This window comes from Hemiscyllium ocellatum, chromosome 50 (genome assembly GCF_020745735.1).
Source record: "Hemiscyllium ocellatum isolate sHemOce1 chromosome 50, sHemOce1.pat.X.cur, whole genome shotgun sequence".
NCBI classification, from domain to species: domain Eukaryota; kingdom Metazoa; phylum Chordata; class Chondrichthyes; order Orectolobiformes; family Hemiscylliidae; genus Hemiscyllium; species Hemiscyllium ocellatum.
This window is the reverse complement of record NC_083450.1, coordinates 4,780,407-4,852,495: the sequence shown is the minus strand read 5'-3', so window position 1 is coordinate 4,852,495 and position 72,089 is coordinate 4,780,407. Positions and strand designations below refer to the sequence as shown.

General features: G+C 52.1%; 2 protein-coding genes across 2 annotated transcripts; both read right to left on the bottom strand.

Moving 5' to 3' along the window:
* Window positions 1–31,173: 31,173 nt before the first annotated feature.
* Window positions 31,174–32,295, bottom strand: LOC132805529 (relaxin-3 receptor 2-like). The gene has a single exon (XM_060820640.1). It carries the CDS (start codon window positions 32,293–32,295, stop codon window positions 31,174–31,176), a length of 1,122 nt encoding a protein of 373 aa, XP_060676623.1.
* A 6,712-nt stretch (window positions 32,296–39,007) lies between these two features.
* On the bottom strand, window positions 39,008–40,177 carry LOC132805528 (relaxin-3 receptor 1-like). Its single transcript, XM_060820639.1, has one exon. It carries the CDS (start codon window positions 40,175–40,177, stop codon window positions 39,008–39,010), a length of 1,170 nt encoding a protein of 389 aa, XP_060676622.1.
* Between the last annotated feature and the right edge of the window lie 31,912 nt (window positions 40,178–72,089).

Sequence of the window (72,089 nt, the reverse complement as noted above, 5' to 3'; positions counted from 1 at the left end):
TTTATAAAATCATGAGGGGCATGGATTGGTTAAATAGACAATAGAAGGGTCTGTTTCTCCGCTGTCGGATTCGAAGACCCGAAGGGCAAACAGCACTCTTGTCAAACCCCCTCAGAATCCCGAGTGTTTTGCCAACTGCACCTTTTGTTCCGCGAATTTCCAACCGATACACACCTAACTTGCTTTTCCCTCAGAGTTCAGGGAATCGGTGGCTTTGATTGCATTTGTACTCTCTTCCCAGACAAAGCTGTCTTAGAGAACGTGCTAGCTAAATGATGGGAGCATTCAGAGGAGGTACTGCTGACACCCCTTTTTGTTTTTGGGTGGGGGGGTGGTGGTGAGACTTAATCTCTCTGTCTGGCCTCTCCTTCCCTAGTATTGAGACAATTAAGCAACGATTTGATCTGGCCGTTCTAATGTACAGAGGGCTGTTGGCAAGGCCAATATGAACCAAACCAGACCCCCTCAAAATATTTTACAAAGGTAGCGCAGTCCCTAACTGCTACTTATTTTAAAGGCAGACTTGAAGTGGTGAGATCCAGGCTGGTCCAACGCCTCGATTTTAAGCCAAACACAATTTATTTTAACACTGTAGTTAAAATACAATCCAAAAGAGAGAGGAATTTAGGATAACTTCATTCCTGATGAAGGATTTTGCCGCGAAATGTCGATTTTTTTTTCCTGCTTCTCGGATGCGGCCTGACCAGCTGTGCTTTTCCAGCAACACCCTCTCAACTCTAATCTCCAGCGTCTGCAGACCTCCCTGTCTCTTTAGAATAACGTCGCTCTGTTAACAGAATAATAGACGCAGTACCTATCACTAATTACTTGTTCTGATGTGGTCACATCCCTTGACAAAGAAAGGCGAATTCAGACATTCTGGTTGTCACATGCAGTTTTCCAATCCAGGAGGAAGCACTCGGGGGAAGAGTGAGAGCCAGGAGACGGTCACTCGAAGCGCCCAACTCTGTTGAGACCCGAATAACTTCTGAGACACCATAATCCGAGTTGGAGAGTGCTCAGGCTGGTCTCAACCAGCTGACTTAGCCCCTCTGCCTTTAAAAAAAGCTCTTTTTTTCCCCCCCCCCCCACAAAAAAAAATCCCGGACACACTGAAGCGACAGCAACGTCGCCGTAGGAAAGTAGGTGCGGACACTCCGGAATCAGAGCCATCCCTCGGAAGAGTGACTTTGACACATCTTTGGAATCCCTTGCAGCAGACGGCCAAGAGGTACAGAGGTGGAGTCCCACATGTGAGTGACAGACTCTGCGCCAAGAGTTGGAGCGCAGGGCTGTCGGAATCTCGTTGACTGATGGATTGGCACGTGTGCCGAAGTACAGTGAAAAACTTTGTTTTCCGAGCAGTACAGGCAGATCATACTCAGCAAGGATGTACAGATCAGAGAGACTTCGACAGAGGCGTACAGATTATATTCCTTATTTGAGGATAGAGGGTCCATTCGTCAGTGTAATAACAGCAGGGAATAAGCTGTCCCTGAACCTGGTGGTGCATGTGTTCAGACTTCTACTTCTGCCCGATTGAAGAGCTTGTAGAAGATCATTACTGGAGTTGGACGGGCCTTTGATTGGTAGGCAACATTGGTTGGCCCTCCTCAAAGACTGGACTGGGCCATCTCGCGGTTCTGGTGGGGGAGGGGTGGGTTGGGTGGAAAGCCGGCTGAGTAGATGCCCCCCATCCCACTGAGAGCCAGGACCCTGGCAGGGAGATGTCAGCTGAGGACAGAGCCGTGCCGGGGAAAGGGACCGAGCTGAACGTCTGAGTGCAGGCTGGTCAGGTGCCCATCGTGGCAAGGTGCAGAGAGGCTGTCGGTTTAGACGCCACCTTGGGAACAATGCCCTGGGCAAGGGCTCAAGGTGATCCGCATCACATTCCAGGTGACACTCCACCACACATCCTCTGCTCCTCCGGGCACTTGTTCCCTAATCCACCCAAACCTGCACATCCCTGGGCACTATGGGACAATTTAGCATGGCCAATCCACCCTAACCTGCACATCCCTGGGCACTATGGGACAATTTAGCACGGCCAATCCACCCAAACCTGCACATCCCTGGGCACTATGGGACACTTTAGCATGGCCAATCCAGCCTAACCTGCACATCCCTGGGCACTATGGGACACTTTAGCATGGCCAACCCAGCCTAACCTGCACATCCCTGGGCACTATGGGACAATTTAGCATGGCCAATTCACCCTAACCTGCACATCCCTGGACACTATGGGATAATTTAGCATGGCCAATCCACCCAAACCTGCACATCCCTGGGCACTATGGGACAATTTAGCATAGCCAATCCACCCTAACCTGCACATCCCCGGGCACTATGGGGGCAATTTAGCATGGCCAACCCACCCTAACCTGCACATCCCTGGGCACTATGGGACAATTCAGCATGGCCAATCCTCCTTAACCTGCACATCTTTGGACTGTGGGAGGACACTCGAGGAAACGCATACAAACACTGCGTCGTGGGCGGGTGAACGTGTAAGCTCCACACAGACCCAGTCGCCCGAGGGTAGAATGGAACCCAGGATCCTGGCAACAGCACCAACCACTGGGCCAGCCGACCTCACCTGACAGTCACCCGCAGTTTCAATCTCTCCCACAAGGTGGCGGTGCTCCCTCACCCAGCCAGTGTGTTGGGTTCCCCCAAAGGGAGTGGACTGAAGTCTCAACAAGATCCCTTTGGATCTGCTAAAGACTATACCAGACAAAACCTCAATAAAGGAAAATCTATTTTATTTTCTCCCAGTCGAGATTCTGTCACAATGTACTAATAGCAGAAAGCTGCAGTTAGATCTACCTACAATAGCTGAGAGCTGCAGTTAGAGATACCTACTTCCACATCTCCATTATTGAGCTGTAATGTCCTCTCTCTCTCTCTCTCTCTCTGTTGTGATGGTGCACTCTCTATCGATACTGATTGCAGTAATATTCAGTCACCACTCTGCATATTCGATCAGCTGTCGAAAGAACTTATTTAGTATCAGAATTAGGCATAGCACCTCCCAAATCTGCAAACGATCTAACAGCATTGTTCCTCATCTCCAGACAATACCACTCCCACCCACCTCCCTCCATCTCCATCCCTCTCCCTCTCTCTCTCTCTCTCTCTCTCTCTCTCTCTCAATCTCTCCCTCTGTGTCTCTGCCTCAGTTCAGACCCTGCTAGGGAGGGAGCGAGTGTGGAAGAGGGTGGAGGAAATGAGTGAGGAAAGGAGGGGGACGGGTTATGGATACAGCACTTTGCTTGTCCCTCCAAGCGGAATTCAGTCACCGCCCCCACCCCTCCCCTCCCCTCCTACCCCAGCTTTGCCCCCAGCCTGACAGAACCTTAACATAACCCCAGAGTTGTGTCTCTGTAACCCCCTACACCCCCTCCCTATCTCTGTCACCCCCTCCAGCCCCTACACCCCATCCCTATCTCTGTCACTCCCTACACCCCCTCCCTATCTCTGTCACTCCCTCCAGCCCCTACACCCCCTCCCTATCTCTGTCACCCCTTCCAGCCCCTACACCCCCTCCCTATCTCTGTCACCCCTTCCAGCCCCTACACCCCCTCCCTATCTCTGTCATCCCTTCCAGCCCCTACACCCCCTCCCTATCTCTGTCATCCCTTCCAGCCCCCTACACCACCTCCCTATCTATCAACCCCTCCAGCCCCAAACCCCCTCCCTATCTCTGTCACCCCCTCCAGCCCCCTACACCCCCTTCAGCCCCCTACACCCCCTCCCTATCACCTCCTCCAGCCTATACACCCCCTCCCTATCTCTGTCACCCCCTCCAGCCCCTACACCCCATCCCTATCTCTGTCACTCCCTACACCCCCTCCCTATCTCTGTCACTCCCTCCAGCCCCTACACCCCCTCCCTATCTCTGTCACCCCTTCCAGCCCCTACACCCCCTCCCTATCTCTGTCATCCCTTCCAGCCCCTACACCCCCTCCCTATCTCTGTCATCCCTTCCAGCCCCCTACACCACCTCCCTATCTATCAACCCCTCCAGCCCCAAACCCCCTCCCTATCTCTGTCACCCCCTCCAGCCCCCTACACCCCCTTCAGCCCCCTACACCCCCTCCCTATCACCTCCTCTAGCCTATACACCCCCTCCCTATCCCTATCAACCCCTCCAGCCCCTAAACCCCCTCCCTATCTCTATCACCCCCTCCAGCCCCTACACCCCCGACGCCCCCTCCCTATCTCTGTCACCCCCTCCAGCCCCCTACACCCCCTCCCTATCTGTCAGCCCCTATACCCCGTCCAGCCCCCTACACCACCTCCCTATCTACCTCCCCCTCCAGCCCCTACACCCCCTCCCTATTTATGACCCCCTCCAGCTCCTACACACCCTCCCTATCTCTGTCACCCCCTCCATCCCTAAACCCCCTCCCTATCTCTATCACCCCCTCCAGCCCCTTACACTCCCTCCCTATTTCTGTCACATCCTCCAACCCCGACACCCCCTCTCTATCTCTGTCACCCCCTCCAGTTCCCCTACACTCCCTCTCTATCTCTGTCACCCCCCTCCTGCCCCTACGCATCCTCCCTATCTCTGTCACCCCCTCCAGCCCCCAAAGCCCCCTCCCTATCTCTCACCCCCTCCAGACCCCTACACCCCTTCCCTATCTATCACCTCCTCCAGCCCCTACACCCCCTCCCTATCTCTCTCACCCCCTCCAGCCCCTACATCCCCTCCCTATCTATCACCCCTCCAGCCCCCTACACTCCCTCCCTATCTCTGTCACCCCCCCCCAGCCCCTACACCCCCCTCCCTATCTCTGTCACCCCCCTCCAGCCCGTACACCTCCTCCCTATCTCTGTCACCCCCTCCAGCCCCCTACACACCCTCCCTATCTACCTCCCCCTCCAGCCCCAACACCCCCTCCCTATCTGTCAGCCCCTATACCCCCTCCAGCCCCCTACACCACCTCCCTATCTATCACCTACTCCAGCCCCTACACCCCCTCCCTATCTCTATCACCCCCTCCAGCCCCCTACACCCCCTCCCTATCTCTGTCACCCCCCTCCAGCCCCTACACCCCCTCCCTATCTGTATCACCCCCTCCAGCCCCTACACCCCTTCCCTATCTATCACCTCCTCCAGTTCCCCTATATTCCCTCCCTATCTCTGTCACCCCCCTCCAGCCCCTACTCCCCCTCCCTATCTCTGTCACCCCCCTCCAGCCCCTACTCCCCCTCCCTATCTCTGTCACCCCCCTCCAGTCCCCTACACACCCTCCCTATCTCTGTCACCCCCCTCCAGCCCCTACTCCCCCTCCCTATCTCTGTCACCCCCTCCTGCCTCTACGCCCCCTCCCTATCTCTGTCACCCCCTCCAAGCCCTACACCCCCTCCCTATCTCTGTCACCCCCTCCAGACCCCTACACCCCCTCCCTATCTCTGTCACCCCCTCCAGCCCCCTACACCCCCTCCCTATCTATCACCCCCTCCAGCCTCTACGCCCCCTCCCTATCTCTGTCACCCCCTCCAAGCCCTATAACCCCTCCCTATCTCTGTCACCCCCTCCAGCCCCCTACACCCCCTCCCTATCTATCACCCCCTCCAGCCCCTATAACCCCTCCCTATCTCTGTCACCCCTCCAGCCCCCTACACCCCCTCCCTATCTATCACCCCTTCCAGCCCCTACACCCCCTCCCTATCTCTGTCACCCCCTCCAGCACCCTACACCTCCTCCCTATCTCTATCACCCCCTCCAGCCCCCTATGCCCCCTCCCTATCTCTGTCACTCCCTCCAGTCCCTACCTTATGCCACTCTGTGGGGATTTCCCTCAAACCTCTCCACCTACCCCATCGCTTCCATCGCTCCTGTTGGTGCCTTCTGCCACGGGGTTGGGGGGTGGGGGGGCGAAGGTGGGTGGGTGGGGTCTGGGATGCTGCCTATCTGTGGGATGTCTCCCATGGACCTGCCCCACAACCAGCTCCACAAACCACGGGATGAGGGGAGGGGTGTGTGTGTGTTTAGCCGGGGAGGGGGTACCTATTCCAAACAGAATCCACCCGCCCACCCCACCTCGCATCTGGGAGACAGTCCGCTCGCCGCAAGGGCACTACGCCAATGCAGTTGTTGTTGTTGCATGTGGAATTCTTATGCGAGAGAATTCCTCAGCCTCGCTGTGAGCTGGGGGGGAGGTGGTTGGAGCTTTCGAACAACTTCTGAGGGTCTGTTGGTAGAATATTCCTGATGCCAAGGGAGGAACTGAACACAGGGGGCTGAAACACTGAGGGAAAACACGCTCTCTGAACCAAGATTAAGGAATTTATGTAGCCTCCCAGCGCCTGGCTGTAAACAAATCTGTTTTCAGCTCCCCAAATCAAATCAGAAAGAAATAAAATTGAATAAATCTCAAAGGGAAACAGCAGATTGGTGAAAGCAGAAAGCCAGGAATTTATTGTTCCTGTCCCTCCAGATGTTTCGTGATGTTCCCAAGTCCAGTGGCTTCAGTTTATTATTGTCCCTGAGCAGGGGGTCTCTCTCTCTCTCTCTCTCTCGGAATGCAGAGGGACTCAGGCAACACGCACTTATCCCAGAACATGAGAGTCATCAGCAGGACATTCCAATTGCTTTCAGGGGTCTTCAAATCTTGTTAGGGTCCCTCAGCGCTGACCCTCCCACAGTGCCCGCTCCTTCAGTGCTGACCCTCCCACAGTGCCACTCCCTCAGCACGGACCCTCTCACAGTGCCCGCTCCCTCAGCACTGACCCTCTCAGTGTCCACTCCCTCAGCACTGACCCTCTCACAGTGCCCGCTCCCTCAGCACTGACCCTCCGACAGTGCCCGCTCCCTCAGCACTGACCCTCCCACAGTGCCCACTCCCTCAGCCCTGACCCCTCCGACAGTGCCCGCTCCCTCAGCACTGACCCTCCCACAGTGCCCGCTCCCTCGGCACTGACCCTCCCACAGTACCTGCTCCCTCAGCACTGACCCTCTCACAGTGTCCACTCCCTCAGCACTGACCCTAGGACAGTGCCCGCTTCCTCAGCACTGACCCCTCTGACAGTGCCCGCTTCCTCAGCACTGACCCCTCTGACAGTGCCTGCTCCCTCAGCACTGACCCTCTGACAGTGCCCACTCCTTCAGCGCTGACCCTCCAATAGTCAGTGCTCAGGGAGCGGGCACTGTCAAAGGGTCAGTGCTGAGGGAGCGGGCATTGTTGGAGGGGTCAGTGCTGAGGGAGCGGGCACTGTCAGAGGGTCAGTGCTGAGGGAGCGGGCACTGTGGGAGGGTCAGTGCTGAGGGAGTGGGTGCTGTGGGAGGGTCAGTGCTGAGGGAGCGGGCACTGTCGGAGGGTGGGCACTGTCGGAGGGTCAGTGCTGAGGGAGTGGGCACTGTCAGAGGGTCAGTGCTGAGGGAGTGGGTTGGGGAGTTCAGGAGGAAGGTAGGGGGCGGATAAGGTGCCCTGACAGCGGAGAATAAGGTGACAAGAGACGTGGGAAGGGGGAGGGGGGACTTTGTCAAAGGCGAAGTGGGCTGAATGGCCTTTGTGAGCCAGAGTGAAAGGGCTGTGTCTGGGTGTTCGAAGCACTGTCCACCCCCGGGGGAGTCTATCCCCAGCAGGCAGGTTGGTGGGGAGCTGTAGATCTCCCCCTGGCCATTCATTAATGCCCCCCCACCACCTTGTCCTGCCCTCCCCGCTCTGATGTAGGGACATTCCCAAACAGGGACTGGGAGAGCAGGGACGGGGTTTAAAAGTTTGAATTTTTCAAGAATGCCACAATTTGTTCAACCGTCCCCTCCCGCCCCCCCCCCCGCCCCCCCCCCCCCCCCCCCCCCCTTGCCTGTCCAACATCAAACTTTCTGCCCTCAGGATAGCGGCGCCACATGAATGCAATGCTCAGCCAGCGAGTGACCGGGGTGTTGCGAGACGGAGTGACTCTGGGAAGGGGGCCAGCTCTCTCTCTCTCTCTCTCTCTGCTCTCTCGTTCTCTGCCTCTCTTTGTGTCACTCTCTCTCTCTCTTCCCCTCTCTCTCTCCCCCTCTCTCTCTGTCTCTCTGTCTCTCTCTGACCCTCCCTCTCTCTCTGCCTCTCTCTCTCTGTCTCTCTCTCTCTTCCCCTCTCTTTCTCTCCCTCCCTCTCTCTCTGCCTCTCTGTCTCTCTCTGACCCTCCCTCTCTCTGTGCCTCTCTCTCTATGTCTCTCCCCCCCACACTTCTCTGTCTCTCTTTCTCTCCCTCTCTCTCTGTCTCTCTCTCTCTGCATCTCTCTGTGTCACTCTCTCTCTCTCTTCCCCTCTCTCTTCCCCTCTCTCTTCCCCTCTCTCTCTCCCTCTCTCTCTGCCTCTCTGTCTCTCTCTGACCCCCCTCTCTCTCTGCCTTTCTCTCTATGTCTCTCCCCCCCCCCCCCCCCCCCCTTCTCTCTCTCTCTCTCTCTCCCTCTCTCTCTGTCTCCCTTCCCCTGGGGCAGTTCTGTGACCCTGAGCCCTCTCTGTGGTTTAGCTGACAGAGACCTCTTCGTTCCAATGTAATTGCAATTTAATTGGATTCTTCTCTCCCTCTCCCTCCCAGCCCATGCCCCTCTCTGTATCCCCGAAGCTCACAGGGACAGAACAAGGGCTCACACTCACACACACAGTGCCACAGAGTTAGATACAGTCCCCCTCCCTATCTCAGTCACCCCCTCCAGCCCCTACACCCCCTCCCTATCTCTGTCACCCCCTCCAGCCCCTACACCCCCCTCCCTATCTCTGTCACCCCCTCCAGCTCCTACACCCCCCTCCCTATCTCTGTCACCCCCTCCAGCCCCTACACCCCCTCCCTATCCCTGTCATCCCCTCCAGCCCCTACATCCCCTCCCTATCTCTGTCACCCCCTCCAGCCCCTACACCCCCCCTCCCTATCTCTGTCACCCCCTCCAGCCCCTACACCCCCCTCCCTATCTCTGTCACCCCCTCCAGCCCCTACACCCCCCTCCCTATCTCAGTCCCCTCCTCCACAATCTCCTGACCATCTCTCAACCCAGCTGCCTTGGGGAGGTGGAGTGGGTGGGGGCTGTACGTTGAGCTCAGGAAGTCTCTCCCAAACCACACTCTCTCTCTTTCCCCCCCGCCACACACACTCTCTCCCTCTCTCTCTCTCTCTCTCTCTCTCTCTCTCCCTCTCACTCTCCCCCCGTCATACTCTCTCTCTCTCTCCCTCTCACTCTCCCCCCGTCACACTCTCTCACTCTCTTTCTCTCTCTCCCCCTCTCTCTCCTTCCTCTCTCTCACACTCTCTCTTTTTCTCTCCCTCTCTCTTTCTCTCTCTCCCTCTCACTCTCCCCCCCTTCACACTCTCTCTCTCTTTCTCTCTCTCCCCCCTCTCTCTCTTTCTCTCTCTCCCCTCTCTCTCACTCTCTCTCTCTTTCTCTCTCTCTCTTTCCCTCCGTCTCTCTCTCCCTCTCTCTCTCTCTCTCTCTCTCTCTCTCTCTCCCTCTCTCTCTCTCTCTCTCTCCCCCCCTCTCGCTCCCCCTCTCCCTTCCTGCAGATGCCCCTCATTTGCCCCTATGGACTGAGTTGGCATTTCCTTGCCCCTGCTTGCTCCTGACGGGCCTCAGTACCCACCACCCCCTGACCCTGCCCCGTCTGGGACCCGCTTTGTGGGGTCTGCACCAAAGCATGAGAGGTGCTATGTGAAAGGAAATTGTTGTTGCAATGGGCCTCTCTCTCTCCCCCTGACCCCTGCCTGACCTCCTGTCTGCTTTGTTGACTGTTCTTGCTGGGAGTTGACTTATCCAGTTCTCCGATGCCACCCCCTCCTGCCCACAGCCCCGTCGCATACGCCAATCACTTCCCACCGCCATGCTTGGGAATTGGGTTCCAGCCGGCTGTTCACCTGCCGAAGGCCTCACAGCCGGCAATTGGTGGCAAGTGAGTGCGGCCCAGCGGGATGGAACCTGACTGGGAGCTGCTGCTGGTCGTCAAGGTGACGATGGTTAGATTCTCTCTCAACGGTCACCCCCCAGGATGTTGATAGTGGGGGGATTCAGTGATGGTAACACCACTGAACATCAAGGGGGTGATGGTTAGATTCTCTCTCAATGGTAACCCCCAGGATGTTGATAGTGGGGGATTCAGTGATGGTAACACCACTGAACATCAAGGGGGTGATGGTTAGATTCTCTCTCATGGTAACCCCCCAAGATGTTGATAGTGGGGGGATTCAGTGATGGTAACACCACTGAACATCAAGGGGGCGATGGTTAGATTCTCTCTCATGGTAACCCCCCAGGATGTTGATAGTGGGGGGATTCAGTGATGGTAACACCACTGAACATCAAGGGGGTGATGGTTAGATTCTCTCTCAATGGTAACCCCCAGGATGTTGATAGTGGGGGATTCAGTGATGGTAACACCACTGAACATCAAGGGGGTGATGGTTAGATTCTCTCTCATGGTAACCCCCCAAGATGTTGATAGTGGGGGGATTCAGTGATGGTAACACCATTGAACGTCAAGGGGACGATGGTTAGATTCTCTCTCAATGGTAACCCCCAGGATGTTGATAGTGGGGGGGTTCAGTGATGGTGACGCCATTGAACATCAAGGGGGCGATGGTTAGATTCTCTCTCAATGGTAACCCCCAGGATGTTGATAGTGGGGGGGGTTCAGTGATGGTAACACCATTGAATGTCAAGGGGGCGATGGTTAGATTCTCTCTTGTTGGCAGTGGTCTTTGCCTGGCATTTGCGTGGCACATACGTCGCTTGGCCATTTTCGGGACAATCTCTGGCCAACACTTAGCCCCGGCCTCCTCCCCAGCAACTGGAGGCTTCATTTTTATTGGCAGAGAGTCATGTGACCCATTGGCAGAGAGTCACGTGACCCATTGGCAGAGAATCACGTGACCCATTGGCAGAGTCTGAGGGTGTGGGCTTGCTCAACGAGCCCTACTTTGGCTGGGCCATGAACTCCCACGGCGTACCGGCACCCCGCTCCCCTGCCCACAGCGACACCGCCCCCTGAGTCCTTCGCTGCCCATTCCCGGCCACACAGGGAATTCCCTGGAATGGGGACATCCGGGGGGCTCACTGGCCTGTGGAGGTGAGATTACCCTGCACTGGCTGGAGACTGTGCAGATGCCCGCTGTTAGAGCGCCAGGTGTCATGGGCATTGTGCCCAGTCACGCCCGTCAGTGCCAACCCTCAAGCAGGAGCTCTGCCACATCTGGGCAGTCAGTCTCACAGGCCAGGGTCAGAGGGAGGGAGGGCGAGTGAGGGAGAGAGGGAGAAAAGGAGAGGGAGAGGAGGAGAGAGAGAGACTGAGGGGGAGGGGGGGAGAGGGAGAGAGAGAGGGAGTTACATTTCTGCTCTCTTCACAACAAAGATTGCATTCATGTGGCACCGCCTACTGCTTCTGGCATAGTTACTCTGTATCTAACCCCGTGCTGTCCCTGCCCTGGGAGTGTGTGATGGGGGGACAGTGTAGAGGGAGCTTTACTCTGTATCTAACCCCGTGCCATCCCTGTCCAGGGAGTGTTTGTTGGGGGAACAGTGTAGAGGGAGCTTTACTCTGTATCTAACCCTGTGCTGTCCCTGTCCTGGGAGTGTTTGATGGGGGGGGACAGTGTAGAGGGAGCTTTACTTTCAGTTCAAAAGAGTAGAGGGTGCAATATGTTCAGTTTAAAAACATAAAGGAGTCTTTACTTTCAGATGAAGAGTGTCGCGGGCGCTATGGCAATGTAGCTCTCTCCCTGCATTCCCAGTGGGTCAGGTCGATACTCAGCCCTGGGACCAGGGGTATCTGAAGAGGGCGCTCGGCATTGACAGCACCATCCTGCCCTTACTGAGGAACACAGCACCCGGTTCTGGGCCCTCAGGGATGTCTGCGCTTCAGGGAACCTGTACGCTGCCTCTCCCAGTTGAACAGCCCAGACCCCCCCCCCCCCCCCCCCCCCAACCCCCCCGTTCTGTGGAGCGAGAGAAAAGGGCGGTGGCTGGGGGGGTTGGATATACTGCCCTCAGTGATGCCCCGCACTGTCGCACAGCGCCCTCACCCACTGACCCCTCTGAGTTCCCTCCTCAGCCATGTTACGAGGCCTCCCTTGGTGGATGAGCTGAGAGCCAGCGGCTGCCCCGGAATGGAAGGCGGTTTTCCGGCAGGGAAGAGGGGAGTAGGAGAGGGAGTGAAAATTGGGAAGCATTCCCATTCAGTCCTTGGGCTGAGGGGGGAGTGACCGTGTTTAGGAAATAAAAAGGAATTTATCATTGGATCTGACCGTGTCAATATGTCCTCCCCAGACATTTCACTCTGGGTCGATAACAATCTGAATCCCATGTACTCACATCCTCCCTAACTCTCTGATTCATCTGTCAAGATTAGGAACATTTCGACTCATCCCTGTCCTCCTCCTGGGCAAAATATCCCATGGAATTCTGGGATACCGTGGTCAACCTACAGTCTGCCCGGTCAAGGGGAGGTCAGTCACGGAGAGACAGGGCCGCACTATCGAGGGGTCAGTCAGTCACACAGAGACAGGGCCGCACTATCGAGGGGTCAGTCAGTCACACAGAGACAGGGCCGCACTATCGAAGGGTCAGTCAGTCAGTCAGTTACACAGAGACAGGGCCACACTATCGAGGGGTCAGTCAGTCACACAGAGACAGGGCCGCACTATCGAGGGGTCAGTCAGTCAGTCACACAGAGACAGGGCCACACTCTCGAGGGGTCAGTCAGTCACACAGAGACAGGGCCGCACTATCGAGGGGTCAGTCAGTCAGTCACACAGAGACAGGGCCACACTCTCGAGGGGTCAGTCAGTCAGTCACTGAGAGACAGGGCTGCACTATCGAGGGGTCAGTCAGTCACACAGAGACAGGGCCGCACTATTGAGGGGTCAGTCAGTCACACAGAGACAGGGCCGCACTATCGAAGGGTCAGTCAGTCAGTCACACAGAGATAGGGCCGCACTATCGAAGGGTCAGTCAGTCAGTCACACAGAGACAGGGCCACACTATCGAGGGGTCAGTCAGTCACACAGAGACAGGGCTGCACTATCGAGGGGTCAGTCAGTCACACAGAGACAGGGCCGCACTATTGAGGGGTCAGTCAGTCACACAGAGACAGGGCCGCACTATCGAAGGGTCAGTCAGTCAGTCACACAGAGATAGGGCCGCACTATCGAAGGGTCAGTCAGTCAGTCACACAGAGACAGGGCCACACTATCGAGGGGTCAGTCAGTCACACAGAGACAGGGCTGCACTATCGAGGGGTCGGTCAGTCAGTCACACAGAGACAGGGCGGCACTATCTTGGGGTCGGTCGGTCAGTCAGTCACACAGAGACAGGGCCGCACTATCGAGGGGTCGGTCAGTCAGTCACACAGAGACAGGGCGGCACTATCGAGGGGTCAGTCAGTCAGTCACACAGAGACAGGGCGGCACTATCGAGGGGTCAGTCAGTCAGTCACACAGAGACAGGGCGGCACTATCGAAGGGTCAGTCAGTCACATAGAGACAGCGTCACACTATCGAGGGGTCAGTCAGTCACACAGAGACAGGGCCGCACTATCGAGGGGTCAGTCAGTCACACAGGGACAGGGTCGTACTATCGAGGGGTCAGTCAGTCAGTCACACAGAGCCAGGGTCACATTATCGAGGGATCAGTCAGTCAGTCACACAGGGACAGGGCCGCACTATCGAGGGGTCAGTCAGTCAGTCACACAGGGACAAGGCGGCACTATCGAGGGGTCAGTCAGTCAGTCACACAGGGACAGGGCCACACTATCAAGGGGTCAGTCAGTCACACAGAGACAGGGTCACGCTATCGAGGGGTCAGTCAGTCACACAGGGACAGGGTCACAGTATCGAGGGGTCAGTCAGTCACACAGGGACAGTGTCACAGTATCGAGGGGTCAGTCAGTCACACAGAGACAGGGATGCACTATCGAGGGGTCAGTCAGTCAATCACACAGGGACAAGGCCGCACTATCGAGGGGTCAGTCAGTCAGTCACACAGGGACAGGGCCACACTATCGAGGGGTCAGTCAGTCACACAGAGACAGGGTCACGCTATCGAGGGGTCAGTCAGTCAGTCACACAGGGACAGGGTCACAGTATCGAGGGGTCAGTCAGTCACACAGAGACAGGGACGCACTATCGAGGGGTCAGTCAGTCACACAGAGACAGGGCCGCACTATCGAAGGGTCAGTCAGTCACACAGAGACAGGACCGCACTATCGAGGGGTCAGTCAGTCACACAGAGACAGGACCGCACTATCGAGGGGTCAGTCAGTCAGTCACACAGAGACAGGGCCGCACTATCGAGGGGTCAGTCAGTCACACAGAGACAGGGCCACAATGTCATGGTCCCAACAACAAGAGATTGCTGGGTGTGGCTCCGAGCATTGTGGGTAAAAGTACCCAGTTGACCCCAAATCTTGCAAGGGCGAGAATGTGCAGGGACATGTTGGAGATCGAGACTGCCTTTCTGATATTCATCCTATCTCTGATTCTCCCCATCCCTGTCACCCCCTCCAGCCCCTACACCCCCTCCCTATCTGTGCCACCCCTCCAGCCCCTACACCCCCTCCCTATCTCTGTCACCCCCTCCAGCCCCTACACCCCCTCCCTATCTGTGCCACCCCTCCAGCCCCTACACCCCCTCCCTATCTGTGCCACCCCTCCAGCCCCTACACCCCCTCCCTATCTCTGTCACCCCCTGCAGCCCCTACACCCCCTCCCTATCTCTCTCACCTCCTCCAGCCCATACACCCCCTCCCTATCCCTGTCATCACCCCCATCAGCCCCTACACCCCCTCCCAATCTCTATCACCCCCTCCAGCCCCTACACCCCCTCCCTATCTCTGTCACCCCCTCCAGCCTCCAGCCCCCTACAACACCTCCCTATCTCTGTCATCTCCTCCAGCCTCTACACCCCCTCCCTATCTCTGTCACCCCCTCCAGCCCCTACACCCCCTCCCTATCTCTGTCACCACCTCCAGTCCCTTACACCCCATCCCTATCTCTGTTACCCCCTCCAGCTCCTGCACTCCCTCCCTATCTCTGTCACCCCCTACACCCCCTCCCTATCTCTGTCACCCCTTCCAGCCCCCTACATCCCCTCCCTATCTCCGTCACCCCCTCCAGCCCCCTACACCCCCTCCCTCTCTCTGTCTCCTCCTGTACCTCATACCCCTGCCTCCCCAGTGACGCCCATATGCTGACCAATGGGAAAGTTAAGCGCCTTAAATGGCTTGGCTGTGCTTCCTGGGCATCCTGGTGTCTACCAGCTCCGTGCGGGCACCGTTCCCGGTGAGGGTAGCGGTCAGCTTTTTTTTGCCAGGTTGCGTTTCCCAGTCTGTGCTCCCGCCCCCCCATTTGACCCGCCGGTCATCAGCTTGGCACTCCAGAGGCAGGGACACTACCGCTGCGTCACAAGCAGTTTACTGCTCTCGCTTGTGCACTGATCATTCCAAAGTCGAGCACTGATTGCCGGCGCAGGATGTGTAGGAGGTTTGCTGCGATATAAGTTGCATTATCCGTTCCAACTTGTCAGTGACACTGAATGTCAGGCTGTTGAAATGGCTGGATCCCCTCTCCTCTGTAGCGCTGAAATGTTTGCAGCTAAGTAATTGCTCCCAGAGGGAATTGGCAAGCAGAATTGCACACAGTCTTCCAACAGTGGCCTAACCAATGTCCTGTACAGCCGCAACATGACCTCCCAACTCCTGTACTCGATGCCCTGACCAATAAAGGCAGACGTACCAAACGCCGCCTTCACTATCCTATCTCCCACTTTCAAGGAGCTATGACCCTGCACTCTAAGGTTCCTAAACTTAATTTGGGGAGTGGGGCGCGGTGGGGGGGAAGGGAGGCGTTGGTGGTTCTCGAAACATTGTTCCAGAAATCAGAGGGAGACGCCAAGGAATTTCTGCTCTCAGAGAACGGAATTGTGGACCAGGTCAAAACATTCCGCGTTTAATTCTGACCTCCCTTTTTTTATTTGGAAGGATATTGCCAAAGCCGAAAGGCTCTAGAGACGATTTGCAGGAGGGTTTGAGGGAGAGGCTGAATCGATTTTCCCTGGAGGCCGAGGGGTGACCTTATAGAAGTTTATAAAATCATGAGGGGCATGGATAGGGTAAATAGACCAACATCTTTTTCCTCTCCCCCTACCGCCACCGTCCCCAGGATGGGGGAGTCCAGAACTAGAGGACATAGGTTTAGGGTGAGAGGGGAAAGATTTAAAAGGGACCTAAGGGGCAACTTTTTCACACAGAGGGTGGTACGTGTATGGAATGAGCTGCCAGAGGAAGTGGTGGAGGCTGGTACCATGACAACATCTTAAAAGATGGGGACATGAAAAGGAAGGGTCAAGATTAGAAGAGGTGCTGGAAATGGCAGCATGGTGGCTCAGTGTATAGCACTGCTGCCTCACAGCACCAGGGTCCCAGGTTCGATTTCCCCCCCTTGGCAACTCTCGGTGTGGCGTTTGCACATTCTCCCCGTGTCTGCGTGGGTTTCCTCCAAGGATGTGCAGGTCAGGGTGGATTGGCCAGGCTAAATTGCCCATAGTGTTCAGTGCATAAGTCAGAGGGAAATGGGACTGGGTGGGGTTACTCTGCGAAGGATCAGTGCGAAGGGCCGAAGGGCCTGTTTCCACACTGTCGCGGAATCTAGTCAAAAGCACAGCAGTTCAGGCAGCATCCGAGGAGCAGGAAAATCGACGGTTCTGGCAAACGCTCTTCATCAGGATTCCTTTTGGTCGAAACCTCGATTTTCCTGCTCCTCGGATGCTGCCTGAACTGCTGTGCTTTTCCAGCACCACTCTAATCTAGACTCTAATCTCCAGCATCTGCAGTGCCCACTTTCACCGATATGAATAGGAAGGGTTTGGAGGGATATGGGCTGGGTGCTGGCAGGTGGGACTAGATTGGGCTAGGATATCTGGTCGGCATGCACGGGTTGGACCGAAGGGTCTGTTTCCATGCTGTACATCTCTATGACTCGATGAGATAGCCTGGATCCTAAACTTCCTGATGAAGGGCTTATGCCCGAAACGTCGAATCTCCTGCTCCTTGGATGCTGCCTGACCTGCTGCGCTTTTCCAGCAACACATTTTCAGCCCTAATCTTAATCTTATATAGAATATAAGGTGCTGTGTGCCAGATGTGATTCACTTGGTCAAACTACTAAGATTTAAGCAAAATCTTTTATTCTTACACCATAGTTAAAATACAAATAGAAACAGATGAAAGGGCATAACGTTAGCACTGTTGAAATACTTGGCAAAATGATATATTATTCAATAACACAATATGAGAGGTATAGTTAGTAAGTTTGCAGATGACACCAAAATTGGTGGTGAAATGGACAGTGAAGAGGGTTACCTCAGATGACAAAGAGATCTTGGTCAATGGGCTGAGGAGTGGAAGGTGGAGTTAATTCAGATAAATGTGAAATATTACATTTTGGTAAAACAAACAAAGGGAGGGCTTATTCAATTAAAAGCGGGGCCCTGGGTATTGAGTACAGGAGTTGGGGACGTTGGGGTTGTACAGGACATTGGTGAGGCCTCGTCTGGAGAACTGTGTCCAGTTCTGGTCTCCCTGTTACAGGAAGGATATTACTAAACTGGAGCGGATTCAAGAGAGATTTACCAGGATGTTGCTGGATACGGGAGGGTTGAGAGGCTGGATGGGCTGCGACTGTTTTTCCCTGGAGTGTAGGAGGTTTGAGGGGTGACCTTATAGAGGTTTAAAATATCATGAGGGATATAGATAAGGTGAATAGCAGGTGTCTTCTCTAGGGTGGGGGATTTTAAGACTGGGGGGCGTATTTTCCAAGTGTAAGGAGACAGATTTAACAAAGACGTGGGGGCAAACTTTTCAAATGAAAGGTGGTGCGTGTGTGGAACGAACATTTTGAGGAAGTGGTGGATGTGGGGACAGTTACAATGTTTAAAAGATATTTGGATAAGTACATGAATGGGAAAGGTTTGGAGGGATATGGGGCAGGAGCAGGCAGGTGGGACTAGTTTAGTCTGGGAATATGGTCAGTATCGATTGGTTGGGCCGAAGGGTCTGTTTCTGTGCTGTATGACACGATGACTCACTGTCGAGGTCCACTCTGAGGCAGTTCTGAACATTAACTCGAATTTCTCTCTCTACAGATCCTGCCAGACCTGCTGAGCTTTTCCAGCCTTTTTCTTGTCTAGGGTAGAGCTGTCTGTGTGAGGCCAGGGAATGCCACATTACAGTGAGTGAAGATAACCAACAGAAAACAGCATTTCCCATATCCAATCCATCGGCACATCCCTGGGCACTACAGGACAATTCCCCATGGCCAATCCACCCTAACCTGTACATCCCTGGACACTATGGGACAATTCCCCATGGCCAATCCACCCTAACCTGCACATCCCTGGACACTATGGGACAATTCCCCATGGCCAATCCACCCTAACCTGTACATCCCTGAGCACTATGGGACAATTCCCCATGGCCAATCCACCCTAACCTGCACATCCCTGGGCACTATGGGACAATTCCCCATGGCCAATCCACCCTAACCTGCACATCCCTGGGCACTATGGGACAATTTCCCATGGCCAATCCACCCTAACCTGCACATCCCTGGGCACTATGGGACAATTTCCCATGGCCAATCCACCCTAACCTGCACATCCCTGGGCACTATGGGACAATTTCCCATGGATAATCCGCCCTAACCTGCACATCCCTGGGCACTACGGGACAATTCCCCATGGCCAATCCACCCTAACCTGCACATCCCTGGGCACTATGGGACAATTTAGCATGGCCAATCCACCCTAACCTGCACATCCCTGGGCACTATGGGACAATTTAGCATGGCCAATCCACCCTAACCTGCACATCCCTGGGCACTATGGGAAAATTTAGCATGGCCAATCCACCCTAACCTGCACATCCCTGGGCACTATGGGACAATTTAGCATGGCCGATCCACCCTAACCTGCACATCCCTGGGCACTATGGGACAATTTAGCATGGCCGATCCACCCTAACCTGCACATCCCTGGGCACTATGGGACAATTTACCCGGCTCGGAATTTTCACCATTTGCCAAGCCCCTCTTAGCACGGAAACCGACCCTTCATTCCAAATCATCCGTGCCGACCAGATATCCCAAATTCACCTCGTCCCATTTGTCAGCACTTGGCCCATATACCTCTAAACCCTTCCTATTCATGTCCCCTTTGGAATGCCTTTTGAAACATTGTGATTGTCCCAGCCTCCACCACTTCCTTATTGGCACCACCCTCTGCATGAAAACGTTGCCCCCTGGGTCCCTTTTAAATCTTTCCCCTCTCACCTTAAACCTATGCCCTCAGGTTATGCACTTCCCCACCCCAAAAGGCCTTGCCTATTTATCCTATCCAGGCCCCTCATGATTTTATAAACCTCTATAAGGTCAATCCATCAGCCTCCGACGCTCCAGGGAAAACAGCCGCAGCCTGTTCAGCCTCTCCCTGTAGCTCAAACCCTCCTTGTCAATCTTTTCTGAACCCTTTCAAGTTTCACAACATCTTTCCTAGAGCAGGGAGACCGGAATTGAACGCAGTATTCCGAAAGTGGCAATGTTCTGTCCTATCACAGCATAGCCTCCCAAGTCAATGAGGCACTGTGGCTCAGTGGTTACCCCACAGCAGTAGGGACCCGGGTTCGATTCCCGCTTCGGGCAACTGTCTGTGTGGAGTTTGCACATTCTCCCTGTGTCTGTGCGGGGTTTCCTCTAACAGTGCAGGCCAGGTGAGCTGGCCATGCTAAATTGTCCCATAGTGTTGGGTGCATTCGTCAGAGGGAAATGGGTCTGGGTGGGTTACTCTTTGACGGGTCGGTGTGGACTTGGTGGGCCGGAGGGCCTGTGCCCACACTGTGGGGAATCGATTGCGCCGACCAATAGCCTGGCTCTCTGGGGATAGTAGCCCAATGACTTTGTAAATCACTCCTGCGCTCTTTCAAGTTTACCAACGGCTTTCCAGGGAGCACGCGGTTAAAATTTTGGGAGGGCGCGAGAAATTTGCCACAAACCCATCGGCGGACTTTGTCAAGTCGAGAGGGAAAAAAGCAACCCTCGAGATGATGCTCGTGCCGAGTTTTGTCCAGGTTGTGAGGGGAGGGGACGACAATTTGAGGCTGGGGGAGATGGTGGGGAGGAGAGATCGCATTGGTAACTGGGGAACAGCTCTGCTTTAACGACGAGTGAGTTGCAAGTCCTAGGTAGCGTCACGATCGAGGGAGTTGCGTTCAATAGCTGTTCAGATTTGATGTGCTGGCCGTGATCTGACACTCTCGTTGGCCCACAGGTTTTGGCGAGCAGATACTTTTTTCCCTGGAAGAATCATAGCCAATTCGTAGCTTGACGCGGCTAATGTCTGGAGCCCCTGCACGTGTCTAGCTGCAGCATACATGGATAACCACCTGATGCTTTCTGTTTCACATGACAATAATCTCACCCATGCCTGGTCCCGAGTCAGGCCCAGTTGCCTGTTCGATGAAAACCCGGCCTTCGTTGATTGGGATGAGGGGGCGAGGGATGAATGAGACATTCGGCTCCGCTGGGGACCTGTAAGAGACGACGGCGAGTGGTGAACGCGGCCCAGTCTGTCACAGGAACCAACCGCTGGGTCCATCCAGCCTTTCCAATGCCCAGGAAAGCCAGCATCATCAAAGACCCTTCCCATATTAGCTCTTCCGTCTGGTAGACAGAAACGCTGAAACGCAGGGACCAACAGATTCAAGAACAGCTTCCTTCCCATATTCTTCTGAGGAGGCCTCACAATGTTTCCATTTTAATGTTGATCTCGGTGTGAGTTTGTGCGTGTGTGTGTGTGTGTGTGAGAGAGAGAGTGTGTGTGTATGTTTGTGAGAGTGTGTGTGTGAGCATGTGTGTGTGAGAGTGTGTGTGTGTGAGAGTGTGTGTGTGTATGTGTGTGTGTGTGTGTGTGTGTGAGAGAGAGAGAGATTGTGAGTGTGTGTGTGTGAGCCTGTGTATGTGAGAGTGTGTGTGTGTTTGTGAGTGTGTGTGTGTGTGTGTGACTGTGTGTGAGGGAGGGTGTGTGTGTGAGTGTGTGTGTGTGTGAGAAAGTGTGTGTGTGTCTGTGAGTGTGTGTGTGTGTGTGAAAGAGAGGGTGTGTGTGTGTGAGAAAGTGTGTGTGTGTGTGTCTGTGAGTGTGTCTGTGAGTGTGTGTGAAAGAGAGGGTGTGTGTGTGTGAGAGAGGGTGTGTGTGTGTGAGTGTGTGAGTGTGTGTGTGAGAGAGGGTGTGTGTGTACACCTTCCCGGAAGGTACACGTTCCTTGTTCTGTTCCATTGCCAGGGTCTGCACACAAAAGGAAAATTTTCACTGTACCTAGGAACATGTGACAAGAATAAATCAAAACAAAATAAAATTAGGCAGCAATCGCTGGTCACATTAATAAAGGGAATATTGAGTCACAACCTCCCACTCTTTCAATCAAACTGGGCTTTCCACATGTACGGATGCCCTCAAAGTCAGGAGGCTCACTTAGCTTTATCTCTCTTTCTCTTGCGCTCTCTCCCTCTCTCTCCACGGAGATGGGTTCAATACCAACTGACATCAGTGCACCCTCTCTACCCTCTCAGGTTAAACTTGGCCATCGGTTTCTGTCCTGGGTTGGGGTTGGCATGGTGGCTCAGTGGTTAGCACCGCTGCATCACGGCGCCAGGGACCCGGGTTCGATTCCACCCTCAGACTGTCTGTGTGGAGTTTGCACATTCTTCCCATGTCTGCGTGGGTTTTCTCTGGGTTTCCATGCTAAATTATCCCATAGTGGCCAGGGATGTGCAGGTTAGGGTGGATTGGCCATGCTAAATTGTCCCATGGTGCCCAGGGATGTGCAGGTCAGGGTGGATTGGCCATGCTAAATTGTCCCATGGTGCCCAGGGATGTGCAGGTCAGGGTGGATTGGCCATGCTAAATTGTCCCATAGTGCCCAGGGATGTGCAGGTTAGGGTGGATTGGCCATGCTAAATTGTCCCATGGTGCCCAGGGATGTGCAGGTCAGGGTGGATTGGCCATGCTAAATTGTCCCATGGTGCCCAGGGATGTGCAGGTCAGGGTGGATTGGCCATGCTAAATTGTCCCATAGTGTTAGGTGCATTAGTCAGAGGAAAATGGGTGGGTTACTCTTCGGAGGGTCGGTGTGGACTTGTTGGGCCGAAGGGCCTGTTTGTACACTGTCGGGAATCTAATCTAAATCCACTCCACCACCCCCCTCTCTTCAGCAAGCAGGGGGTGGACCCTTCTGCCCCTCGATTCTGCTTCTGTCCCTCCGCGAGGCAGTGGCTGGGTCTCTGACACTGTTGCCATCGACTCGCTTCTCTCCCGCCGTCTCGAGGAACGAAACGGCATGAAGTGTACTCCATCTGCCCACTCCCCACCAATGACCAATGGCTTCGGCGAGCCCAAGGGGCGTGGCTCGGAGGCCTTTGGGTGGGGCGTTTGGGTCTAGGGGAGCGGGCGCTACTTCAATGGAAACGTTAGCGGTGCAATGGGGGCACGTCCAGCCCCTTTGGATGCAGACCCACCTCCCAACCCTCCAACCCTTGCTCCCCCCAGCACCTCCCAGCCACTCCATGCCATCATGGCTGACTGTGCAATTTCAGTCTCCCTGCTCCTTGATCCAGCAACCCCCCCTCGTTTATTTGCCCCCCCCAGCACTAATCCCACACCCCATCCCCACCCTCGGCCTCCCTCCTTCATCTTTTGCCCCCCCAGCACTAACCCCACACTCCATCCCCACCCCCTGCCTCCCCCCTTCATCATTCACCCCCCCAGCACTAACCCCACACCCCATCCCCACCCCCTGCCTCCCCCATTCATCATTCACCCCCCAGCACTAACCCCACACCCCATCTCCACCCCCTGCCTCCCTCCTTCATCATTTACCATCCAGCACTAACCCCACACCCCATCCCCACCCCCAGCCTCCCTCCTTCATCATTCCCCCCCCAGCACTAACCCCACACTCCATCCCCACCCCCTGCCTCGCCCTTTGTCATTCACCCCCCCAGCACTAACCCCACACCCCACCCCCACCCCCTGCCTCCCCCCTTCATCATTCACCCCCCCAGCACTTACCCCACACCCCATCCCCACCCCCTGCCTCCCTCCTTCATCATTTACCCCCCCAGCACTAACCCCACACCCCATCCCCACCCCCTGCCTCCCCCCTTCATCATTTACCCCCCAGCACTAACCTCACACCCCATCTCCACCCCCCTGCCTCCCTCTGAAATATATCATTCCTGTTCCCCACCCACCGCTTCCTGCGGGAGAGAATTCCGCAGGTTCGCAACTCCGAAATTCTTCCTGGTTCTGAGTCCCCTGAATGCCTCGTCCCTTATTTTCAGGCTGTGATCCATTTCCTGGTCCCCATGTCTCGGGAAGGGTGTGGAAGCATTGGAAAAGGTGCGGAGGGGATTTACCAGGATGTTGCCTGGTCTGGAGGGAAGGTCTTATGAGGAAAGGCTGAGAGACATGGGTCTGTTCGTATTGGGAAGAAGGTGGCTCAGGGGGGAATTTGATAGAGTCATTCAAAATGGTCAGAGGATTAGATAGGGGAGACAGTGAAAGTCTTTTTCCTAGAATGATGTCCGTCAGTGTGTACGAGGGGACATAACTACAAATTGAGGGACGATACATTTCGGACAGAGTCAGAGGCTAAATTGTCCCATAGTGTCCAGGTTAGGGTGGATTGGCCATGCTAAATTGTCCCATAGTGCCCAGAGATGTGCAGGTTAGGGTGGATTGGCCATGCTAAATTGTTCCGTAGTGCCCAGAGATGTGCAGGTTAGGGTGGATTGGCCATGCTAAATTGTCCCGTAGTGCCCAGAGATGTGCAGGTTAGGGTGGATTGGCCATGCTAAATTGTCCCATAGTGCCCAGGGATGTGTAGGTTAGGTGCTTATTCAGAGGTAAATATAGGGTATGGGGAATGAGTCTGGGTGGGTGACTCTTCGGAGGGTCAGTGTGGACCTGCTGGGCCGAAGGGCCTGTTTCTACACTGTTTCGTGACTATAAGTCTCGAGTTTTGGGCTTCATGCAGCTGAAGACATAGCCACCAATGGTGGAGCAAGAGTCAGAGAGTGGGAGGGATGTGGACCTCCCAATGTAGTTAGCGCAGCCACATTAGGGAGATTCAAGCAATCCTTGGATAAGCACATGGATGATGATTGAGGGGCGGGGATGGGCTTAGATGAGTTCACAGGTTAGCACAACATCAAGGGCCGAAAGGCCTGTTCTGCGCTGTACTGTTCTATGTCCTATGACTCCCCCCCCCTACTTCTGGACTTTCCTGACAGTGGGAACATTTTTCCTGCATCTAGACTGTCCAGTCCCATCAGGAGTTTGTATGTTTCTGTGAGATTCCTCCCACTACGCCCCCCCCCCCCCAAATTCTTCTAAATTCAAGCGAGTACAAGCCCAGTCGATCCCATTTTTCCTCATACATCAGTCCTGCCATCCCGGGAATCAGTCCAGTGATCCTCCCTTGATTGTAAGCCCATCCTTCCTCAGACTCAGAGACCAACGCTACACACGGTGGGACCTGTATAACTGCAGCAAGACATCCCTGCTCCTACACTCCAACCCTCTGGCCATGAAGGCCAGCTTCCTTCACTGCCCGCTGTACCCGCATGCCAGCCTTCAGCGACTGCTCCCCCGTGATACCCAGGTCTTGCCACCCCCTCACCTTTTCCTGAACTGCCTCCCCACCCCACTCCCTGTTCAGATAATTCCTGTTTTTACAACCAAAGTGAATAACCTCTGCTTTGTCCAGGTGATATTTGTATGTACCCTCTCAGGCGGTCTGTCCAGGTCCCTCTGCAGTCTCTCAGTGCCCTCCTCATGGCACACACTGCCACCTCAGCTCAGACAGGGCTGAGATTTAGTCCGAGGGGGGGTGGTAGGGGTTAGGCCAGGTAGCGTTGACGAGCGGGGAAGGGTTAACGGCTTGAGAAGTTCAAAATAGGTGAGACAGACACCGAGAGAGAGAGAGAGAGGGAAAGAGGAAGGGAGAAAGAGAGAGTGAGAGAGACAGAAGAAAGAGAACGAGAGAGGGGGAGAAAGGGGAACAGAGAGAGAGAGAGAAGAAAAGACACAGAAACAGAGAGGGGGAAGAGAAACAGACTGAAAACAGGGAGGGGGGGGAAGAGAGGGGGAGAGAGAGAGAGAGAGAGAGAGAGACAGGGTGGGGGAAGAGGGGGGGAGAGAGAGAGAGAGAGAGACGGGGTGGGGGAAGAGAGAGAGACAGAGTGGGGGGAGAGAGAGAGAGATGGAGTGGGGGAAGAGAGAGAGAGAGAGAGAGACAGGGTGGGGAAGAGAGAGGGAGAAAGACAGAGAGGGGGGAAGAGAGAGGGAGAGAGAGAGAGTGAAGACAGGGAGATGGGGAAGAGAGTGAAAAAGGGAGAGGGGGAACGAGAGAGAGAAAGGCAGAAGGGAGGCGGGGAAGAGAGAAAGAAAAATAGAGAGAAAGAGAAAAAAGAGAGAGAACAAGAAAGAGGCAGAGAAAGAAACAGAAAGAAATAGAATGAGAAAAAGAGATAGAGAAAGAGAAAAAGAGAGAGACAGGGAGAGAGAGAAAGAGGAAGACAGAGCATGCGAGAGAGAGATAGAAGAAATAGAGATAAAGAGAGAGGCAGCGAAAGGAAGAGAGAGAAAGAGCAAGAAAGAGAGAAAAAGAGAGAGTGAAAGAGACAGAGAATGAGGCAGAAAGAGAAACAAAAAGTGAGAGAGAGATAGAAAAAATAGAAAAAGAGAGAAAGAGAGACAGAGAGAGAGAGAAAGAGAGAGAGGAAACAAAAATTAGCATCAGTGGACAGAAGGCCATTCTGCCCTTCATGTCCATACTGTCAGTGTTAGAAAGGCACGTAATGTTTTGGGGAGAGCTGGAGACTTGGTGTTGACGAGTTGAGTTTGAATTTGTTGTGGGTCAGTTTGAGTGGTCGGTTTGTGTTGGAGGTTGGGGTTTCCAGAATACAAAATCATCGGAATCCCTTTGGCCCAGGGCTACGGCTGTGCCCCGGGTGGGTCGCATGTGGTACCGGTTTGGAGACTTCAGAGAAAGGTGGGCGCTGCGGGAGCTGGGCTGAATCAATGCCCCTCCCAACCCCCACCCCATTAGATTTTGACTTAATTTCCTCCACCGTAGCGATTTATTTCCTTTTGAACGGTGGGATTTTGGTGGTTTGAGTTAAGGTGCCTCTGGTAGACAGCCTTCAGGTAATTTGAGTTTTCTCATTGAAAATGACAACAGATTTCTCTCCCCTAAGGGAAAGGTGGGGTTTAATTCAGAGATGTACAAGATATTGCGTTTTGGAAAGGCAAATTAAGGCAGAACGTAGACACTTAATGGTGGGGTTCTGGGGGGGAGGGCTGTTATTGAACACCCTTGGAGTGCAGGTTCATAGCTCCTTGAAAGTGGAGTCTCAGGGAGATAGGATAGTGAAGGCGGTGTTTGGTATGCTTTCCTGTATTGGTCAGTGCATTGACTAAAGGAGTTGGGAGGTTATTTTGTGACTGTACCGGACATTGATTAGGCCACTTTTGGAATACCGCGTTCAGTTCTGCAAAAGGAAGGATGTTACTAAACTGGGAAGGGTTCGGAAGAGATTGACACTGACGTTGCTGGGACTGGGGCATTTGAGTTACAAGGAGAAGCCGGGGCTGTTTTCCCTGGAGCGTCGGAGGCTGAGGGGTGACCTTATAGAGGTTTACAAAATCATGAGGGGCCTGGACAGGGTAAATCGACAAGGTCTTTTCCCTGGGGTGGGGGAGTTCAGAACTGGAGGGTGTAGGTTTGAGGGGAAACGGGTCCTTGGAGGCAACTTTGTCACTCAGAGGGTGGTACGTGTATGGAACGAGCTGCCAGAGGGAGTGGTGGAGGCTGGTACAATTACACTTAAAAGGCATCTGGATGGGTATGTGAATAGGAAGGGTTTGGAGGGATATGAGCCAAAGACTCATCGAAATTAGGATGTCTGGTCAGCACGGATGAGTTGGGCCGAATGGTCTGTTTCCAGGCTGTATGACTCTGTAACCCGATGGAAAGGAAGGGTTTAGAGGGACATCGGTTAAAAGCAGGCAAATGGAATGAGATGCATTCAGGATGGCTGGTCAGCAGGGACGCGTTGGGCCGAAGGGTCAGTTTCCACGCTGTATGACCCTGTGCTAAACTGTACATTGGTAATGACACCACTGTAAATCTCTCAAAGTTAGTCAGCACTGATTTCGGCAGATAGATATCGGCCTGTTGAACATAAAAGTTAAAAAAAAGCGACTGAGTCAGTCTTGGCAGAGGCCCTTGTCCTGCTCTCCTGCCCTCAGGCCTTGCTGTGATATCCCAGGCTCCAACCCCTTCGAAAGTTCCTGTTGAATTATCTCCCTTGAAAACAGCGCATCCCCACAGTGCAATAACTCCCCTCGTTAAAACAGAAAAACAAACCCATCTCTCCGACTACTCTTCCTGCCAATTCTCTGCAATCTGTATCCCGCTGGAGAGCTTCCCGATCCCCCCATAAATGGCACAATCCCTCCTGGGGAGGACGGGGTCGGTCTGCTCAGGGAGTACGATTGACACGCGTGTCACACACACACACCCCTCACCATCTCTTCAGACCCACAGAAAGGAGCCCCGATACCCCCTCCCTATCTCTGTCACCCACTCCAGTCCCTACACCCCCTCCCTATCTCTATCACCCCCTCCAGCCCCTACACCTCCTCCCTATCTCTGTATCCCTCCAGCCCCTACACTCCCTCCCTATCTCTGTCACCCCCTCCAGCCCCTACACCCCCTCCCAATCTCTGACATCTCCTCCAGCCCCTACAACCCCCTCCCTATCTCTGTCACCCGCTCCAGCCCCTACACCCCCTTCCTATCCCTGTCACCTCCTCCAGCCCCCTACACCCCCTCCCTATCTCTGTCACCCCCTCCAGCCCCTACACCCCCTCCCTATCTCTGTCACCCCCTCCAGCCCCTACACCCCCTCCCTATCTCTGTCACCCCCTCCAGCCCCTACACCCCCTCCCTATTCCTGTCACCTCCTCCAGCCCCCTACACCCCCTCCCTATCTCTATCACTCCCTCCAGCTCCTACACCCCCTCCCTATCTCTGTCACCCCCTCCAGCCCCTACACCCCCTCCCTATCTCTGTCACCCCCTCCAGCCCCTACACCCCCTCCCTATCTCTGTCACCCCCTCCAGGCCCTACACCCCCTCCCTATCTCTGTCACCCCCTCCAGGCCCTACACCCCCTTCCCATCTCTGTCACTCCTTCCAGCCCCTACACCCCCTCCCTATCTCTGTATCCCCTCCATACCTTTGTCACACCGTCCAGCCCCCTACACCCCCTCCCTATCTCTGTCACCTCCTCAGACCCCTACACCCCCTCCCTATCTCTGTCACCCCCTCCAACCCTTCATCCCCTCCCTATCTAGTCACCCCATCTAGCCCGTACACCCCTTTCTATCTCTGTCTCCCCCTCCAGTCCCTACATCCCCTCCCTATCTCTGTCACTCCCTCCATACCTTTGTCACACCCTCCAGCCCCTACACTCCCTCCCTATCTCTGTCACCTCCTCCAGCCCCTACACCCCCTCCCTATCTCTGTCACCTCCTCCAGCCCTTCACCCCCTCCCTATCTCTGTCACCCCCTCCAACCCTTCATCCCCTCCCTATCTAGTCACCCCATCTAGCCCGTACACCCCTTTCTATCTCTGTCTCCCCCTCCAGTCCCTACATCCCCTCCCTATCTCTGTCACTCCCTCCATACCTTTGTCACACCCTCCAGCCCCTACACTCCCTCCCTATCTCTGTCACCTCCTCCAGCCCCTACACCCCCTCCCTATCTCTGTCACCTCCTCCAGCCCTTCACCCCCTTCCTATCTAGTCACCCCCTCCAGCCCCCTACACCCCTCCCTATCTCTGTACCCCCTCCAGCCCCTACACTCCCTCTCTATCTCTGTCTCCCCCTCCAGCCCCTACACTCTCTCCCTATCTCTGTCACCTCCTCCAGTCCCCTACACCCCCTCCCTATCTCTATCTCCCCCTCCAGCCCCTACACCCCTCCCTATCTCTGTCACCCCCTCCAGTTCCCTATACCCCCTCCCTGTCTTTGTCACCCACTCCAGCCCCTACACCCCCTCCCCATCTCTGTAACCTCTCCAGCCCCTACACCCCTCCCCATCTCTGTACCCCATTCCAGCCCATACAACCCCTTCCCAACTCTGTCACTTCCTCCAGCCCTTCACCCCCTCCCTATCTAGTCACCTCACCTAGCCCCTACACCCCCTTCCTATCTCTGTCACCTCCTGCAGCCCCTACACCCCCTCCCTATCTCTGGCACCTCCTCCAGCCCCTACACCCTCTCCCTATCTCTGTCACTCTCTCCAGCCCCTACACCCCCTCCCTATCTCGGTCACCCCCTCCAGCCCGCTACACTCCCTCCCTATCTCTGTCACCTCCTCCAGCCCCTACACCCCCTCCCTATTTCTGTAGCTCACCCACGCCCCCACTGAGATTTCTGCTCCCTCTTCCAATTCTGGTCTCCTCCGCACCTCCCTCCTCTGATTTCAATTTCTTGCCTGGAAGCCATTGCTGAAAGGCTTAGCGATGGTTCCCTCTGGTCGTTCTTATCCACGCCAGTCAGTAAACCAGGAATACCTCAATCGCTCTAAATCTCAGGAGGGTTCAAATCCACCTGAACCCAATTAAAAATTCCGTTCCCAAGCAGAAAAATGAGTACAAGGTACATTTGTTGTGGGAATAACGTATTTTTTAAGTCAAGAAGGTAAATCATTTCAAGCAGTTACTGTGAACATTCCGGATGAAGGGCTCTTTCCCGTAATGTCGATTCTCTTGCTCCTCGGACAATGCCTACCCCGCTGTGCTTTTCCAGCACCTCACCTCTCGCCTCTGAATTGCCGGCATCTGCAGTCCTCACTTTCTCCTGACAAGAATCGCTGTCGAAAACGGCAGATTCCTTATCGCCCTCTCATCAGGACCGGCAGCAAGAATGCCAAATCTCACTGGGAACGACGATCTACAAGCTGCTCGAAAGGGCCAGTGCCGGTCGGTTGGGGGTGAGCGTCGCGATGGGCTCTGATTGACAGTATCCCCGCAAGCTCTGGTTTCTCTGAGGCTTGGTGATGGCTGGACGTATCCCTCTTGCTTGCAGAGGACCCAATAGATATTCTCGTTGTTGCTCCAGGTTCTGTGCGATCGAGCGTTTGTGATGAACGGCGCCCCCTGGCAGGGGGAGAGACCCTCCTGCTCCATCCCCGTCTTGGAGCTGTTGGCGTTTTCCCAGATGTCGCCCTTGGGCACTGGAGGCAATCCAGTCGATGCGATCACCGTCAGGTGACCGACGTTTCTGATCCACCCAGAGATGCACCCTCGGCCCCCCCCCAGGCCTGTAGGGGGCAGAGTCCACCCCCCCAGGAGTGTCCTGGCAGGGGTAAAGGTCAGGGAGGGCTCCCTTTGCTGGGCGAGATACGTTGGTGCCAATGGAATCCCAAATTCCTATTTGCTCCTGGTCAACGCCACACACTTGCCCCCAACCCGTTCTTTCACCGGAGGAGGGGGGAGGTTGTTGGGCATCTAAGTATGGTATGAGCCCACCAACCCATGTCCAATTGCCTTTCACAACCCCCTCCCTTGACCCCATCCATTTACCCACTGGTTCCTCATTGTGTTTCACAACATCCCTTGACCACATTGGCCAATTGGATTTCCCAACTGCCCCCCTGTAACCCCACCCCTTTACCCCACTGGCCAATTGGATTTCCCAACTGCCCCCTGTAACCCCACCCCTTTACCCCATTGGCCAATTGGATTTCCCAACTGCCCCCGTAACCCCACCCCTTTACCCCATTGGCCAATTGGATTTCCCAACTGCCCCCTGTAACCCCACCCCTTTACCCCATTGGCCAATTGGATTTCCCAACTGCCCCCCGTAACCCCACCCCTTTACCCCATTGGCCAATTGGATTTCCCAACTGCCCCCTGTAACCCCACCCCTTTACCCCACTGGCCAATTGGATTTCCCAACTGTCCCCCCCCATGCCCCCTCCCCTTTACCCCAGTGCCCAATCGCGTTTCACGACCCCACCCCTTGTCCTCCCCTTTTCACCACCCCCCCTCACCCCACCCCCGCCCCCATCAGATCTCCTGGGCTGCCACCGAGGTGTTGGGGGAAGGGGTGCAGTGCCCGCTGCTGCAGTTGGCTTGGCTGTCCAGCTGGTGGAGGGGCAGGTCGGGTGCCCCGTGGCCCCCGGGGCGTGGGGAGGAGGAGGAGGAGCGGGGGCAGCCGAGCGGGTGGCGGCGCTGAGCGAGCCGGGCCAGGTCCGCCCTCAGCGTCCGGCGGAACTCCCTGCGCGCCAGGCAGTAGAGGATGGGGTTGAAGCAGCTGTTGGCGTTGGCCAAGCAGATGGTGAGCGGGTGCACGTAGGTGTGGGCGGCAAGGTAGGGCGGGCCCCAGGGCACCGCCCCCAGCCGCACCAGCACCTCCCAGAGGGCGATGGCGTGGTTGGGCAGCCAGCAGAGGAAGAAGGCGGCCGCTATGGTGGGCATCAGGCGGGCTGGGCTGGGGCGGGTGACCCCTGACTCCCGCCCCCTCAGCAGCCGCAGGAGCTGGGCGTAACTGATGCCAATGGCCACCACCGGTGCCAGGAATGTCAGGGCGATCCTCTGCAGCTTGTAGACCTCCGACCAGTGCCAGCTGTCCGGGTACCGCTGGATGCAGAGCTCCTCGCCGTTGACCGAGATCGTCTGGGCGTAGATGGCGGCCGGGAGACTGGCAATGCCCGCTCCCAGCCAGATGGCTGAGGTGACCCAGCAGATGGCGCCCCTGCGGGGTCGGAGGTCGCGGCCGGCCGCCGCCCGGTAGCGCCCCACGCTCAGGGCGGTCAGGAAGAAGGCGTTGGCGTAGACGCTGAGCACGGTGACGGACAGCACCAGCTTGCACATGGCGTGGCCAAAGGGCCAAGTGTAGTCCAGCGCCAACTCGGCAGCCCAGAAGGGCAGCGCCAACGCCAACTGGATTCCGGCCAGCGCCAACTGGAAGACCAGGCGGTCCCCGGCCGCTTGGCCCCTCCAGCCTGTGCCCGCTGCCAGCCTCAGCACCAGCAGGTTGCCCGTCAGCCCCAGGGCGCACACTAGCGAGTAGATCAGCGCCGTCGTTACCCTCAGGCCATGGGGGGACTCAGGCAACAAGAGCATCTCGTCCAGGAAACCCCCAGAGACGTTGGCCAGGTCTGCCCAGGGCCCCCAGCTAGCCTGCATCCTTCCCCTCTCCCCACTGTCCGCCTTCCCTCACCGAGTGGCTCCTCTCTTCCCCACCCCCTGGGAGCCTCCAGACCCAACCAGCGTCCCAGGGCCAACCTGGAGGGAGGGAGGGAGCCGGGGAATGGGGCAGTGAGACTGGTGGAGGTCTGTCTGCCCAGCGGCAGCTTCCTCCTCCCCGCTCAGCTGCTCAAATCTCTCCCCTTTGCTCTCTCCCTCTGTCTCTATCTCTCTCTCTCTCTCTCTCTCTTTATCTCTCTCCCTTTCTCTCTGTCTCTATCTCTCTCTTTCTCTCTGTCTCACTCTCTGCCTGTCTCTTTATCTCTCTCTTTCTCTGTCTTTCTCTCTTTTCCCCTCTATGTCTTTATCTCTCTCTATTTCTCTCACTCTCTCTCTATCTCTGTTTGTCTGTCTCTCACTTTCTCTCTGCCTCTCTATTTATGTCTCTCTCTTTCTCTGTCTCTCTCACTCTCTCTGTCTCCGTCTGTCTGTCTTTCTCTCTCTCGGCCTCTCTCTTTATCTTTCTCTCTCTCTCCCTCTCTCTGATGCACACTCACTTGCGGTCAACTCCCTTTCACAAGTGACATTTGGATTCACCCCCTCCCCTTCCCAACATTTCCTGGACTGTGTCCCGACCTTGCTTCCCAAGCCTCTGCCAAATTCCCATGGCTTTTCCGGTCGCGGAGGCTTTGATTTTGGACCAGAGTGAACAAGGGTTGGGGCGGGGAGAGGTCGTTATCATCAGCTCATGGCAAGTGAAGGGGTGTGTGTGTGTGTGTGTGTGTGTGTGTGAGTGTATGTGTGAGTGTGTGTGTGTGTGAGTGTCTGTCTGTGAGTGTCTGTGTGTGTGTGAGTGTGTGTGAGTGTGTGTGTGTGTGAGTGTCTGTCTGTGAGTGTCTGTGTGTGTGTGTGTGTGTGAGTGTGTGTGTGTGTGTGTGAGAGTGTCTGTGAGTGTGTGTGAGAGTGTGTGAATGTCTGTGTGAGTGTGTGTGAGTGTCTGTGTGTGTGTGTGAGTGTGTGTGTGTGTGTGTGTGTGTGTGTGAGTGTCTGTGTGTGTGAGTGTGTGTGAGTGTCTCTGTGTGTGTGTGTGTGTGTGTGAGTGTCTGTGTGTGTGAGTGTGTGTGAGTGTCTGTGTGTGTGTGTGTGTGTGTGTGTGTGTGTAACTCTGTCGAACATCCACCCTCCAGTATCAGGGTGACCTACCCAAGCTTCTTGCTTGAAATGGGATATTGTAGGCAGGCTGCAGAGGTTTCCACTTTCCACACTTGGGCCCAGCATTGACCGCCCCTCCTTACCTGCCCCTTTCAGAAGGGTTAGGGTGAGTCTAACGTCTTCCCAAACCGTTCCTATTGAGCACACTCCCTTTCTTGCAGCACATCCCAGACCGCAAGGACACACCGTGCCAACAAATAGATTCTCCTTCCCTCCCACGCGCCGTCCTCTGGTCCAACTGCCCATTCCCTGCTGCTGATGGGAACATCCTCCCTCATTTCCCTCGATCGGATTCCTGTTGGACTTTCGATGTTTGCAAACAAAACAAAAGCTTTTTTTTCAGGAACGCAGCCATTTGGAGTTTGCTGCTCTCAATAGGACGCTGACAGATGCATCTTAAAAGAAAACTTCTTCTATTTTTATTCAATTTCCACCCACCAGGACACCAAAGTGGCCAATGAAGGGAAATACTGCGTGATCAAACAGTGATTAAATCAAAATAAAGTTGGAGGGGGGGGGAAATAATAAACTCCTCTCCCTGAACAGCTCAAGGGTGTTGGTGGACACCGTGTGCTCCTTCTCCAGAGACAGCTGGGATCTACCGCGGTAGAGGGGCAGGCAGTCGGCCCTAATGACCCCCTCCACGGCCCGCTGCCTGGACCTGTTTCTGGCCAGTTTGGCCAGGCCCAGGAGCCCCCAGACCCACGAGGAGGTCCTCAGTCCTGCCCTCTGACGGATGCTTTGAACTCACGAGGCAGCTCTGTCGCCTGATGGGACCAGCTTCCCCCTTGTGTCGTACAATGGCGCCATCCACTGGCCTTTCTGCTCAACTCAGTGCATTCGCAGCAACAGGCCCATGCAGCTGATTAGAGTCATAGAGACGTACAGCACGGAAACAGACCCTTCGGTCCAACCCGTCCATGCCGACCAGATATCCCCAACCCAATCTAGTCCCACCTGCCAGCACCCGGCCCATATCCCTCCCAACTCTTCCTATTCATATACCCATCCAAATGCCTCTCAAATGTTGCAATTGTACCAGCCTCCACCACTCCCTCTGGCAGCTCATTCCATACTCTGTATGAAAAAGTTGCCCCTTAGGTCTCTTTTATATCTTTCCCCTCTCACCCTAAACCTATGCCCCTCTAGTTCTGGACTCCCCGACCCCAGGGAAAAAACTTTGCCTATTTAACCTATCCATGATTTTGTAAACCTCTATAAGGTCACCCCTCAGCCTCCCATGCTCCAGGGAAAACAGCCCCAGCCTGTTCAGCCTCTCCCTCTAGCTCAAACCCTCCAACCCTGGCAACATACTTGTAAATCTTTTCTGAACCCTTTCAAGTTTTGCAACATCTTTCCGATAGGAAGGAGACCAGAATTGCACACAATATTCCAACAGTGGCCTAGCCAATGTCCTGTACAGCCGCAACATGACCTCCCAACTTCTGTACTCAATACTCTGACCAATAAAGGAAAGCATACCAAACGCCTTTTTCACTATCCTATCTACCTGCGACTCCACTTTCAAGGAGCTATGAACCTGCACTCCAAAGTCTCTTTGTTCAGCAACACTCCCTAGGACCTTACCATTAAGTGTATAAGTCCTGCTGAGATTTGCTTTCCAAAAATGCAGCACTTCGCATTTATCTGAATTAAACTCCATCTGCCACTTCTCAGCCCATTGGTCCATCTGATCAAGATCCTGTTGTAATCTGAGGTAACTCACTTCACTGTCCACTACACCTCCAATTTTGATGTCATCTGCAAACTTACTAACTGTACCTCTTATGCTCGCATCCAAATCATTTATGTAAATGACAAAAAGTAGAGGATCCACAACCCAGCACCGATCGTTGTGGCACTCCACTGGTCACAGGCCTCCAGTCTGAAAAACAACCCTCCACCACCACCCTCTGTCTTCTACCTTTGAGCCAGTTCTGTATCCAAATGGCTAGTTCTCTCTGTATTCCGTGAGATCTAACCTTGCTAACCAGTCTCCCATGGGGAACCTTGTCGAACGCCTTACTGAAGTCCATATCGATCACATCTACTGCTCTGCCCTCATCAATCTTCTTTGTTACATCTTCAAAAGACTCAATCAAGTTTGAGAGACATGATTTCTCACGCACAACGCCATGTTGACTATCCCGAATCAGTCCTTGCCTTTCCAAATACATGTACATCCTGTCCCTCAGGATTCCCTCCTCTGCCATCCCCCTGGGGAAGAGCTGTTCAATCGAATTTTGTTAAATCCTTTGCCCCCTTCAAGGTCAAATGGACGAGATCTTTTTCCTGTGCTTGGGGGGAGTCCGTAACTGGAGGGCATAGGTTTAGGGTGAGAGGGGAAAGGGACTTAAGGGGCAACATTTTCACGCAGAGGGTGGTGCGTGTATGGAAAGAGCTGCCAGAGGAAGTGGTGGAGGCTGGTACAATGACAACATTTAAAAGGCATCTGGATGGGGACATGAATAGGAAGGGTTTAGAGGGATATGGGCCAAGTGCTGGCAAACCCAGATTAATTTCGGGGTTGGCATAGATGAGTTGGACCAAAGGGTCTGTTTCCCTGCTGTACATCTCCTTGACTCTAATCTCCCGATCCACTTTTGAACGTTCGTGTTGAATCTTGTGTAGGTTAGGGGCATTGGTCAGGGGAAATGTTATTAGATTCCCTACAGTGTGGAAACAGGCCCTTCGGCCCAACAAGTCCACACCGACCCTCTGAAGAGTAACCCACCCAGCCCCATTCTCCCTCTGACTAATGCACCTAACACTACTGGCAAGTTAGCACGGCCAATCCACCCTAACCTGCACATCTTTGGATTGTGTGAGGAAACCTGAGCACCCAAAGGAAATCCACGCTGACACGGGGAGAACGTGCAAACTATACACAGACAGTCTGCCGAAGGCTGGAATCGAACCTGGGTCCCTGGTGCTGGGAGGCAGCAGTGCTAACCACTGAGCCACCGTGCCACCCCAAATGTGGAGTAATAGGGTTGGGAGATGGGTTTGGATGGGGTCGGTGTGGACTTGTTGGGCTGAAGGGCCTGTTTCCACACTGTAAGGATTTTATGATCCTGTGAACCATCTCCCATTCAGGCAGGGGGAACTATCACCGCTGGCCTGCTAATCCAGAGACCCAGGTAATGTTCTGAGGACTTGGGTTCAAGCCCCCCCATGTCAAAATTGTATTCAGTAAAAATCTGGAATTAAGAGTCTAATGATGACCATTGCTGGGGGGAGAAAAACCCAATGCGTTTGACTCAAGGTCCTTTAGAGAAGAAAACTGCCATCCTCACTAGGTCTGGATTACATGTGACTCCAGACCCACTTCGATGCAGTAGATTCCCCTCTGATTAGGGATGAGGAAGAAAATGCTGGCTCAGTCTCTGTCCTGTGAATGAATCCTCAAAGATAGCACTCTGGCAGAAAGCAATACAGAATTGCCTCACCTCCCTCCCTCTAGTTCTTTTCCCAGGTCCCTTCACTCCACATCACCCCCTGGTGACTGACCCCTTCTTTCCAGTGGGAATGGTTTCTCCCCCCCCTCCACCCCCCTCACCCTCTTGTGATTCCAACCTGCCCCTTAACCATTTCTGCAGGTTTCCCTCAGTCTCTCCCGCCTCCTATTCTGGGGGATAATCTCCCTCTGTACCCTGTCAGAGATCACAATATCCTTCTTAAAGTGGTGACACCAGAATTGGATACCCAATGCCAACCCACTGTTGGCAGGTAACTCACAGATAGCTCACCACCAGAGTGTACAGTGGATTTGACTGGGAATGAGCAGGAAGCAGCCAGGAAAGGAATTTCTGATCCTTATAATTAGAATTAGAATCCCTACAGTGTGGAAACAGGCCCAACCAATCCACACCGACCCTCTGAAGAGTAGCCCACCCAGACCCATTCCCCTACCTGTTATTTATTCCTGACTAATGCACCTAACCCTGGACACAATGAGCAATTTTAGCCATAGCCAATTCACCCTAACCTGCGCAGCTTTGGATTGTGGGATGAGACCAGAGCAAATCCAAGCAGGCACAGGGGGCGAATGTGCAAACTCCACACAGACAGGTGCCCCAGGCTGGGATCGAACCCGGGTCCCTGGCACTGCGAGGCAGCAGGGCTGACCACTGAGCCACCGTGCCACCCTCGTGCCACTCAGCTGAAGATCTGCCCTCAACTTTGGCAGCGGATGCAAACCAAGTACGGAAGAGGTGGTCACCACATCTGAAGGGTCAAGCAGCTCAGGACAGATGCAACAACTCGCATCCCGGGCGAAGGACTCGACAACAAATGTGGAAAGATTGTTTCACGTTGCGGGATATGCTCACAGAATGAGGGGTTGCCCATTGAGGACGGAGATGAGGAGGAATTCCTTCTCTCCAAGGGGAGCGAATCTGTGGAATTTTTATTTACCGCAGGCATCGTTAGGTATATCCGAGGCTGCGATTTTTTAATCAGGAAGGGGTTATGGGAAAAAGGTGGGGAAAGAAGGAGTTGAGGGGTGATCTATTCAATGGGCTGAATGGCCTTCTTTCATTCCCGTGTCTGATGGAAGACTCTAAGTGGTCGTCTTTTGCAATTATGAAAGTTTGGGACAATGTAGCCTTGACCAATGTCCACCAATGTGCAGCAAAACATTGAGGAGGATTGAAATTAAGGTGAAGGGGCCATCAATACAGACAGTCACTGAACTGTTCACTTTGGAGATTTGCTTTTCCAGAGAGCAGTGGAAATGAGAATCCTGCTCCATGGGGACTGGGCAAAGCCAGTAATGATAAGCTGGCTAAGCATCATACGATCTTAAGATGTAGCAGCCAATATTGGCCATTGATCCCCTTCCTGTATCCTCGAATATATTTAATAGCCCAGCCTCCACAGCAGTGGTAAAGAATTTCACAGATTCACTCCCCTCGGAGGGGAAATGAATCCTCCCTAGCTCTGTCTTGAGTGGGCAACCCTTGAAACTGAGATGATGCCCCCCTGGTTCTAGACTCTCCCACCAGGAGAAACAATCTCTCCACCTCCACCCTGTCAAGTCCCCAAAGTATCTCGCATGTTTCAATATGGTCGCCTCTCAATCTTGTAGAGTCATGGGGCACGGAAACAGGCCCTTCCGCTCAGCCTGCCCAGGCCAACCAAGTTTCCCAACCTGAACTAGTCCCATTTTCCTTGGTTGAGCCCTAACTCTCTAAGTCTTTCCTATCCGTGTCCTAAACTCCAATGAGTACAGGCCCAACCGACTCGACCGCTCCTTGTAAGAAAATGCCTCTATACCCAGGTTCAACCTCACCCTCCTTCTCTGGACTGCCTCCTATTATTACTTACAATGGATGCAAACGTTGGAAATGGATAGCAGGAAGGCTAAGGAGGAGGCTGGGGATGCTGAATGGTTTATTATATACATGTACAGGCATATTGTTCTTCCGTCAGACCGAGCGATAGATGGAGTCCACAGGTTGGGTGCCCCCCCCAGTGGACAGCAGTTGGAGTGCACCCTTCAGTTCTGTTGCACAAGACTGGAGGTGGTTGAAGGCAGCGTGTTACATCTCTGACCGGGGGCGTTGGATTCCAGCTGGCTGTTCAGTGGGTTCAAGGGGATGCCAACCTGGTTGGCTTCGTGTTGACTCGGGTAGAGGGCGGCGCCCTGGCACGTCCACAGGGAGCTGACGGAGGAGATCCTTTGGAAGACATTCTTCATTGCCTCCCTGAACTCCCTCCGCATCAGGCAGTAGATAATGGGGTTGAGGCAGCTATTGGTGTAGGCCAAGCAGATGGTGAATGGGTGGATGTAGGTGTGAGTGATATAGTATGCTCTGCTCCAATGGACCAATTCCAATTTGACCAGCACTCCCCAGCAGGTTATCACATGGTTAGGAAGCCAGCAAAGGAGGAAGGACATGATCAACAGGATGACAGACTTGGTGACTTTGGATTGCCTCTTTGCATTGTTGCCACTCAGTTTATGGTGGTGCAGAAATCTTATAAGCAGCAAATAGCAAACGGTTATGACTGTCAGGGGGATTATGAAAGTCAGCAAAATTCTCTGAATGTGTTGGTAGGCCAGGAAGTATTGTCCAGCTGGGAATTTCTGGATGCACAGTTCATCGCCGTAGATGTTGACGGTCTGGGAGTATATGGTCAGGGGTAAGGTCGCAGCGACAGCGGTCAGCCAGATGGCCAGGATGACGCACTTGACCATGCAGGGCCGGGAGGGAGCCCTGCCCGGTCTGAGGGTTTGCACCATTGAGCAGTAGCGGCTGACGCTCATGGCGGTCAGGAAGAAGACGCTTGCGTGCATGTTCAGCACGGTGACAAAGAGGACCAGCTTGCACATGGCAAGGCCGAAGGGCCAGATGTGGTCCAGGACGATTTCCGCTGCCCAAAAGGGCAGCACCAACACAAAGTGGAAGTCGGTCAGGGCCAGATTGAAGACGAAGCGGTTGATGGTGGACGGGCTCTGTCTGTTGAAGCCTCGGATGAGATACAAGACCAACAGGTTTCCCAGAATCCCCATGGCGCACGTGACAGAGTAGATCAGTGCTATGGTGATTCGTAAAATGGTGTAGAAGGCCCCTAAGACACCAAAATTGCCTGGTCCAAAGATTGAAGTGCTGTTCAACTCCAAGTAATCATTGTCGGTCGCATTGTCAAAATCTGACCCAAGCATTGTGGCTTCAAGCCAAAAACAACATGCCAATCATTGACTAAGAAACAATTAAATGCAGGCTATTGTGCTAAATTATGGCTAGGTAATTGTCATTAATACCAAAGTTATAATGAGACGTTATCCCACAGGCCTCCTCAGATGAAATAAAAGGTCTCACAGGCAATATGTCAAAGAAGAGTTGGGGGGCAGGCTTCTCTGCAATGAACTGGGGCCAACGTCCATCCCTCAGCTGTCATCACCAAAGCACAGACACACCCAGCCTTTACTGCAATACTGGTTGTGGGATCTTCCTGTGCTGAGATTAGCAGATGTGTTTCCTCTACTGGAACTTCAAAAGATCCTGCGTCCACTTCTGGGGAGTCCCGCGGTGTTGGAAGGTGCTACGGAAATGCAGGCTCATTCCCTCACTCGTTACATGAGCGCAGACACGCACAAAGCAAACGTTTGGTGCTTCAGTTTTGAGCAGATTGAAATCCACGTAATGCCTTCTGTCGAACCTTCTTGAAGGGTTTCATCCTCTGCCCAGCACTGCACTGCAACTGTGCTCAGCTATGTTTAACCCGTGACAGAATTTTGCAATTTGTATCAAAGGCTTGCTACTAAATATATTACAAATATGTGCTAGAAACTGGCTAGCAGTCTCTCTCTCTCTCTCTCTCTCTTCTGAACACTCTTTGATCCTTTAGCTACGTGCAGGAGAGTTGGCACCCGGGACTAATGAGTCCCTCAAATGAACAATTCCAAAAGGAAGCTTAGTCTTTAGGACAACGTTCAGAGATGTGCAGGGCTGGTGGAAATAGTGCTTCCTTATCCATCTCCTCTGCCGTTCCTCCCTTACTCACAGAATGCAACTGACGAAGGGTCTCAGCCCGAAACGTTGAGTTTTCTACTCCTGGGATGCTGTCTGACCTGCTGTGTTTTCCCAGCTCTGCATCTGTTGACTGTGAGTCCCAGTTCCTCACTGCCTACCTGCAGCCTCACGTTGGTCCATCATCTCGCCTTCGGGGGTGCAGTCGCTGTCCAGCGTGCTGAAACCTGGCCAAGCCGGCCGAGACCACCACCCTGAGGTCAGAGGGCACCCGCACCCCTCCCACGGGTCGCTGTCCGCGGTGCTGAAACCCTCAAGGTGCCCCGGAGACGCAGGTTCGCTCCGGGCAGCCTGCGCTGTCCGAGGTCCTGAAAACTCTGCTCGCTTCCCCCTGAGCCTATGACCTGGTCCCCAAGAGCCCAACCCAGATTTGGCGAAACTTTCCGCATCGAAGGTTCCTATGGCGACCTATGACGGACACCGCCCCTTGTAGCTGAGTACAACCTATCTGTGGGCAAGCCCTCTTGCAGCCGAGCCCTGGACCGGGAGAAGAGTGAGGTGGAAAGAAGGTGCCAGTTCACAGCTGAATACGCGATGAAATATGCTCCAAGACAGCTCCAAACGCTGAGAACCCACTTCATCAATTGCACAGAGGCATTTCCTATCAGTTGCTGTGGATGAGGTCTAAAATAAAAGTGCACTATATAACTCAGATGAACCTCAGTACCACAGCAATAATGATGATACCAGAACCCTCACTGTAACACTCTGATATACCCCATACCCCTTACTGTAACACTCTGATATACCCTACACCCCTCACTGTAACACTCTGATATACCCCACACCCCTTACTGTAACACTGACATACCCCACAACCCTCACTGTTACACTCTGATATACCCCACACCCCTTACTGTTACACTCTGATATACCCTACACCCCTCACTGTAACACTCTGATATATCCCACACCCCTCAGTGTAACACACTGATATACCCCACACCCCTCACTGTAACACTCTGATATACCCCACACCCCTTACTGTTACACTCTGATATACCCCACACCCCTCAGTGTAACACACTGATATATCACACACTCCTCACTGTAACATTCTGATATATCCCACACCCCTCACTGTAACACACTGATATATCCCACACCGCTCACTGTAACACACTGATATACCCCACACCCCTCACTGTAACACACTGATATATCCCACACCTCTCACTGTAACACTCTGATATACCCCACACCCCTCAGTGTAACACACTGATATACCCCACACTCCTCACTGTAACACTCTGATATATCCCACACCCCTCACTGTAACACTCTGATATACCCCACACCCCTCACTGTAACACTCTGATATACCCCACACCCCTCACTGTAACACTCTGATATATCCCACACCCCTCAGTGTAACATACTGACATATCCCACACCCCTCACTGTAACACACTGATATACCCCACACTCCTCACTGTTACACTCTGATATACCCCACACCGCTCAGTGTAACACACTGATATACCCCACACCCCTCACTGTAACACTCTAATATACCCCACACCCCTTACTGTTACACTCTGATATACCCTACACCCCTCACTGTAACACACTGATATATCCCACACCCCTTACTGTCACACTCTGATATACCCTACACCCCTCACTGTAACACACTGATATATCCCACACCCCTCACTGTAACATTCTGATATACCCCACATACCTCACTGTAACACACTGATATACCCTACACCCCTCACTGTAACACACTGATATATCCCACACCCCTCACTGTAACATTCTGATATACCCCACATACCTCACTATAACACACTGATATATCCCACACCCCTCACTGTAACACACTGATATACCCCACACCCCTCACTGTAACACTCTGATATACCCCACACCACTCATTGTAACACTCTGATATACCCCACACTCCTCACTGTTACACTCTGATATACCCCACACCCCTCAGTGTAACACACTGATATATCCCACACCCCTCACTGTAACACTCTGATATATCCCACACCCCTCACTGTACTACACTGATATACCCCACACCCCTCACTGTAACACTCTGATATATCCCATTTCTTACTGTAACACTCTGATATACCCCTCACCCCTCAGTGTAACACACTGATATACCTCACACCCCTCACTGTAACACTCTGATATATCCCATTTGTTACTGTAACACTCTGATATATCCCACACCCCTTACTGTTACACTCTGATATACCCCACACCCCTCACTCTAACACACTGATATACCCTACACTGCTCACTCTAACACACTGATATACCCACAACTCTCACTGTAACACACTGACATTCCCACAACCCTATCTGTAACACTCTGATATATTCTATATCCCTCATGTCACATTCTGATACATCCCACACCTTCATTGTAACATGCTGATATACCCCACGCCCTTTATAGTAGAACTCTGATATATCCCACAACCCCTCACTGTAACACTCTGATATACCCCAAACCCCTCACTGTGCACACTGATAGATCCCATTCCCCTTACTGTAACACTGATATACCCCACACCTCTCACTCTAACACTCTGATATACCCACAACCCTCACTGTAAGACTGATATATCCCACACCCCTCACTGTATCACTGATATACCACACAGCCCTCAATGTAACACTGATATACCCCACACCCCTCACTGTAACACACTGATATACCCCACACCCCTCACTGTAACACACTGATATACTCCACACCCCTCACTGTAACACACTGATATACCCACACCCCTCACTGTAACACTCTGACATACCCCTCACCCCTCACTGTAACACTCTGACATACCCCTCACCCCTCACTGTAACACACTGATATACCCCACACCCCTCACTTTAACACTCTGATATACACCACACCCCTCACTCTAACACTGACATGTCCCTCATGCCTCTCTGCTGCAGGTTGTGTGTCAACTTTGAACTCCAGTAACCATTAATTGAATAAATTTGATTGTTTTGACAGAGCAACAATTCAGCAGATAATCGGATTCGAGTGCTCCAAGTATGTAGAACCAGACGGCATGCGTCACCCTGTTGTGTTAATTTTCCAGGGATTTAAAAAGAAAGGCAAAGATTTAGTGTGTGTTTGAATTCCAGAATTGCTAACTGTAAATGTCACACAATAAGGATAACCCTAGGTACTGAATACATGGAATTAATTAAGCGTTCTATTAAACAATTGCCTTGTATCATGGTCTAACTCCTTTCCTTTCAAAACGCTCTGGTTAGGACACATCGTTTGTCCAACATTCAGTTCTGGGCGCAACACCTCGGTAAAGTGAGGTTGATTTCGGAATGACTCCAGGGAATGAAGCCAAGGTTGAAAGAATTAAGCTGTGACAATGAGTCGAACAGACCAAGCTTGTATTCCCTCGAGTGCGCCAGATTAGGGAGAGATCTAATTGAGGGGATTGAGATGATTAAAGAATTCATTTGGATTGATGGAGAGAATTTGCTTCCTCTGGGCACAGAAGAAAGGACAGGAAATTGAATAAAGATTCGTACTCCTCGTGTCTCTCACTGTGTCTCACGCCTGCACACACGCATGGGTGCTGGGGATAAAAATAAGCAAAAAAAAAACAAAAAACAAAAAAAAAGAATTCTTCAGCGTATATACAGCAACCTTTTCCCAGCTATAATTAGTTCCAAGGAAGACTCACCGGACCCAAAACATTAACTCTGTTTTCTCTCTCCCACAGATGCTGCCAGACCTGCTGAGTTTCTCCAGCAATTTGTGGCTTTGGCCTAGATTCCCATCACCCATCCTCTTCACAGCCTTCAGCTGCTCAGGGGCTCCTGAGCTCTGGAGTTCTCTGCCTCTCTCTTTTTAACTCTCAGGGTCTGTGTCTCTCTCTGCTTCTCTCTCTCTTTTCTCTGCACCACTCCCTCTCTTCCTCCCTCTAAATCAAACTCTCCAACTCCTTCTCACTCTGTCTCTCTCTCTCACTCTCCTCACCCACTCTAAATCATACTCTACTTTGCTCTCTAACACTTCCTTGGTCTCTCTCTCTCCCTCTCTAAATTATAGAACATAGAACAATACAGCGCACAACAGGCCCTTCGGCCCTTCGATGTTGCGCTGACTTGTGAACTATTCTCAGCTCGTCCCCCTACACTATCCCAAAGTCATCCATGTGCTTATCTAAGGATTGCTTAAATCTCCCTAATCTCCTCTAATTAGAGAGGATTCTGCCTGGTGTGGAAACAGGCCCTTCGGCCCAACAAGCCCACACCGACCCTCCGCACAGTCACCCACCCAGACCCATTTCCCTCTGGCTAATGCCCCTAACACTGTGGGCAATTTAGCACGGCCAATTCACCCTGATCTGCACATCTTTGGACTGTGGGAGGAAACCCACGCAAGACGCGGGGAGATGGTACAAACTCCACACAGACAGTCGCCCAAGGCTGGAATTGAACCTGGGACCCTGGTTCTGTGAGGCGGCAGTGCTAACCACTGAGCCACCATGCCGCCCCTTCATCTCTGTCTGTCTTTCTCCAGTCACAAACACCTCCCACCAAATCATACTCCATTTTGCTCTCTTTTTCTCACTGTCTCTCTCTCTGTCCACCCACTTACCCCATCTCTCTCTCTGAATCATACACCATGTTGCTGTCGAACTCTTTCTCACCATGTCTCTCTCTCTCTCTCTCTCTCTGTCTCTCTCCACCCACTCCTCCCCACACCCCCAACTCTCTCTACCAATCTCTCTCCAAGGCTCTAACGTGGCCCCGCCAATAGGACCACCCTCAATGACTTGTGGAGTAACTCCGTTAATGGCATATGTTATGAAGGAGCGTCCCCTTGACAGACCAAGGACTCAACATGAAAAATCGGAGCAGGAGGGGAAAGTGAGGTCTGCAGACGCTGGAGATCAGAGCTGAAAAATGTGTTGCTGGAAAAGCGCGGCAGCATCCAAGGAGCAGGAGAGTCGACGTTTCGGGCATGAGCCCTTCTTCTCCTGCTCTTTGGATGCTGCCTGACCTTTCCCAGCAACACATTTTCAAATCGGAGTAGGAGGAAAACATGAGGCCCTTCCGGCCTCTTCCGCTGTCCAATATGGCCTCCAGCTGTTCCTGTTCTCTTTGATCCCATTAGCCCTAAGAACTATATCCAACCCCTTCCTGAGGAGGTCCAAGGTTTCAGCCCTGATCGCTTTTTGTGACCGGGAGTCCCACAGGCACCCCACTCACTGGGTGAAGACATTTTTCACCACCTCAGTCCTAAATGGCCTACCATTCGGCTGTGAATTCCACTGCCCACCATCCCAGTTCTTGACACCCTGATCAATCCTTCCAACGTTTACCCTCTCAGGATTTTATAGATTGCTAGGTGATCGAAACCCCCGGGAACATAGTCCGAACCAATCCATTCACCCCTCCTCCACCAGTTGAGCATTCTCAGGAATCGGTCTGGTAAGCTTTGGCTGCGTTCCTTCTATAAGGAGAGCATCCTTTCTTGAGGAAGGTGACCAGGAGGCCTACAGTGTGGAAGCATGGGCAGTTGGCCCATTGAGTCCTCGCCGACCCCCCCCCCCCCCCAAACCTGCACCACCCCTGTAACTCTCCATTTCCCCCTGTCCAATCCACCCCAACCTGCACAAGCCCTGGACACTACGGAGCAATTTACACAATCCTGAGGTACAGAAACCTGAACACACACACACACACACACACACACACACACACACACACACACACACACACACACACACACACACACACACACAACAGCCGGCTTCAAAACAGCTTCTACCCTCCTGTTGTTAGAATACTGAATGGACTCACAAACTCTTCACATTCCCCTGTCCCAGTGATTAGGTTTTTGCTGCTGTTTCCCTATTATTTACTTCACTCTGTGCGACTTCACTCTGTGATCTGCCTGTATTGCTCACAAAACAAAGCTTTTCACTGTGCCTTGGTACACGTTACAATTCATTCAATTCAATTTCCCAAGGCCAATCCACCCTAACCTGCACATTCCTGGGCACTACGGGACAATTTAGCATGGCCAATCCACCCTAAACTGCACATCCCTGGGCACTATGGGACAATTTAGCATGGCCAACCCACCCTAAACTGCACATCCCTGGGCACTACGGGACAATTTAGCATGGCCAACCCACCCTAAACTGCACATCCCTGGGCACTACGGGACAATTTAGCATGGCCAATCCACCCTAACCTGCACATTCCTGGGCACTACGGGACAATTTAGCATGGCCAACCCACCCTAAACTGCACATCCCTGGGCACTATGGGTAATTTCCTATGGCCAATCCACCCTAACCTGCACATCCCTGGGCACTATGGGACAATTTAGCATGGCCAATCCACCCTAATCTGCACATCCCTGGGCACTATGGGTAATTTCCCATGGCCAATCCACCCTAACCTGCACATCCCTGGGCACTATGGGACAATTTAGCACGGCCAATTCACCTGACCTGCACACTTTTGGACTGTGGGAAGAAACCGGAGCACCCGGAGGAAACCCATGTAGACACGGGAATAATTGCAAAACTCTACACAGGTATTTGCCCGAGGCTGGGATCGAACTCAGGTCCCTGGTGCCGTGAGGCAGCAGTGCTAACCACTGAGCCGCTGTGCCGATACCTCCAAACCACTCCTATGCACGGACTTATACAAATGTCTTTTAAACACTGTAACTGTACCCACATCCACCACTTTCACTGGAGTTCACTCCAGACGTGAACCCCCCTCTGTGTAAGATGCAAATTTGCCCCTCATTTCTTTTAGAAATCTCTCTCCTCTTGCCTTGAAGGTGTGCCCCTTGGTCCGGGGATGCCCCCTGAGAGGTCTTGCTAACTCAAATGCGGACGCCACCCATAGCCAAATCAACGAGGCAACCTAACCGCTCCAGGTCAGGGCCATGATGATACCTGTGGGATCTTGCTGTGTGGAAACTGGTTGGGGGATGGGGAGAGGCCGCTACATGAATGCAGGCTCTTGTCTATTTCTCCCTCTCTCTCTCTCTCTCTCTCTCTGTCTCTCTCTCTCTCTCTCTCGCTTTCTGTCCCTGGCAGTTGAGGAGCTGCAGACAATTTTCCTCCCAATGTATAGCCAGAGCTCTGCATATAATCAGCACGGTTCCCAGGGAACACTTGAACTGGTTATGAGTTTTAATTATCGATCGGGACCAGGGACTGGCCTTCGACAAACATTGGCTAATGAGATCAACAATGGCAGGCGCTGGTGGGAGGCACATTTACGATATCGCTGTTTGTTTTTCATTTGGGACAACAACAGGCTTTGAAGAGAGGTCCTGGAAGAATGGAGTCACGACCTTCCATTCCGTTCTGCTCCCACTCCCCTCGGAAAATCCCGCTCCCCCATTCCTGTTTTCACTGACGCTCGGACGCACTTGTGCTTTGTCCACCCTGGGGAGCTCAGAGAGTCATCGAGTCATAGAGACGTACAGCACGGAAACAGACCCTTCGGTCCAACCCATCCATGCCAGGCAGATATCCCAATCCAATCTAGTCCCTCCTGCCAGCACCCGGCCCATATACCTCCAAACACGTCCTATTCATATAACCATCCAGATGCCTCTTAAAATGTTGCAATTGTACCAGCCTCCACCACATCCTCTGGCAGCTCATTCCATACACGTACCACCCTCTGTGTGAAAAAGTTGACCCTTAGGTCTCTTTTATATCTTTCCCCTCTCAACCTAAACCTATGCCCTCTAGTTCTAGACTCCCCCACCCCAGGGAAAATACTTTGTCTATTTATCCTAACCATGCCCTCATAATTTTGTAAACCTCTATAAGGTCACCCCTTAGCCTCTGATGTTCCAGGGAAAACAGCCCCAGCCTGTTCAGCCTCTCCCTCTAGCTCAAACCCTCCAACCCTGGCAACATCCTTGTAAATCTTTTCTGAACCCTTTCAAGTTTCACAACATCTTTCCGATAGGAAGGAGACCAGAACTGCACGCAATATTCCACCAGTGGCCTTAACCAATGTCCTGTACAGCCGCAACATGACCTCCCAACTCCTGTACTCAATACTCTGACCAATAAAAGAAAGCATACCAAATACCGCCTTCACTATCCTATCTACCTGCGACTCCACTTTCAAGGAGCTATGAACCTGCACTCCAAGGTCTCTTTGTTCAGCAACACTCCCTAGGACCTTACCATTAAGTGTATATGTCCTGCTAAGATTTGCTTTCCCAAAATGCAGCACCTCGCATTTATCTGAATTAAACTCCATCTGCCACTTCTCAGCCCATTGGCCCATCTGGTCCAGATCCTGTCGTAATCTGAGGTAACCCTCTTCGCTGTCCACTACACCTCCAATTTTGGGGTCATCTGCAAACTTACTAACTGTACCTCTTATGCTCGCATCCAAATCATTTATGTAAATGACAAAAAGTAGAGGTCCCAGCACCGATCGTTGTGGCACTCCACTGGTCACAGGCCTCCAGTCTGAAAAACAACCCTCCACCACCACCCTCTGTCTTCTACCTTTGAGCCAGTTCTGTATCCAAATGGCTAGTTCTCCCTGTATTCCATGAGATCTAACCTTACTAATCAGTCTTCCATGGAGAATCTTGTTGAACGCCTTACTGAAGTCCGTATAGATCACATCTACCGCTCTGCCCTCAACAATCCTCTTTGTTACTACTTCACAAAACTCAATCACGTTTGTCTGCTATCTCCGAGATGCTGTGGAGATACCCACTTTGAAGGGGCAGAGATGGATAGGGTCGACAGTGCCAAGTTCCTAGCAACGCTCGGCAACCAATCTTGGACTTCCCAAGTAGATGCAACAGTTAAGAGGGCAGAATAACACCTCTTCATCCACAGGAGGCTCAGGAAATTTGACATGTTTGTAAGGACCCTCACCAACGTCACTATGGCGAGCACACTGACTCTGTGTATAATGACCTGCTTTGGCAACTCCTCTGCCCAGGACCTTAAGAAACTGCAGCAGGTGGCATGCACAGCCCAGACCATCATGGGAACCAACCTCCCATCCACTGATTCCATCTACACCTCTCACTTTTGTCTTTAAAAGATTAGATTCCCCACTGTGTGGAAACAGGCCCTTTGAGTCCACACCGAACCTCTGAAGAGTAACCCACTCGGAAGCATTCCCCTACGTTTAGCCCTGACTAACAGGGAATTGCTATGGGCAATTCAGCTGGGCCAGCATGTCGTTGGATTGTGGGAGGATACTGGAGCAGCTGGACGAAAGCCACGCAGACGCTACGTGCAAACTCTACACAGACAGTCACCTGAGGTGGGAATTGAACCTGGTGCCGTGAGGCAGCAGTGCTAACTACTGAGCCGTCAGCTGCCCACAGCTCATTACCATGGAATCGCGGCATCTTCAAAGACCCCCTCCCTCCCCAGTTTCTTCCAACTTCTTTGGTCAGGCAAAAAATAGAGAAATTTGAACACACGCACCATCAGATTCAAGAACAGCTTCTTCCCACTGTTATTAGACCGAGGAATAGACCTCTCTAACATCAAGAGATGTTGATCTTGCTTTATGCACCCTCCTGTGCAGCAGAAACCCTGTGTGCCCCACTCTGTCTAAGCACCCTATCATCTGTGTGACCCTGGTCTGCCTGCACAGCTCGCAAAACACAAGTTTTCACTGTCTTTAGGTGCACAATAAGACAAATTAAATCGGTGAGGTGTACCACAGAGATTCACAGATCCTCAGTCAGATCCTTCAAAGCTCTATGACTACTTTGTGCAGAAGAACAAAGGTGGGAGGTGCACGTTCGGCATGGTGGCTCAGTGGTTAGCACTGCTGCCTCAGAGCACCAGGGTCCCAGGTTCGAATCCAGCCTCGGCTGACTGTCTGTGTGGAGTTTGCACATTCTCCCCTGTGTCTGTGTGGGTTTGCTCCGGTTTCCTCCCACAGTCACAAAGATGTGCAGGTCAGGGTGGATTGGCTGTGCTAAATTGCCGGTAGTGTTAGGTGCATTAGTCAAAGGGAAATGGAACTAGGTGGGTTACGCTTCGGAGGGGTCGGTGTGGACTTGTTGGGCCAAAGGGCCTGTTTCCACATTGTGGGGAATCGAATCTAATCAAGTCCCCATCTGAGCCACTCACCGCCCTGACTTGGAAATAACGTCACTATGACTGGGCCCGAAATCCTGGAATTCCTCTCCTTCCCCCTCCCAGGGTGTTCAGGTCGTAGAATCCCAAGAGGGAGGTCATCCAGCCCATTGGAGTCTGCATTGGCCCTCTGAACAGCATCTCACCGCTCCCCCCGACCCCCAACTCCTTACCCCCATTTACCCGGGCCAGCCTGCACAGTTTACCACACTCTAACCTCTACCTCTTTGAACTGTTGGAGAAAAGTCCACGCAGACATTCCATACAGACCGTCGCCGCACCCTTCCGAGGCTGGGATTGAACCCGGATTCCCGGCGCTGTGAGGCAGCGGTGCCAACCGCTGAGCCACCCTGCAGCAATGTGGACTGCAGCTCGCCACCACCTACTCAAGGGGCAACTAGGGACAGGCAATGAAACACTGGCCCAGCCAAGCTAATAGTAACTGGGAACGTAAGGGACAGCAGCAGGCTTAGGCCATTCGGCCCCTTCGAACATGCTCCGCCATTCATTAAGATCATGGCTGACCTTTCCGTGGCCTCAGTTCCACTTACCCACCCGCTCACCATAACCCTCAATCCCCTTTACTTCAGGTTGCAAGTTTGCTCACTGAGCTGGAAGATTTGTTATCAGACGTTTCGTCACCACGTTGGGTAACATCATCAGTGGGCCTCTGGTGAAGCGCTGGTGCACTGTCTCATTTTCTGTTTATGTGTCTTGTTCCGGTACAGTGGGTGATATCATTTCTGGGTTTTTTTTCTCAGAGAAAGTGCAACATTTAAGAGGCATCTGGATGGGTATATGAATAGGAAGGGTTTGGAGGGATATGGGCCGGGTGCTGGCAGGTGGGACTAGATTGGGTTGGGATATCTGGTTGGCATGGACGGATTGGACTGAAGGGTCTGTTTCCATGCTGTACATCTCTATGACTCTAATACCATAATACCGTGCAAGGACTGTAACAAACACTACATCGGACAGACAGGCAGAAAACTAGCCACCAGGATACAACTAGCCACCAAAAGGCATGACCCACTATCACTAGTATCCTTACTTACAGTGTGGAACAGGCCCTTTAGCCCAACAAGTCTACAGCAACCCTCCGAAGCGCAACCCACCCAGACGAAGAAGGACACCATTTTGACTGGGACAACGCATCCGTCCCAGGACAGTCTAAACAGATTCACGCACGGAAATTCCTGGAGTCCTGGCATTCAAACCGGAACGCCATCAATAAACACATCGCCTTGGACCCCGTTGACCAACCTCTGAGCAAAAGGACCGGAAATGGCATCACCCACCTTCGCGGAACGGAACACACAAATGGAAAACGGGACCCAACACCCAGCGCTTCACCTGAGGCTCACTGATGACGTGGTGACAGAAGGTCTGAGATCGCACCTTCCAGCTCAGCGAGCCAACTTACAACCTGAACCTCAACCTGAGCTAGAAATCTTCTCGCAAACTCTTGGTCTCACAGTGGGGTTGGCCTCAATGGACAGGGATTTCCACAGATTCCCAATCTTCGGGTGAAGATGTTCCTCCTTCTAAATCTGCTTCCCCACCCCTCTTATTCTGAAGGTATGCCCCCTACTTTTAGCCCCCCGGTGGAATTTAAATTCAGCAAATCAAATCTGTAATTGTAAACTAGTCTTGCAATGGAGACCATGGTCATCTGTACCCTGATCACTGCCAACATGTGATGTCCAGCTAGTCAGTGACTCTCAAAAATGGCACCAGTGAGTCAGTTGAGGGGCATTTCGGGGCAATAGCTCTGCTGCGGTGCCCACATCCTGTGACGGAATCAGTCGAAGATAATTGAGTACCTTCAGTGGCCTAGCTAGTAAGTTTGCTTTTGACGCCAAGATCGGTGTGATAGTGGAGAGTGAAGCAGGTTATCTAAGATTCCAACAAGATCTTGATCAATTGGGCCAATGGGCTGAGGAGTGGAAGATGGAGTTTAATTTTCGATTAATTGCAGTTTGGTAAAGCAAACAAGGTCAAGGCTTACACATTATGGTGGCACACTGCTGCCTCGCAGCGCCAGGGACCCGGGTTCAATTCCTGCCTCAGGCGACTGGCTGTGTGGAGTTTGCACATTCTCCCCCGTGTCTGCGTGGGTTTCCTCCGGGTGCTCCGGTTTCCTCCCACAGTCCAAAAACGTGCAGGTGAGGTGGATTGGCCGTGCTAAATTGCCTGTAGCGTTAGGTGAAGGGGTAAATGTAGGGGAATGGGTCTGGGTGGGTTGCGCTTCAGTGGGTCGGTGTGGACTTGTTGGGCCGAAGGGCCTGTTTCCACACTGTAAGTAATCTAATCTAATCATTAAGGTTAGGGTCCTGGGTAGTGTTGTAAGAACAGACAGACAAAGGGGCTCTTTGACATAATTCATTGAAGTTTGCGTCACAGGTAAACAGGGAGATTTAAGAAAGTGTTTAACACGCTTGCCTTCATTGCTCAGAACATTGCGTATAGGAGTTGGGACGCCATATTGGGGTTGTACAGGACATTGGTGAAGCCTCGTCTGGAGTATTGTGTCCGGTTCTGGTCGCCCTGTTACGGGAAGGACAGTATTAAACTGGAGAGGGTTCAGAAGAGATTGACCAGGATGTTGCCGGGAATGGAGGGTTTGAGTTCTCAGGAGAGGCTGGACAAACTGGAAGGTTTATCATCTGGAGCGGAGGAAGTTGAAGGGTGACCTTATAGAGGTTTATACAATCATGAGGGACATCGATAGGGTAAATCGCAAACTTCCTTTCCTTAGGGTAGGGGATTTCAAGACTAGGGGGACATATTTGTTAAGTGAGAGAAGAAAGTTTTGAAAATGACAACGAGGCAACCGATTATTACACAGAGAGTGGTTCGTATGTGGAATGAACTTCCTGACGAAGTGGTGGATGCTGGGTACAGTGTCGACATTTAAAAGACGTTTGGATAAGGCTTTGATGGGATATGGGCCGTTGGCAGGGAAGTGGGCTGGCACAGTGGCCCAGTGGTTGGCACTGCTTCCTCACAGTGCCAAGGACCTGGGTTTGGTGCCAGCCTTGGGTGACTGTCTGTGGGGGGAGTTGGCGTGGTCTCTGCGTGGCTTTCCCCTAGGTGCCCTGGTTTCCTCCCATAATCCAAAGATGTGCAGGTTAGGGTGGGAAAGTGTGCAAGATAGTTGGCTTAGCCAAGGCAAGCGCAGGGTTATAGGATAAGGGGGGGGTCAGGGTGGAATTTTGTTTGGAGGGACTTGGTGATCCATCTGGCCTGCTCCCATGCTGTAAGGGTTCTATGCAGTGGGGCTCGTTTAGTTGGGAACATGGTTGCCATGGGCTAGTTGGACTGAAGGGTCTGTTTCCATGCTGTTGGACTCTATGTGCTCATCATGATCTATTAGACAGCAGCCGAATGCAGTAATTAATCCTGAGTCTGTTCTCCATTCACCCCTGGGGACTGTCGGATAAGTCAAATTGCTTCGGATAATGTAAAACTGAATGCATTTTTAAAGGAAACTGGATATTCTACCAGATAGAAAGAAATATGTTGACTAGAAAATAATTTTCCTAATGACTAAATCTGTTTACAGTGGTGTGTGTGTGTGTATGTGTGTGAGAGAGAGAGTGTATGTGTGTCTGTGTGTGTGTGTGAGTGTGTGTGTGTGTGAGACAGCGAATGTGTGTGTGTGTGAGTGTGTGTGTGAGGGAGTGTATCTGTGTGAGAAAGTGTGTGTGTGTGAGAGAGAGTGTGTGTGTGTGTGTGAGAGTGGGAGAGAGACTGTGTGTATGTGAGTGTACGTGTGTATGTGCGAGTGTGTGTGAGACATTGTGTGAGGGAGTGAGTGTGTGCTTATGAGAGAGATTAAGTGTGTGTGAGAGGGAATGAATGTATGTGTGTGTATGTATCGATGTGGGTGCGCGCGCACATGTGTGTGTGTGTGCGCACGCACGGGTGTGTGAATGTGTGTGTGTATGAGAGAATGTGTGTGTGAGACAGCCTGTGTGTGTGAGAGAGTGTGTGTCTATGCGCACTTGAGTGTGTGTGTGTGTGTGTGTGTGTGTGTGTGTGAGGGAGAGAGAGACTGTGTGTGTGAGTGTGTGTATGTGCACGCACATGCATGTGTGAGTGCATGTGTGAGAAAGTGTGTCTGAGTGTGTGAGTGTATGTGGACATGAGTGTGTCCATGTGTATGTGTGTGAGTGTGTGTGTGAGAGAGAGAGAGACTCTGTGTGTGTGTGTGAGAGTGTGTGTGAGTGTGAGTGTGTGTGTGAGAGTGAATGCATGTGTGTGTGTATGGGTGTGTGCGCATGCGTGTGTGTGTGCGTGAGTGTGTGTGTGTGTGTGAGTGCCTGTATGCATGCGCGAGTGTGTGTGTGTGTGTATGAGAGAGTGTGTGAGACAGAGTATGTGTGAGAGAGAGACTCTGTGTGTGTGTGTATGCACGCGCACGTGCATGTGTGTGAGTCTGTGTGTGTGCGTGCACGAGTATGTGCATGAGAGAATGTGTGTGTGAGACAGTGTGTGTGAGAGAGAGAATGTGTGTGTATGAGAGAGAGAGACTGTGTGTGTGTAAGTGAGAGTGTTTGTGTGTGAGTGTGTGTATGTGCGCGCGCGTGCATGTGTGAGTGTGTGTAAGAAAGTGTGTCTGAGTGTGTGTGTGTATCTGTGTGTGTGAGAGAGAGAGAGACTGTGTGTGTATGTACACGCACGTGCATGTGTGTGAGTCTGTGTGTGTGTGTATGAGAGAGAGACTGTGTGTGTGAGAGTATTTGTGTGTGAGTGTGTGTATGTGCGCATGCGTGCACGTGTGAGTGTGTGTGAGAAAGTGTGTCTGAGTGTGTGAGTGGGTGTATCTGTGTGTGTGAGAGAGACTCTATGTGTGTGTGTGTGAGATTGTTGTGTGCGTGTGTGTGTGTGAGAGAGAGAGTGAATGTATGTGTGTATGTATGGGTGTGTGTGTGCGCACGTGCATGTGTGTGCATGAGTGTGTGTGTGAGAGGGTGTGTGTGTGTGTGAGTGTCTGTGTGCACGTGCGAGTGTGCATGTGTGTGTGTATGAGAGAGTGTGTGTGAGACAGAGTGTGGGTGAGAAAGAGAGACTCTGTGTGTGTGTATGTACGCGCATGTGTATGCATGTGAGTCTGTGTGTGAGAGTGTGTGTGTGCGTGCATGAGTGTGTGTATGAGAGAGTGTGTGTGTGAGAGAGAGACTATGTGTGTGCTTGTACGCGCACGTGCATGTGTGTGAGTCTGTGTGTGAGTGTGTAAGAGTGTATGTGCACACACAAGTGTGTGTATGAGAGAGTGTGTGTGAGAGAGAGACTATGTGTGAGAGAAAGAATGTGTGTGTGTGTATGAGAGAGAGAGAGACTGTGTGTGTGAGTGAGAGTGTTTGTGTGTGTGTGTGTATGTGCGCGTGTGCAAGTGTGAGTGTGTTTGTGAGAAAGTGTGTCTGAATGTGTGTGTGTGTGTGTGTGTGAGAGAACAAATGTGTGTGTGAGAGTGTGTGTGTGTGTGTGTGTGTTAGGGAGTGTGTGAGAGAGAGAGTGCATCCGTGTGTGAGTGTGTGTGTGTCTGTGTGTGTGTGAGTGTATGTGAGAGATAGTGCATTTGTGTGCGAGTGTGTGTGTATGTGCGTGCGAGTGTATGTCTGTGTGTGTATGTGAGACGGAGTGTGTATGTGAGAGAGACTCTGTGTGTCTGTGTGTATGTGAGTGTGTGTGTGAGAGAGTGAATGTATGTGTGTGTTTGTATGGGTGTGTGAGTGTGTGGGTATGTGTGCACGTGTGTGTGTGTGTGTGAGAGAGAGTGAGTGTATGTGTATGTGTGGGTGTGTGTGTGTGCACACGCGTGTGTGTCAGTGTGTGGGTATGTGTGTGTGGGTGAGAGTGTGTGTGTGCGTGAGTGTGTGTCGATGAGAGTGTGTGTACCATGAGTGTGTGTTGATGAGAGTGTGCGTGCGTGAGTGTGTGTCGATGAGAGTGTGTGTGTGTGAGTGTGAGTGCGTGAGTGTGTGTGAGAGAGTGTGTGCTTGAGTGCGTGTGATGAAGTAGTGACAGGTATGAGAGAAACGGCAGTCCTATTTTTCATGAGGCCGCTGACTGAAGGCTGCAGATGGTGTGGGGGAAATTAATATTGACTCATGTTATGTCTCAAAATATCGTCGAAATGTTAGGACACCATATTTGTCCAGATCAGGGAGAGAGTCAATATTGACAGCCAGTTGGGGATAGGTTTTCAGGAAACCAGTGTGTGGGAAGTGTATATTTCCAATCCGACTAAATTAACCAAAGCCTCTCCACTCACCTCTTCACAGAGATCAGACTTTATCACAGTGTAAGTCATCTTCAATTGATATGTAAACTTGCGAATTAGCAGCGGGAACCAATCATTTCTTTCCACCAATCTATTTTCTTCTTATTCATTTCGGGGATCAGGGCATCACTGTGTGCCGGGCCTAGCATTTATTGCCTGTTCCCTAAATGTCCAGGGGGCAGGTAACAATCAGCCACATTGCAGTGGGTCTGGAATCACATTTAGACCCAGACTAGGTAAACAGCGTTCGTGAACCAGATGGGCTTTTCCGATAGCCGACAGTGGTCATTATTAAATCTTAATTCCAGATATTCCACCAGTCAATTGTTCCTCTTGCCTTTTTAAAATCTCTCTTCTTAGAAATAGTTGTGAAATCAACTATCCTAGGGAAAAGACACCTACCATTAACTCTATCTATATCCCTCACTGTCTTAAAAACTTCTATAAGGTCACCTCTCAACTTCCGACGCTCCAGTGATAAACATCCCAGCTTATCCAGACTTTCTTAATAACATAACCCTTCCATACGTGCCAACGTCCTGGTAAGTCTCTTCTGAACCCCCTCCAGCTCAATCATATCCTCCCTGTAACAGGGTGACCAGAACTGGACACAGTACTCCAGACGAGGCCTCACCAATGTCCTGTACAACCCCAAGATAGCGTCCTAAACTCAAAGGTCTGGGCAATGAAGACAAACGTGCGAAACTCCTTCTTAACCAGTATATCTCCATGTGGCGCAAACTTCAAAGAATTATATCCTTGGACCTCTAGGTCTCTCTGTTGTACAACACTGCCCCAGTGCCCTCTCATTAATCGTATAGGCCCTGACCCTGCTTGTTTAACCAAAATGTAACACTCTGCGTTTATTCAGACTGAACTCCATCTGCCATTTTTCAGCCCATTGACCACTTGGTTAAGAGCTCTTTGTGATCTTAGAAAAGGTTTATCACTGTCCACTCTGCCTCAAACATTCGGTGTCATCTGGCAATGTACTAACCATCGTTGCTACATTCACACCAAAATCATTATATCAATGACAAACAAACGTGGATCCAGCACTGACCCCTGCTTTTAAAATGTTCACGAATAAAGCATTTTTTTTTCTGTGAAGGAGAACACTTGTCGATTAACCTCGAACACAGCCTTGGGTTAACCCAGGTGAAACAGGATTTAGTTTCTAATCCTAACTTATTTGCAACTCTGTGTGGAAAACTACAGGAGAACTCGATTGCTCTGATACACTGTCACATGCTTGTGTCATAAAATGATAAAATTACTGCTTTAAACAGCCTGCAATTTGGTTTTATTTAAAAATGAGGACCTGTGCACACCGCTCCCATATGGCAGGCTAAGCTAAAGAGGACAGGGATTAGCAGAGGGTCCCTATTGTAAACTGTCTTTGATGACAGTGTAAACAGTGACAGACAACACATGATCCGAGTGCAATTCTCCAGCACGCCACTCTAGGAATAGCAAGGTGGCTCAGTGGTTAGCACTGCTGCCTCACAGCGCCAGAGACCCGGGTTCAATTCCCACCTCAGGCGACTGACTGTGTGGGGTTTGCGCGTTCTCCCCGTGTCTGCGTGGGTTTCTTCTGAAAAACGGGCAGGTTAGGTGAATTGGCCGTGCTGAATCGCCCATAGTGTTAGGTATAGGGGTGAATGCAGAAGAGTGGGTGGGTTGCGCTTCGGAGGGTCAGTGTGGACTTGTTGGGCCGAAGGGCCTGTTTCCACACTGTATCTACTCTAGGAGTAGCATGGTGGCTCAGTGGTTAGCACGCTGTCTCCCCATGCCAGGGTGTGGGTTCGATTCTGCCCTCCGGCAGACTATCTGCGTGCGGGTAGCACGATCTCCCTGTGTCAACGTGAGACTTTCCAGAGGTTTATAACATCGCGAGGGGTATGGATAGGGTAAGAGGATGAGGCCTTTTCCATATGGCGTGGGGGTCCAGTACTAGAGGGGCGTAGGTTCAGGGTGAGAGGGGAAAGGGATCTGAGGGTCAGCTTTTTCACTCAGAGGGTGGTGCATGTGTAGAATGAGCTGCCAGAGGAAGTGGTGGAGGCTGGTACAATGACCTTTAAAAGGCATCTGGGTGGGTATATGAATAGAAAGGGTTTGGAGGGATATGGGTCAAGATTAGAGTGGTGCTGGAAAAGCACAGCAGGTCAGGCAGCATCCGAGGAGCAGGAAAATCGATGTTTCGGGCAAAAGCCCTTCATCAGGAAGGGCTTTTGCCCGAAACGTCGATTTTCCTGCTCCTCGGATGCTGCCTGACCTGCTGTGCTTTTCCAGCACCACTCTAATCTTGACTCTAATCTCCAGCATCTGCAGTACCCACTTTCATTCGGAGGAATATGGGCTGAGTGCTGGTGAACAGGACGACATTAATTTAGGATGGTCAGCATGGACAAGTTGGACCAAAGGGTTTGTCTCTGTGATGCACATCTCTAACACTCTATGACGTTACAGGACATTTAGGGTGGATTGGCCATGCTAAATTTCCCATAGAAATGCGCAGGCTAGGTGGACTGTTCATGGGTGTGGGTCTGGGTGAGATGGTCATTGGAGGGTCAGTGTGGACTCAATGGGCAGAATGGCCTGATTCCCCACCGCGGGGATTCTATGAATCCAATGGATTTCCTGCTATCTCTCCAGGAGGCAGAATTCAAAAGCTTCCTACCCCTCCCCAACAGCTGGGAGAGTCTGGAAATGCTGTGAGAGTTGAATTCTTTTCAAGCAATTATTTTCTCTGAGGGTGTCGTCTGTGGAATTCTCTGCCATTGGAAGCAGTTGAACCCAAAACATTTTTGATTTATTATTGTCACGGGTACCAAAGTACAGTGAAAAGCATTGTTTTTTGCGTGATACAGACGAATTCAAACCGTTTTCTTGCTTATTCATTTGCCAGATGTGGGGGTTGCTGGCTGGGTGGGTCCAGTATTTATTGCCCGACCCTAGTTACCCCTTGAGAAGGTGAGGGGGGGTGAACCGCTGCAGTCCATGTGCTGTGGGTTGACCTTTAGGGATGGGATTCCAGGATTTTAACCCAGCGACAGTGAAGGAACAGTGAGATATTTCCAAGTAGCAATGGCATTGAATTGGTGGCTCAGTGGTTAGCACTGCTGCCTCGCGGGGCCAGGGACCTGGGTTCGATTCCAGCCTCAGGCGACTGTCTGTGTGTGGAGTTTGCACACCCTCCCTGTGTCTGTGTAGGTTTCCTCCAACAATCACAAAGATGTGCAGGTTGGGTGAATTTGTCATGTTAAATTGCCTGTAGTGTTCAGGGACGCCTAGGTTAGGTCTGAGGTAAGTAGAGGAATGGATCTGTGTGGGTTTCTCTTTGGAGGGTTGGTATGGACTTGTTGGGCCAAAGGGCTTTTGCCCGAAACGTCGATTTTCCTGCTCCTTGGATGCTGCCTGACCTGCTGTGCTTTTCCAGCACCACTCTAACCTTGTTGGGTTGTAGGCCCTATTTCCCCATTGGAGGGATTCAAAAAGAGCGATTCGCACAGGAACTTGCGGGGGGGGGTGGTTGGTGGTGGTATTCCTATGTGTCTGCTGCCCCTTGTCCTTCCAGAGAGAAGTAGCCATGGGTTTGGAAGGTGCTGCCTAAGAATCTTTGGTGAATTTCTGCAGTGCATCTTGTAGATGGTACACACTGCTGCTAGTGAGCGTCGGTGGGGGAGGGAATTGATGTGGACCTGCTTTGTCCCTAGATAGTGTTGAGCTTCTTGAGTGTTGTTGGAGCTGCCCCCCCCCCCGTCCAAAATACTCCTGACTTGTTGATGGTGGACAGGCTTTGGGGGGAGTGTATTCCTAGCCTTTGACCTGCTCTTGGAGCCACTGTATTTCCTCTGCTGTGCAATGACCACAATGCCATTAGGGAGAGCATCAGGGCATAGGCAGAGCAAGACCAACTCTAAGACATGAGAAGTTTATTCAGCATAATTAAAATCCTTACAGTTCAGAGAGAGGCCATTAAGTCTGCACCCACCCTCTGAAAAGCATCCCACCCAGACCCACACCCTATCCCACCTTTAGCATGGCCAATCCAACCTAACCTGTGGACTGTGGGAGCTGGGGTTGTTTTCCTAAGAGCAGAAAAATCTGAGGGTGAATCAGATTGAAGTCTACAAAGTTGTGAAGGGCGTAGAGGTCATTAGTGAAAGGGCACAGTTTTAAGGTAAGGAGCAGGTTAGATCCCTCAAGACATTTTAAGAAGCCTTGAAATGCCGCAGCAGACAGGGCTACAGGTCAAGTGCTGCAACATGGGACGAGAACCCATGAGGGACATTGTGGGTACACCACACAGGCAGTCACCCGAGGCTGGAACTGAACCTGGGTCCCTGGCATTATGAAGCAGTGGTGCTAACCACTGAGCCAGAACATTTCCCAGGCACCGCCTCCCCCTGTGAAACCCTGGTCTGCTACTGATTATGACACCTCACATTGCCTCACTCCCCCGTGGCACCTTCCCATACAAGCGCCTAAGACGTAACGCTTGGCCTTTTGCCTCCGCCTTCTTCTCTGCCCATACAACCAGAACAAACAGAAACAACAGCAGGCCATTTGCCCACTTGGGCCTGCTACCCCATTCAATAGAGTCTGATCTGACATTCCTCAAGTTTTCTGACTTGTCTCCATGAACCTACCTACCTATCTATCTATCTATTCATCCATCCATCCACCCACCCACCCACCCTTCATCCATCGATCCATTCATCCATCCATCTATCTATCTATCTATCTATCTATCTATCTATCTATCTCTCTATCTATCTATCTATCTATCTATCTATCTATCTATCTATCTATCTATCTATCTATCTACCTATCCATCCATCTCTCTATCTATCTATCTATCTATTTATCTATCTATCTATCTATCTATCTATCTATCTATCTATCTATCTATCTATCTATCAATCAATCTATCCATCCATCTCTCTATCTATCTATCTATCTATCTATCTATCTATTCATCCATCCATCTATCCATCCACCCACCCACCCATCATTCATCTATCTATCTATCTATCTATCTATCTATCTATCTATCTATCCATCCATCCATCTATCCATCCACCCACCCACCCATCATTCATCCATCTATCTATCTATCTATCTATCTATCTATCTATCTATCTATCTATCTATTCATCCATCCACCCACACACCCATCCATCCATCCATCTATCTATCTATCTATCTATCTATCTCTGTCCTATTGAAGACTTGAAAATGTAACTTTGATTTCTCTGCACAGATCTAGCTCCAGACTCGTTAAGTTTCTCCTTTGTTGAAGTTCAGATATCTGGTGTCCTCAGTCATCATAAAGCTTTCACAGCTCAAAAAAATAGGCCCCTTGACCCATCATGTCAATGCTGGCCATCAGCTATTGACCTGTTCTCGTCCCATGTTGCAGCACTTGACCTGTAGCCCTGTCTGCAGTGGCAGTTCGACTGTTCATCTCAATGCCTCTTAAAACATCTTGAGGGATCTGACCCGTACCACCCTTTTAGATCATGGGTTCCAAGTACAAACCACCCTTGAGGTGAAAAAAAATCTTCAAATTCCCTGTGAATCTCCTGCTCCTTATCTTAAAGCTGTGCCCCTTCATTATTGACCTCTCCACCTGGTCTATGCCCTTCACAACTTTGTAGACTTTAATCTGATTCACCCTCAGACTTTTCTGCTCTTAGGAAAACAACCCCAGCCTCTCTAGTCTCTGTTCATCACTGAATCTCTCCAGTCCAGGCTACATCCTGGTGAGTGGTCTCTGCACCCTCTCACTCCTAGTCTCCAGCTCAGCCAAATTGACAGTCTATCCAGTTCCACCATAACCTGAAACCAAAAGAACTTCAGATATTGTAAATCCGGAACAACTCCTTTGCTCTTCTATTCAAAGCCTTCTCGAATTAGGATAACTGCCTTATTTTATCTCTCTGTCCCGTTGACTGCAGGGATCTACAGAGATGCGTATCAAGGTCCCCTTGACCCTCTGTACTCCCTGGTGAGGGACCATTTCCAATGGACCATATTGGCATGTTCGTCCTCCCAGAAGGCATCACTTTACATGTTTCAGAATTAAATTTCGCTTGCCACTGTTCAGCCCAAGTGATTAGTCCATCCATGTTGTCCTGTAGACTGAAGTAAGTCGCTTTAGGGGCTGTGACTGATATTTATTTACCCCAATCCCCTCCGCTGTTGCTGCTGTGACTGATATATTTCTCATGAAGGGCTTATGCCCGAAACGTCGAATTTCCTATTCCTTGGATGCTGCCTAACCTGCTGTGCTTTAACCAGCAACACATTTTCAGCTATTTCTCATTCCATCCATTGGATGGCACTGTGACTACAGTGTACCTCATGCTCACTTCTTGAGACACTGTGACTGATATGTACCTCATCTCCTCCTCCAGGAGCACGGTGACTGATATGTACCTCACCCCCTCCTCTAGAGGTAATGTGACTGATATGTACCTCATCCCCTCCTCTTGGGGCGCTGTGACTTATATGTACCTCACCCCCTCCTCTAGAGGCAATGTGACTGATATGTACCTCATCCCCTCCTCTTGGGGCACTGTGACTTATATGTAACTCATCCCCTCCTCTCGGGGCACTGTGACTGATATGTATCTCACCCCCTCCTCGAGAGGCACTGTGACTGATATGTATCTCATCCCCTCCTCTAGAGGCACTGTGACTGATATGTATCTCATCCCCTCCACTTGCGGCACTGTGACTGATATGTACCTCATCCCCTCCTCCAGAGGCGCTGTGACTTATATGTACCTCATCCCCTCCTCTAGAGGCGCTGTGACTGATATGTACCTCATCCCCTCCTCCAGAGGCGCTGTGACTGATATGTATCTCACCCCCTCCCCCAGAGGCACTGTGACTGATATGTATCTCATCCTTCCTCTATGGACACGGTGATTGATATGTACCTCGTCCCCTCCTCTAGAGGCTCGGTGACTGATATGAACCTCATTCCCTCCTCTAGGGACCCAGTGATTGATATGTAACTCGTTCCCTCCTCGAGAGGCACTGTGACAGATATGAACCTCATCCCCTCCTCTAGAGGCACTGTGACTGATATGTACCTCATCCCCTCCTCTAGAGGCACTGTGACTGATATGTACCTCACCCCCTCCTCGAGAGGCACTGTGACTGATATGTACCTCATCCCCTCCTCTAGGGGCACTGTGACTGATATGTACCTCATCCCCTCCTCTAGAGGCACTGTGACTGATATGTACCTCACCCCCTCCTCGAGAGGCACTGTGACTGATATGTACCTCATCCCCTCCTCTAGAGGCACTGTGACTGATATGTACCTCACCCCCTCCTCGAGAGGCACTGTGACTGATATGTACCTCATCCCCTCCTCTAGGGGCACTGTGACTGATATGTACCTCATCCCCTCCTCTAGAGGCACTGTGACTGATATGTACCTCACCCCCTCCTCGAGAGGCACTGTGACTGATATGTACCTCATCCCCTCCTCTAGAGGCACTGTGACTGATATGTACCTCACCCCCTCCTCTCAGGGCACTGTGACTGATATTACCTCATCCCCTCCTCTCGAGGCTCTGTGACTGATATCTACCTCCCCCTCCTCTCAGGGCGCTGTGACCAATATGTACCTCATCCCCTCCTCTAGAGGCACTGTGACTGATATGTAACACATCCCCTTCTCGAGAGGCGCAGTGACTGATAAGTACCTCATCCCCTCCTCTTGGGTCACTGTAACCGATATGTACCTCCTCCCCTCCTCCAGAGGCACTGTGACTGACATGCACCTCATCCCCTCCTCACAGGGTGCTGTGAATGATATGTACCTCATCCCCTCCTCTCGGGGCGCTGTGACTGATATGTACCTCATCCCCTCCTCTCGGGGCGCTGTGACTGATATGTAACTCATCCCCTCCTCTCGGGGCGCTGTGACTGATATGTAACTCATCCCCTCCTCTCGGGGCACTGTGACTGATATGTACCTTATCCCCTCCTCTCGAGGCTCTGTGACTGATATGTACCTCATCCCCTCCTCGCGGGGCGCTGTAACTGATATGTACCTCATCCCCTCCTCCAGAGGCGCTGTGACTGATATGTACCTCATCCCCTCCTCGCGGGGCGCTGTGACTGATATGTACATCACCCCCTCCTCCAGAGGCGCTGTGACTGATATGTACCTCACCCCCTCCTCTCGAGGCTCTGTGACTGATATGTACCTCATCCCCTCCTCTCGAGGCTCTGTGACTGATATGTACCTCATCCCCTCCTCTCGGGGCGCTGTGACTCCTCGCCCGGTGCAGTGACTGATTTATTCCTCATCCCCTGCTCTGGTGACAATATGACTGATGTATTTCAGCAGAAACACCCTTTCCAAGCTGCTCCTGGAGCCTGGGTGCTGAGGCTGCTGAACAGGACAGAACCCTTCCACAGGTGGACAGTGCAGTTGAACGGCAGCTCTTCGGAGCCCTTCGACATCCGCAGCTGTGTCCTCACTCCCACATTCTTTGGGACTTTTTTCTGCTGTGTTCCTGATAGATGCCTTTGGCACTGTATCGGAGAGGATTTACCCACGCACTAGACCAGACGGCAGGGTCATCAATCTGGCCAGCCTCAGAGTCAAGACAAAGGCACGTGAGACCCTCATCAGGGACACACTTTGCTGATGATGCTGCAGTTGCAACACACACCCAAGCATGAAGTCCAATCGCTGATAGCTCACCTCGATCAGTCTGAAGAAGATGAGCATCCTGGGACAGGACACAGAGGCACCACTGGTCGTCACCATCGACAACGATGAAGTCACTGTCGTCCATCAGTTTACCTACCTTGGCTCTAGCCTCACCAATAGCCTCTCCTTGGACGCAGACATCGACAGGAGGATCGAGAAAGCAGCCTCAACCCTTGCTCGCCTCACGACTCGAGTATGAACAAATCCGAAGCTGACAGTGAAGACAAAAATATCGTTAGCACATTTCTGTAAGGCAGTGAAACGTGGACTATATATGCCAGACAAGAGAGGAGACTTAATGTCCTCCACTTGAGGAGTGTCCGCTGTACCCTGGGCCAATCCTGGCAGGACAGACTGTCCAATGCAGTGGTCCTATCCCGCGCTGTCCTTCCCAGCCTGTACACACTGCTCAGGCAGTGGTGACTGCCCTGGCTGGGCCACGTCCACCACATGGAGGATGGCTGCATTCCTAAGGATATCCTCTTTGGAGGACATGAATTTAGGAAGAGACACAGTGGGCATCCCCAGCTGAGCTACAAGGACGTCTGACTGAGGGACCTGAAGGTGCTTGAGATCGTGATGGAGCCCAGGCATGAGATGGAGAAGGACCCTGCACCAACACCTCAAAACAGGGGAAAGGAAGCTGATGAGCGCTGCAGCAGACAAGCAGGAACCAAGGAAGGAGTGCAGTAATTCGAGCAGAACAACGACCACATACAGATGTGACCGGGATTGTCACTCCAGCCTTGCTCTCTTCAGTCATAAGCAACGTTGCTTCAGGGAAGCAGAAAGCCAGAACAACGGGGATTCGACCCATGGTTAGCCATGACTCACAGAGGCACTGTGACTGATATGTACCTCATCCCCTCCTCTTGAGGCGCTGTGACTGATATGTACCTCATCCCCTCCTCTAGAGGCGCTGTGACTGATATGTACCTCACCCCCACCTCTCGAGGCACTGACTGATATGTACCTCACCCCCACCTCTCGAGGCACTGTGACTGATATGTACCTCATCCCCTCCTCTAGAGGCACTGTGACTGATATGTACCTCATCCCCTCCTCTAGAGGCGCTGTGACTGATATGTACCTCATCCCCTCCTCTAGAGGCGCTGTGACTGATATGTACCTCACCCCCACCTCTCGAGGCACTGACTGATATGTACCTCACCCCCACCTCTCGAGGCACTGTGACTGATATGTACCTCATCCCCTCCTCTAGAGGCACTGTGACTTATATGTACCTCACCCCCTACTCTGGAGGTGCAGTGACTGATATATTTCTCAACCCCTCCACTAGAGGCTCTGTGACTGATATGTATCTCATCCCCTCCTCTCGGGGCACTGTGACTGATATGTACCTCACCCCCTCCTCTCGTGGCACTGTGACTGATATGTACCTCATCCCCTCCTTTAGAGGCACTGTGACTGATATGTAGTTCACCCCCTCCTCTCGAGACGCTGTGACTGATATGTACCTCATCCCCTCCTTTAGAGGCGCTGTGACTATATGTACCTCACCCCCTCCTCTCATGGCGCTGTGACTGATATGTACCTCATCCCCTCCTCTCGAGGCGCTGTGACTGATATGTACCTCATCCCCTCCTCTACAGGCACTGTGACTGATATGTTCCTCACGCCCTCCTCTAGAGGCGCTTTGACTGATATGTACCTCATCCCCTCCTCTGGAGGCGCTGTGACTGATATGTAGTTCACTCCCTCCTCTCGAGGCACTGTGACTGATATGTCGTTCACTCCCTCCTCTAGAGGCACTGTGACTGATATGTCGTTCACCCCTCCTCTAGAGGCGCTGTGACTGATATGCACCTCATGCCCTCCTCTCGAGGTGCTGTGACTGATATGTAGTGATGTTGTCTATCTCATACATTGCAGGCCCCGAAGCATGATATATTGGCGAGACCAAGGGGATGCTACGACAAGAGATGAATGGACACCGCACAACAATTGCCGCACAAGGGTGTTCCTTCCCAGTCGGGGAACACTTATCCTTGGATTTTCGGGTGAACATCCTCCAATGCTGAATTTGGGGATATGCAACAACGTAGAGTCACTGAGCAGAAGCTGATAGCCAAGTTCCGTACCCATGAGGATGGCCTCAACTGGGACCTTGTGTTCATGTCACAGTACAGGCGACCATACTACACTATTCACTCTCACACACACACACACTCACACATACACACACACTCCAACACACAATCCCATTCACACACTCACACAGACCCTCTCTCACATATGTGCTCTCTCTCAGACACACACACACACACATCCATGCTCACACTCTCCCAATGCAGACACACATACTCATACACACACTCTTTCTCCCTCTCCCTCACAAGCACGCGCATGCACGCACACACGTAAATATGAGTTAAATTGCATTTAAATATACATTTGATTTTGTTCAAAAAGCACACACTCTGTAGGCAGTCAGTTCATGTGACATTTTATAAACTTCTACTTGGCAAAAGAACTCGACAGAGGATTCTTTCCGTCCCTCACTTCCCTCCAAGGCCCCAAGGGATCCTTCCATATCCGCCACAAGTTCACCTGTACCTCCACACACATCATCTATTGCATCCGCTGCACCCGATGTGGCCTCCTCTACATTGGGGAGACGGGCCGCTTACTTGCGGAACGCTTCAGAGAACACCTCAGGGACGCCCGGACCAACCAACCCAACTACCCCGTGGCTCAACACGTTAACTCTCCCTCCCACTCCACTGAGGACATGCAGGTCCTTGGACTCCTCCACCGGCAAAACATAACAACATGACGGTTGGAGGAAGAGCGCCTCATCTTCCGCCTGGGAACCCTCCAACCACAAGGGATGAACTCAGATTTCTCCAGTTTCCTCATTTCCCCTCCCCCCACCTTGTCTCAGTCGGTTCCCTCAACTCAGCACCGCCCTCCTAACCTGCAATCTTCTTCCTGACCTCTCCGCCCCCACCCCACTCCGGCCTATCACCCTCACCTTGACCTCCTTCCACCTATCACATCTCCATCGCCCCTCCCCCAAGTCCCTCCTCCCTACCTTTTATCTTAGCCTGCTGGACACACTTTCCTCATTCCTGATGAAGGGCTTATGCCCGAAACGTCGAATTTCCTATTCCTTGGATGCTGCCTGACCTGCTGTGCTTTAACCAGCAACACATTTTCAAAAAGAACTCGACAGACTCAAGGTTAAGATACAGACAGACTCTAACCTTGCACCTTTAATGCATTGTCTGAGCTGAGATGTCACTTTTTTTTAATGAAAACGTTAAGTTATCTCAGGAATGTAACTTAGAACATAGAACATAGGAAAATACAGCGCAGTACAGGCCCTTCGGCCCTCGATGTTGCGCTGACCGAAGCCTACTTAACCTACACTAGCCCAATAACCTCCATATTCTTATCCAATGCCCGCTTAAATGACCATAAAGAGGGAGAGTCCACCACTGCTAATGGCAGGGCATTCCATGAACTCGCAACCCGCTGAGTAAAGAATCTACCCCTAACATCTGTCCTATACCTACCTCCCCTTAATTTAAAGCTGTGTCCCCTAGTAACAGCTGACTCCACGCGCGGAAAAAGGTTCTCACTGTCAACCCTATCTAAACCCCTAATCATCTTGTACACCTCTATCAAATCTCCCCTAAACCTTCTTTTCTCCAATGAGAACAGCCCCTAGTGTCTCAGCCTTTCCTCATACGATCTTCCTACCATGCCAGGCAACATCCTGGTAAACCTCCTCTGCACCCGTTCCAGTGCCTCCACATCCTTCCTATAGTATGGCGACCAAAACTGCACACAATAACAGAAGTTATTGACAGAAGTTCTGGGATTTACATATTAATGACTCAAAACTTGAACCCGCACTCGAAGTAATTAAAGGCTTTGCAGCAATCTAGATTTGTTCAGTACACCAGATCAGTTGTATGACACTATTATAAATTCTGTGTCCCAAGATCCTACCCTACTTGCTACCTGATGAAAGAGCAGAGCTCCGAAAGTTTGTACTTCCAAATAAAGCTGTTGGACGACAAGCTAGTGTTGTGTGATTTTTAACTGAATATATAACTTATCCACTCCCCTTGAGCTGCTGTGACTGACATATGCCCCAGGAATGAAAATTCCTGATGAAGAGCTTTTGCCCGAAATGTCGACTCTCCTGCTCCTTGGATGTTGCTTACCTGCTGAGCTTTTCCAGCACCATGCTCTCGACCCTGATGTATGCCTCGAAATGTTCATGGAATGTCCTGCCAGTAACAGTGGTGGACTCTCCCTCTTTATGGGCATTTAAACGGGCATTGGATAGGCATATGGAGGAAAGTGGGCTAGTGTAGGTTAGGTGGGCTTGGATTGGTGCAACATAGAGGGCCGAAGGGCCTGTACTGTGCTGTATTTTTCTATGTTCTATGTGTTGCTGGAAAAGCACAGCAGGTCAGGCAGCATCCAAGGAACAGGAGAATCGACGTTCCGGGCATGAGCCCTTCTTCAGGATTCCTGAAGAAGGACTCATGCCCGAAACGTTGATTCTCCTGCTCCTTGGATGCTGCCTGACCTGCTGCGCTTTTCCAGCAACACATTTTTCAGCTCTGATCTCCAGCATCTGCAGTCCTCACTTTCTCCTTGAAGATTTCATCCAGTGCTCTGGATGACTATATACCTCATCCCCTCCTCTAGATGGCGTACTGACTAACACATGCCTCATTCCCCCTGTAGGTGGTGGCACCCAGGGGCTAGGTCCTCAAATGCAGTAGGTGGCGCAGAGTGCGTGATTACAATACCATTAGCTCATGGAGCCCACATGCAGCTTATCCCAATGGAATGGGCATCATGGCCCAGTTTTAACTTTAAGTCAAAATTTAAAAATTTCCTTTTGCAATATCTTTGAGAAACATGTTTTACCCTGGAGTAAAAGGGGTGGCGTTGTGACTCAGTGGTTAGCAAAGCTGCCTCCCAGCTCCAGGGTCCCAGGTTCGATTCTAGCCGTGTGCGACTGTGTCTGTGGAGTTTGCACGTTGTCTATGTGGGTTTCCTCCCACAGTCCAAAGGTGTGCAGGCTAGGTGGTTTGGCCATGCTAAGTCGTCCCACAGTGCTCAGGGACATGTAGGTTAGGTGCATTAGTCAGGGGTAAATGTACAATAATAGGGTAGGGGAATGGGTCTGGGTGGCATACTCTTCAGAGGGACAGTATGGACTTGTTGGGGTCAAAATGGCCTGTTTCCACACTGCAGGGATTCTATGAAATTACAGATGACAATTTTGAATAAATTTAAAACAGTTAATGTGAAAAGTTGGTGACCAACTTTGGAGATTTTCATTCACTCCTTCATGTTGCTTCAAGGCGTACATGGCCAATCTAGTGGGCCAAGTGCTGGCAAATGGGTATAGATTGGGTTGGGATATCTGGTCGGCATGGATGACTTGGACCGAAGGGTCTGTTCCTGTGCTGTGCGTCTCTATAACTCGAGTGGTCCACCCTCAGCACTGACCCTCCAACTGTGCTCACTCCCTCAGCGCTGACCCTCCAATAGTGTCCACTCTGTCAGCACTGACCTTCCAATAGTGTCCACTTCCTCAGTAAGGACCCTCCAACAGTGTCCATTCCCTCAGCACTGACCCTCCGACAGTGCCTGCTCCCTCAGCACTGACCGTTCGACAGTGCCTGCTCCCTCAACACTGACCCTCCAACAGTGCCTGCTCCCTCAGCGCTGACCCTCCGACAGTGCCCGCTCCCTCAGCACTGACCCTCCGACAGTGCCTGCTCCCTTAACACTGATCTTCTGACAGCGTCTGCTCCCTCAGCACTGACCATCCGACAGTGCCCGCTCCCTCAGCACTGACCCTCCGACAGTGCCCGCTCCTTCAGCACTGACCC

Coding starts and splice junctions, on each gene's coding strand:
- LOC132805529 (XM_060820640.1), bottom strand. CDS start 32,295: ATGCAGGCTAGCTGGGGGCCCTGGGCAGACCTGGCCAACGTCTCTGGG.
- LOC132805528 (XM_060820639.1), bottom strand. CDS start 40,177: ATGCTTGGGTCAGATTTTGACAATGCGACCGACAATGATTACTTGGAG.